This window comes from Zingiber officinale, chromosome 7B (assembly GCF_018446385.1).
Source record: "Zingiber officinale cultivar Zhangliang chromosome 7B, Zo_v1.1, whole genome shotgun sequence".
NCBI lineage: Eukaryota > Viridiplantae > Streptophyta > Magnoliopsida > Zingiberales > Zingiberaceae > Zingiber > Zingiber officinale.
Genome location: NC_055999.1, coordinates 22,602,543 through 22,674,631, shown reverse-complemented (window position 1 = coordinate 22,674,631; position 72,089 = coordinate 22,602,543). Strand labels below are relative to the sequence as shown.

Sequence of the window (72,089 nt, the reverse complement as noted above, 5' to 3'; positions counted from 1 at the left end):
CATTCTTATTTTTTTAATCCATTTCATCATTTATATTTTGAAATGGATCCAAATTATATTGGAGGGTTTAGAAATTTTTTTAATTCTGAAAATACAACTTCACAAAGTTCAAGCAATTATTTTGATGTTCAATATTCTCAATTTTTCACTTTCACAAACTATCCTTAAAATTTTTCCAAATGTTCCATACACTCCATAATTTTCTCTAAATTTTCAAAGTTCTCAAAACTTGTCGGCTCCTCCAATCGCGAGTAATGCCCCTCAACCTCCATTATATATGAATCCTCCCAAATATTGGCAGTCTATGACATGCCAATTTGTAATGTCACCTCCTTTTTATGAAGTTTCTTCTCTACAACCCTCATTCATGCTCTCAGACAAATTAAGAAGGGCTTGCATAGACGTATCCAGGACCGACAAAGAATCCATCTGAGGTTCCAACGTTGAGTAACGAAGGGAGTTTGGGTGTGCGTAACACCAAACGAGTTAAGTGGTCAATGGACAAAGAGATACACCTTGCAAAGGCATGAATCAATAGTACTAATCCAATCATCAGTAATGATCAAAAGAAAAAAAAAACTAATGAAATGAATCGCGGATTACTACAGCAAATATCAACATGATGGATTTGTGCAGCGACCTTAGGTGAAGCTAAAATCACATTTCTATAGGCTTCATCTGATGGTAAATGAATTTACAGTAACATACAATAACTTTTATACATATCGTGAAAGTGGGTGGAGTGATAAGGATGTGTTAATGAGAGCATATAAAATGTGGTAGGAAAATCATTGCAACAAGTCCTTCAAATATGAACATGTTTGGTGAGTTCTTAGAGATTGTGAGAAATATGATCCATAGAGAGTTCGTTATCGAGCTAACAAACAATCCAAGAGATGAATAAAATTGACCATTATAAAAGTAGTCATTATAATTAAAACTAGCCGGTTTAAAAATAGTCATTACAAATTAGTCGTTATAAAAATAACCTTTATAAATTAGCCGTTATAAAACTAGCTGTTACAAATACCTCTATATATTCATGTATAGAAGCTAGACTCCTTCATTCTACTAACATTATCTTCTCAAACCACATTGATAGTATTCATTTATTTCAAATGTCTCATGATCTCAATCTCTCTATGCATTCTAATCTCCGTGATTAGTGGAGAAATTTTTTTGTGGATTCAGATGATGACTTGGATCATTGTGGATTCAGATGATGACTTGGATCAAATGACATTGATATTACTAGAGCATGAAGAAATGAAAGTTCTAGCAGCTCAAAGTTCTTCCAATAGAACTCATAGAAGGTATTTAAATCGAGATTGTGAAGTCGGACATGATCACCTCTTGAATGATTACTTCTCTGATCAACCGGTATATCTTGATGAAGTATTCTGATGACGATTTCGAATGTGAAGAGAGTTATTCTTTAGTATAGTCAATACCTTGTGACATCATTCAAAATATTTTAAATGGAGGGTTGATGTTGTGGAAAGACATGGTTTGTCACCCCTTCGGAAGTGCACGACTACTATCCGTCAATTGGCGTATAGATCCCCTGCCGATATTTGTGATGAATACCTATTCAAGGGTGAAATAACTGCTCTAGATTGCTTGGTCAACTTCTATCAGTGTGTGATTGAAGTATTTAGGTCACAATACTTAAGAAGGCCTAATGTTTCTGATATCCAATGTTTGTTTGAAATGCATGAAGAGAAACATGGCTTCCCTAGTATGTTGGGTATGTTGGAAGCAATCTTGGCTCAAGATGGCTCGGTGTGACCATGAGTTTTGATGGTTTGGGCAAAGAGTTTAAGTTAAGTTTACCCTTGTATTTGATATGTATATTTGAGTTATGCAAGTTTATAAGATATACATATGACTTAGTTTGATGGCTTTGGGTCCGGTGAAGGATGGAGCATCCGAGGGACTGTGGACAAGGCAGCAAGGACAAGAGCCGAGGGAAGTGCACTTCGAGGCATACGTGAAGGATGACATTGGGACAAGCCGTGGGCTTGAATGCATCGAGGGATGAGAGCCAAAGGAAGTATGCCTGTAGGCAAGAGGTCAAGGCTACGAGGAAGAGTTAAGTGAATTGTGAGAGTCTGAGTGCTGAGAGATTGTACTCGGGGTAAAACCCTAGGTTTAGGGTTTGTCAGTCGACTGGTGACTTTGCCAGTCGACTAGTGACTTTGCCAGTCGACTGGTACAATCAACTAGGCAGTCGATTAAGAGCAAATAGAATACTTCTGTTCTCTCAGCTAGTGTGGAGCAGTCGATTGACTAGTATCGAGTTGTTGGGTTGTAACGGTTGAATTTTCACAGAGGGTAGTTGACTGGTATACTTACTAGTCAATTGGTAGGTGGGGTTTTCTAACCTGTGACCTATATAACTAAGGCTTTGGAGCTTAGTTAAGGTTGATGAAGTAGAGGTGGCTAACTCCTATTAGTAGTCTTCCAAGTGCCCTAGCGTCTCAAGTGTTCTTGTGAGAGTTATGGTGAGGTTTCTCCACCCACAAGGAGCTACGTAAGCTAGCCGGAGGTTTTCTAGGAGGTCATCCATCAATGGATCGGGATCGTCCACTTTATGGATAGCCGTGGAGTAGGAGTTTTATCTCCAAACTATGTAAATCGTTGTGTTATGGTTTGCATCTCTTTTCTTGTCTTTTAGATTAGCTTTCTTTAGATTGTTTGTATTTCTGCTACGTATTAATATTATAGGAAGAAAGCGATAGAGTTGGGGTGATTGTTAGAATGTATACTAAAAACCTAGTTTTTTGTAAACATTTATTTTGAAATAAAGAATCACATTGGTCAAATGTTTACATTTATATGCTAAGTGTAGTTGTTCAATTAATTTATATTGTAGATAACATGGTGTGTGGTGTCACACACAGAAGATCATGATATCAATTCCTTATAAGTTATAAATAGTAGCTCACGACTAAAATGGATAGGAACAAACCATTGGAATAGTCGTAGTGTAATTTGGTATTAGTTTATCTTGACTATAAAATTACACTAGTAAACTCTGAGTGTATTGAGCAGGACCATTTGAGGTAGTTTCTTTTTATACTGACTGAATAAAAGAACAAGACCTCTGTTATTATAAAAGTGTGCGCTCTTAATCCCAATATAATAACAAACACATATATTTAATATTTATTTCTTTAATTTATCAATCGGTGAGATTTAGTTTGATAAATCAATAGGTCCGATAAGTTGGGAAATAATATTATTTATAGTGTGTGTTGTTTATTATAGAAGGAAACTGTGTCCTAGCAATCTAGGTTGATGATGTCCCCAAGAGGAGCTCATAAGGATTGTCATGTAAACCCTGCAGGTGGACTTAATCCGACATGACAATAAGGTTGAGTGGTACTACTCTTGGAGTTAGATATTAATTAAGTAAGTTGTCAGTAACTCATTTAATTAGTGAACATTCGATATCTTAAACACAGGGAGATTAACACACTCATGATAAGAAGGAGCCCATATAGTAATATGAGATTAGTGCGGTAGTTCAATAATAAGTCTTTAGTGGTATGAGTTATTATTGATGAACTCGAGTTGGGTGTTCGGGGCGAACACGGGAAGCTCAAGCTCATCGGGAGACCAAAACCAATTCCTCCTCTCGGTCCTTGTCGTAGCCTCTTATTTATAAAGTCTTATACCCACCTAAACTCAACTTCTTACCCACATTAAGGTGGTCAGCCAAGCCTTGCTTGGAGCCCAAGCTAGGGCCGGCCAAACCAAGGATAGATAGGTTCAAGTGGTGACCCGCCCTAGCTTGGAGCCCAAGTAGGTGGCCGACCACAATAAAAATAAAAGGGAGTTTATTTTAAAATCTTTCCTAATGTGGAAGACATGATTTTAAAAGAGAGTTTTAAAATTAAATCTTTCCTTTTATAGTTTCTACAAAGGATTAAGAGAAAGGTTTGATATGTTTCCTTATTTGTAGTTAAAAGGAACATTTTAATTTTGAAGAAAACTTTCCTTTTTTGTAATCATCCACATGTTTTATAAGAGAGATTTTAATTTATAAAAGTTTCCTTTTATAACCAACCATGAAGGGAATTTAAAGAGAGAAATTTTTATTTTAAAAATTTTTGAAAACAAATAAGGAAGTTTTAATTTTGTGTTTAAAACTTTCCTTATTTGGAGGACTTGTAGGGGTCGGCCATAAGATGGATTAAGAGGAAATTTTAATTAAATTTTCCTTATTAGCCATAGGCAAGGAAAATAAGGAAGTTTTAATTATGTTTAAAACTTTCCTTATTTACCAAGACCAAGGAATATAAAAGAGAGGGTAGAGATGTCTCACCTCACAACACATCTATTATTCCTCTCTTCTCTTCCTTGGTGGTGGCCGGCTCTCATCCTTCCTCTTCTCCTTTACTTCTTCTTTAGTGGCCGACGACATCAACTCTTGGGGAGATTTTGGTGGCCGGATTTAGCTTGGAGAAGAAGTAGAGAAACAAAGCTTTGTTTCTTAGCATCCCTTGGAGTTTGGTTGGTGGCCGAAGTTCTTCATCTCTAGGAGATTGTTGGTGGCCGAAACTTGCAAAGAGAAGAAGGAGGCTTGGGTGGATTCTCATCTCGGTAGATCGTCACCCACACGACGTCCGAGATAAGAAGAGGAATACGACAGAAGATCGTGAGGTCTATAAGCTACAAAAGGTATAACTAGTTATTAGTTTCCGCATCATAACTAGTTTATTCTTTTGTTTAGATCTTGAAATACCAAACACAAGAGGCTAATGATTCTAGGTTTCAGATTTATGATTCGATTTTGTGTTTCTTTTGTTTTTCGATCTTCTGATTCGATTGTTCTTAATGGTTAAACCTAGGATTACTGTAAGGAGATTAAATATTGAATTTCGTTGAAAGACTTTGTCTAGGAAGTGGTGGATGATCCCATACCCAAGAAGGCCTGTGCCTCGCCATGTTTAACCTGGAAGCTGATCTCTGAAATAAATATTTAATTAAATTTGTAACATAGGTGGATTTGAATTAATAATGTTAAGCATCATTTGCAATCCAAGTCTAAACCTCTAAGAACAGATAAGTTGAATTTGGAATCAATAATGTTAAGTTCTATTTGCGATTCCAAATTTAATTTCTAAAAAACACAATAGGTTGTTAGGAAAGGTTCAGGACTTGTACAAAAATTTTATACAGGGGAACCGGTTCGATATTCCGAGTAGCAACCAATAGTGATGTCTATTCAACCCCCCTTCTAGTTGAGCTAAGATTCTCAACAAGTGGTATCACAGTAAGGTCACACTTCACTGGACTAACCACCCAGAAGAGCAACTTTAAGAAGATGACCGGCTTGATTGAACCTCCAAAGTATGAAGGAGGAAGTCTATAGGACATCACATTGTGGATGATGAAGATGAATAACTTCTTCGAAACGGATTGGGACACCATGGTAGTTATCAAGGAGCCCTTCGAAGTCCCAAGTGACAAGAAAAGGAAGAGACTCCAACCACATTATTGGACGGAAGAGCAAGCAAGCCTCACGATCAAATACAAATTTAAAGGTAATATCAATTTTAATTGATATTTTGCCTAATGATGTGATGAGCCGTGTAGGTGAATACGAGAATGCCCATGATTTATGGAGCAAAATGAAGAAAGTTCTAAGTGAAGAACCTATGCCTACACACGAAGAGGAGAAGTCTGAGGAAAAGGACGTAGTAAGTTGACTCATGTTCAACATCCGAGGAGGAGAAGGATGAAGAAATAACATCCATAAGTGTAGATGAGGAAACATCATCAAAGGTTGAAAAAGAAGCCAAGACAGGTGAAGAAGAGATCTTGGAAGTAGTCAACCTAGCTAGCACCTCCACCAAAGTGAAGTCAAAGGACCATATCATTTTCTTTGAGTGCAATGAGAAGGGACACTACAAGAGCAGGTGTCCAATGGGTAAGAAAAAGGTAACTCTTAAACTCAATTAATTTTTTTTAGAATCTAATTTGAGTTGTAGAAAAGGAGCCAAGGAGAAGAAATATATTAGATGCTTCACGTGTGGTGAAATGAGACACTACCACACAAAATGCCCAAAGAAGGGAGAGCTCAAGAAGTTGGAGCATTTAAAAAAATGGGAGAAGAAGAGAAGCTCAAGTCGAGGGGGAGCTTCAAGGGTAAGGGAGGTGTACCTAATTTGAATTGCAATTCAAATTTTTATTTTCTCATGCATGCTAGGAGAAATGATTTTGTTAATCATAGTATGTCCATACATAATTTTGGTTTTAGATATCATGATAGAAAAGGGTCAATGTAGACCATAATCCTATGAGACCTATTCATGCTAAATCTAGTAATGGTAAACCTAAGGAGAACCTAGGCATTAATCCCAAGAAAGGGAGACATATGCCTAGAAAGATGGGTAGGTTAGGAATGTCCAATGTGGACAAGTCAATTCTAGGGTGAGGAATCTAGAAAAGGAAAATCAAGCTTTGAAGGTAAAGCTTGATAAGTTGGAGAAAACCCTAGAGAGATTCAATATTGAATCTAAGTGGTTAGGTATGGTGTTGGGTAGTAAAAAATTCAACAATGATAGATCGGAGTTGGGATACTAATCTTGTCCCTCCAAGGCCAAAAGGAGATCATATGCTAGGATGACATATGGTAATGGTAAGGGAGGAGTAATCAAGGGCAAGAGAGAATCATCCAAGGCCAATGAAAAGAAATATACTAGGTGATCCAGTGCTAAGAAATGGGGGGGTCGCATAGGGATGGTAATTTCACCCGAACCCGATGGAGGATCCGATATCCGACCCGAATGGAGGAGGGTATGGAGGGACTATCAATACCCGAATACCCGATTAAATAATATATGTACATATATTAAAGAAAATTTCCTTTTTCTAAAATCAACTTACTATTTTTGTTGCAATTAGGAGAAGACTATATAGATGTTTAATCTATTTTTTTAATTATATATATATATATATATTTTAATAGGTTGTTAATTTTAATATATTTTTATTGAATGATAATAGTTGGATAGAAAGAAAAAAAATTATAACTATAGAAGATATCCAATCATTTAATGGGTATGGGTATACCCATCGAAGATCCTATACCTGATGGGTATGGGGACGAAGGATATAGAATTTGACTCGAACCCGACCCATTGCCATCCCTAGGCCCGTACGAGTAGGGGTCAATGACACGTGGAGGTCAAAGTCAATATGGTCAACCTAAGAGTCTGGCCGAGCGGAGAGACTCACCTGACCGATCGGCTGGAATAGCGCCCAGGCAGACGCGATGACAACTCGACCTCAGGTCGGGTTTTCGACGCTCATGAGTGCTCGTATAAAATAACTGATCCGTTGAGCGGCCTGTCTGCTCGGCTGAGCGGCAGATCGACTAAGGCTACAAGCCCGTCCGAGTATGTGACCGAGTGGCCTGCTCACTCGGTCCGGTACGCTTGCACTCCCGGACGCCAGGATGGCCGAGCGGTCCTCCCGCTCGGCCTAGTAACCAACAAAAGACTCAGAAGAGGACAAAGGGGACAGTTGGTGATATCCTTCTCGAGACATGTGCCACCGACAGACAACTTGGTCGATGGCCGAACCGGACAGAGAATCGTACGGTGGAAGTTTCCACTGTCATGTCAGAGATATGCTAGGACGGTTGCGGTATGGTGTCAGACACACTTTTCTGACACGTCCATTCCGAGGTATACATTGAGGAGCATGCACACCTCGAGAAATGTGCGCGCGCCTCCCAGGGATCCTATATAAGGACCCTTAGACTTCGATGGAGGTACGCATTCATCTTTACTGTAGCTACAGTCCTCATCCTGTCACTCTGCTTCTCCTTGTCGTTGCCTGACTTGAGTGTTGGAGGGTCGTCGCCGGGAACCCCTTCCCGGCTCGGCTTTGTTGCAGGTTCGCCGGAGGTCCACGTCATCCAAAGATAGTAGGGAGCGTCGCGTCCCCAGTATCCATTGACTCAACTCTCGGATAGGATCAAATTGGCGCCGTATGTGGGAACGCACCTGAATCCGAGCCGAGAAGATGGAGGAAGCTGGACGTTCAGACACCGCGACGCTCTCTCCAGAAGAACTTGATGCGCTCATCCAAGCGCGAGCGGCAAAGATAGTGGAGCAGCAGTAGAAGGCGCAAGCTGAACAGCTTGCGCAGGAAGCCACCTCGACATCCGGCGGCCGAGCGGCATTGGAAGACCGACCGAAGCAGTTTTCTACCTGGGCGCAGAATAAGGGACAGACCGGCACGCCAGGAGAGGTGCCGCCCGCCCCGATTCCATTCCATCGGGCTCTATTCCAAACTCCCTCCGAGCTCGCCCAGGCCAACCAAGGATCATCCGATGAGGCTCCCGCTTGGGACGTCAAGAAGGGCAAGGCGCCTCGGACCGATGCTTCTCCCGAGCGGATCAATCGCCAGTTCTCAGAGGCGATTCTACAGGATCTGCTCTCGAGGCACTATGCCCCCTGGCAATTGGAGAGTACAATGGTGCGACTGACCCAAATGACCATCTTGGTAAGTTCGATAACGCTGCTACTCTCTATCAATACACTGACGGAGTTAAGTGTCGAGTCTTCCTTACTACCCTATTTGGCTCGGCACAATGATGGTTCCGGAGGTTGCCGAACGGATCGATTCAGAGTTTTAAGGACTTCCGAACGATGTTCCTCCACCACTTCGCCAGTAGCAGGCGCTATCAGAAGACGAGCGTCGACCTATTCTCCATAAAGCAGGGGCTCAGAGAGACTCTCCGAGCCTACATTCAACGATTCAACTAGGCGACCATGGATATCCCAACAGTTTCATCCGACACCATGATGCACGCCTTCACCCAAGGATTGACCGATGGGGATTTCTTCCGTTCGCTCATCCGGAAGCCACCTCGCGATTATGACCATATGCTAAAAAAGACAAGCGAGTACATTAACGTAGAGGAGGCCTAGGCGGCCAGAAGGAAGGAGATGCCTACTGAACCACCAACGTCAACCGAGCGGAGGCAGCCGGTCAGTCAACCACCTAGAGGGCCTCGAGCCGAGGGGATGAGGACATATCAAGAAGCTAGACCGCGCGTCGTTCAGCATGTGGCATCCAAACGGCCGAAGGCAAGGGGAAAGGTATGGACTCCCATGTTTTGTTCCCTACACCAGTCGGCTAGTCACAACACCCGCGACTGTCGAAGGTTCGCCCCAATTGTCTCGCCAACGCCAAGAAACTATCGCCGTCGATCGCCCTCACCCAACCAGCGGCATCGGCATCAGGACGCCAGGCGGCGAGAAGTTAGGCGATCATCCCAGCGGCCACATCACGGTGATCAGCCCCGAACCTCTCATGAGCGAGCTAGACCATCCGCACGGGAGGAATAAAACAGAAGCAACGCCGCTTGGGGGGAGATCAATATCATAGCAGGAGGGCCCATCGGCGGAGATTCCAACCGAGCAAGGAAGTCGCACTCAAGGCAGCTCAGGATTCACGTGGTCGGTTGCAGTCAAGAGCGGGCACAGGGGCCCGAGATTAGCTTCGGGCCCAAAGACTTAGAAGGTGTTGAAGTGCCGCACGACGACGCCCTTATCATATGTGCGGTAATATCAAATTATACTATCCACTGCATATTCATTGATACAGGCAGTTCGGTCAACATCATCTTCAAAAAGGCATTTGACCAGCTTCAAATTGACCGAGCTGAGCTGTTGCCGATGACAACCCCCCTGTTAGAGTGTATACTAAAAGCCTAGCTTTTGGTATAAACATTAATCTAGAAATAAGAATCACATTGGTCAAATGTCTACATTTATGATAAATGTAGTTGCTCAATTAATTTATATTGTACATAACATGGTGTGTGGTGTCACATACAGAAGATCATGTTATCGGTTCCTTATAAATTATAAACAGTAGCTCACGACCAAGATGGAAAGGAACAAACCATTGGAAGGTCGTAGTGTAATTAGGTATTAGTTTATCTTAACTATATAATTACACTAGTACACTTAGAGTGTATTGAGTAGGACCATTTGAGGTCGTTCCTTTTATACTGACTTTATAAAAGAATAAAGACCTCAGTTATTATGGAAGTGCGTGCTCTTAATCCTAATATAATAACAAGCACATATATTTGATATTTATTTCTTTAATTTATCAATGGGTGAGATTTAGTTCGATAAATCAATAAACCCGATAAGTTGGGAAATGGTATCACTTATAGTGTGTGTTGTTGATTATAGAAGGAAACTGTGTCCTAGAGATACTAGGTTGATAATGTCCTCAAGAGGAGCTCATAAGGATTGTCATGTTAAACCCTGCAGGTGGATTTAGTCCGACATGATAATAAGGTTGAGTGGTACTACTCTTGGACTTAGATATTAATTAAATGAGTTGTCAGTAAATCACTTAATTAGTGGACATTCGATATCTTAAACACAGGGAGACTAACACGCTCATAATAAGAAGGAGCCCAAAATGTAATTTGGGATTGGTGCGGTAGTTCAATAATAGTTCTTTAGTGGAATGAATTATTATTGATGAAATTAAGTTGTGTGTTCGGGGCGAACACGGGATGCTTAATTTCATCGGGAGACCAAAACCAATTCCTCCTCTCGGTCCCTATCGTAGCCTCTAGTATATAGAGATTTATACCCACCGAATACCCACCGAATACCCATCCAATGGGGCCGGCCAAGCTAGCTTGGAACCCAAGCTAGGGCCGGCCAAGATCAAGTGGATGAGTCATGTAGGTGGCCGGCCAAAGCATGGGTTCCAAGCTTAGGTGGCCGGCCACTAGAATATTAAAAAGGATTTTTATTAAAATTATTTCTTATGTGGATATCATGATTTTAAAAGAGAGTTTAAAAAATTAAAAATTTCCTTTTATAGCTTTCTACAAAAGATTAAGAGAAGAGATTAATCTCTTTCCTTATTTGTAGTTTAAAAGGATGGTTTTAATTTTTGGTAAAAACTTTCTTTATTTGTAAATCATCTACATGTTTAAAAGAGAGTTTAAAATTTGAAATCTTTCCTTATTTGTTGATTAAAGGAGGATTTTAAATTTTAAGAAAACTTTCTTTTTTAATTATGTTCATGATTTAAAAGAGAGTTTAAAATTAAATATTCTCTTTTATAAGTTTCTACAAAAGATTAAGAAAAGATTTGATATCTTTCCTTATTTGTAGATTAAAAGAGATTTTAATTTTTAGAGATAACTTTCTTTTTATCCACATGTTTAAAAGAAAGATTTTAATTTATTAAATTTCCTTTTTATAAACCAATCATGAAGGGATTAAATTATTGGAGAAATTTTATAAATTTCTGGAGACAAATTAGGAAGTTTTAATTAATTAAAACTCTCCTTGTTTGTAGCTTTGGTGTGGCCGGCCATGTAAATTGAGGAAAGGAAAATTGTTTTTAATTAAATAAAATTTTCCTTTTCATGGCAAAAGAATTAAGGAAGTTTTTAATTAAATTTCCTTATTTGCCAAGACCAAGGATTATAAAAGAGGGGGTAGAGAAGGTTTCATGGTGAACAACCTCTATTATTTCTCTCCCTCTTTTCCTTGGTGTTGTGGCCGGCCAACCTCTCTTCCTCTCTTCCTCTTGGTGGTGGCCGAACCTTCTCTATTTGCTTGGAGCTCTTGTGGTGGCCGGATACTACTTGGAGAAGAAGAAGAAGAAGAAGAAGAAGAAGAAGAAGAGAAAGCTTGTATCCCTTGGAGCATGGTTGGTGGAAAAAGATCTTCATCTTTTGGAAGCTTTGTGCTTGGCCGAAACTTGAAGAAAGGAGAAGAAGAGGAATTCGGTAGAAGATCAAGAGGTCTTTCTAAAAGGTATAACTAGTATTTTTCCTTTCCGCATCATACTAGTTATTTATGGAAATAATACCAAATACAAGAGGCTTACGTTCTAGTATTTCGAATATGTTTTTCGATGTTGTGTTCTTTTGTTTCTTTCTTTTCCTTGTGATTTGATTGTTCTCTTTGGTTAACCTAAAGTTATTTTAGGAAATTAAATATTATCTTTCTATTAAAGGTTTTGTCTAGTCGGTGGTGGTTGCTCCCATATCCAAGAAGGCCATGTGCCTCGCCACGTCAGTACTGGGAACCTTTTATGGAAATTAATATTTAATGAAATTAATAACTTAAGGAGACTTGGGTCGAACGTGTTAAGTTCCGCAGGAGATCCAAGTCAAAACCTAAAAGAACAAATAGATTAAGTTTTGGATCAAGCGTGTTAAGTTCCAAGACGATCCAAAATTTAATTTAAAAGAACACATGGTAGCTAGGAAAGGTTCAGATCTTTGTGCAAAATTTTTGTGGAACCTATAGGTTTTCGAGTAGCAACCAACAATTGGTATCGAGCTAGGGTTTTGCCTGTGTATTTGGTATTAGTTTAATTATACATGTCATATATAATTTAGGCAGGGTTAATAGTAGGATGTGCTAACTTTGTGGATGCAGGATCCAACTATTATGTCTTTAGTTATTATGTGTGATTGGACCCTGGACATGTCAAGGGCATTTATCAGTGTGCATGATTGTATTAAAATACAGCAGGGTGTATTTAGTTTTATTAGGATTTTATTTTGATCTAGATACATGTACATTCCTTTTATGGAATATAGGATCAAAATGTAAAATTCTATTTATGTCATGGATCGAATCTTGCAAAGCGTGGAACCTTCTAGGGACCAGAGGCGCAACTAGGAGCAAGATGGATGCGACAGCTAGATCCAGTGGCGGTGGCCAAATATGGCAGCAGCTTGGGATGACAACACACGGAGGACAACTAGAGATAAAAGCCATAATAGTTGAAAATTAGATTTTCTATTTATTGCTTTTATATTGTGCTGTGTGTGCATGTTGATTTACATATTTAGTAGGCTAGCATAGTTAAAATTCCTCATTTATAAATAACTAAGTGGGAGAGGGATTTTTAAGTAAATCCCATGGTCTCCATTACTGGTTTGTAAGTGATGCAAACAAGCTTGCGCGTTGGCTCTGAGTGCCTTCCTCCATAACGGATGAGCTTGTTTGTGGATCACTAGAACAGACTTCCATTTTTGGATGACTATAGGAAGTTAATTAAGAGCGTGTGATCTCCCCCAACGGAAGGGGCATAATCTTATTAATGGACTTAGTGTCAAGTAATGGTATACACTTAGACACATTTAATAGTATCCTCCCCAACGGAGTCACTACTATCACTTGTGTGACCAAAAGGAAATCAACTATTGATTTGTCATAAAACTAGATTGGCAATATAATAAAATTAATAAACCCCTCTTACAAATGTTTGAATTTGTATACGTCCACACTAACGTGGCATACAAGATTCATGGTGTTTGAGGTAATTTTATTTGTCAAAAAGTCATATTGACAAGATAGTCAATGGGTAAAACCCTCCTCTTACAAATGATGAATTTGTATACGTCCACACTAACGTGGCATGCAAAATTTACGGTGTTTGAGGTGTTGGTGAATTTAAATAATATTGTTTGAGGAATCAATGTTATTTTAAATTCAAAGAGTTTTGACCAAATATTTGATCAAAGACAGATCAACTATTAATTTTATTCGTCATAAAGTAAAGTTGACGAGATAATAAAATTAATGAATAAAATCTCCTCTTCAATTTTGTATACACAAAATTCATGGAGATTTTAAGGAGTTGATCTTGACCAAATATTTTTGTGATTCTTAGGATGTTTGTCAATCCCCAGTAGTCATACTATAGACTTAGTAGTCTCAATTGTAATGATTGGAAATAGGACTTGGACATTAAGGTAGACTGTCTTCTTAGAACTAAGAACAATTTAGGTGTATTTAATTCATTAGTTGAAACATGTCTAGTGGTGTTATCTACCAGAACCTGGAGTGTAGATACAAGATGCCATTAATCATGTATGCAATTCATTGCAGGGTTCCAGGAAACCCGACAACTAAATGAAAGGTAAATCACCGTCCACATGGGCACTACTGTAAAAGTGGTAGCTGTTGCAGTGGGAGATGTTTATCCTTTGATAAGAATAAAATATGGATTTTAAGTAATTGTCTTTACGTACCAAGTTTAGAAAGAACCTGATTTCAGTTTCTAAACTATTATAGATATTGTGTCTATTTTGATAACAAAGTTGTTATCAAGAAAAATAGGAAAGTTATCTATTCTGGTATGATGGTTGACAATTTATAATCCAATAACTCCCACGATGCAACAAATGGAAATTAGTAACACATCTTCTAATTTTAAGAGAAAGCAACCTTCGGAAATGAACCAATTATATCTTTGGCATCTAAAGCTAGGATTCATTGGTAGCTGATGAACTTTTGGGTTCATTGGTAGTGGAAATCTTTCCAACCTGCGAGTCTTACTTGGAAGGAAAATAACCAAGAAGCTTTTAAGTCCAAGGGGTATGGAGTCAAAGATATGTTGAAATCGGTTCATTCTGATTTGTGTGATCCTATGACTATCCAGACAAGAGGTAGTATTGAATATTTTGTCTAATTTATAGACAACTATTCAAGATACAAATAAATTTACTTAATGTACCGCAAGACTAAGTACTTTGATTAGTTCAAAGAGTACAAGGTTGATGCGGAGGAATAAAGTACAAAGTCACTATAGAAGATCGTAGTGGCAAGTACCTCTTGAGAGATTTTAGGAGTCACTTATCAGAAGTTGGATTTCAATCCTAACTAACTGCATCTGGTACACCCCAACAGAATGATGTAGTAGAAAGAAGGAAAAGAACTCTTATGGAATAATTAGATAGATGATGAGTTATTCAGAAAATTACCAAATTTGTTTTAAGGATAAACTCTGAAAATGAAAGTGAACATAGTGCCTTCAAAGTCATAACTCTCTACTCATATAGAATTGCTGAATAGGCGTAAGCCTATTTTGAAGCATATTCGGATTCAGGTAATCCAGCATATATGTTAAAGAGAGATAATGATAAGTTGAATAGGAGTTCACTTGTTTGTAAGTTATCCTAGATAAACAAAAGTAGGTTTATAGTCTTAAAAATCAGAAGGTCATTGATAACATCAATGACTGATTTTTAGAAAAGGACTATATAATGAACCACGTGCTCATAAGTAAATTTGTTCTTAAGAAAATAATAAAAGACATGTCTAATCTAGTACCAACTGTACAAGATGAGATACCACAAGAAAACTGCAACACGTATCACAAATGATACACAAATTGCAGAAAATGCCTTGTCGTAGTGGGAGGGTTGTTAAGCAACCTTAAAAGATTCATGTTTTGGGAGAGTTTTTGAACTCGATCCCTGAAGGACATGAACCTGATCTCCGGACATATGACGAAGCACTCCAAGATAAATATGAAGCATCTTGGCAAAGAGTAATGAATAATAGAATTAGAATATATGTATTCTAATAAAATCTGGAAGCTTGTAGAACCACCAAGTGGTGTAAAAGCCTTTGGGTGTAAAAGGTCTATAATAGAAAAAGAGGGATAGACAGGAAGGTAGAAACCTTCAAAGCAAGGCTTGATGAAAAAGGAAACCTTTTTCACTGGTAGCCATGCTTAAGTCTATCCAGATTCTTTTATCTATTTTGGCAAGTGGATGTCAAGACAGCATTCCTTAATGGAAGTCTTGAAGAAAGCATCCATATAAAGCAACCAGAAGGGTTCATTGCAAAGTGCTAAGAGCGTCTTGTGTGCAAGCTCAATCAGTCTATGGACTGATACAAAGCTTCAAGGTCTTGGAACATCCAGTTTATCAAAGTAATCCACACCTATGGATTTATTGAGTAAACGGATAAAGTTTTGTGTATACAAAAGATGTGATGGAAACGTGGTGGTATTTCTTGAACTATACGTAGATAACATTTTTTGTAGTTGGAAACAATATCAAAATGTTGTCAGAAGTAAGGGTATGGTTGTCCAAACAATTAGATATAAAGGACTTGGGAGAATGTATATATTCTTGAGATCAAAGTAATAAGGGATCGCAAGAAAAGAATATTTTACTTATCCCAAGCTTCATACATCGGAAAAATCCTTGCTCGTTTTAAAGCATGCAAAACTTCAAGAAAGGTTTCTTACCTTTTCAGGATGGAGTAACTTTATCTAAAGATATGTCTCTGTAGACATTAAAGGAGATAAAGGAAATAAAGGCAGTTCTTTATGCTTCGGCTGTCGGAAGCCTAATGAATGCTATGCACGAGATAAGAAATCTGTTTTGCCAAGGGCATAGTTGGCAGATATCAAAGTAACTCTGGACAAGGACAGTGGACTGCAGTAAAGCATATATTGAAGTACCTTAGATGCACTAGAGATTATATGCTAGCTTACAAGGCAGTTAATTTGGTCCTTGTGGGTTGCATGGATTTTGACTTCCAATCGGATAGGGACAATAATAAGTCAACCTCGGGGTTTTGTGTTTACTTTAGGAGGTAAAGTCATAACTATGGAAGAGTGATAAGCATAGGTGTTTTTCTGGACTCCACCATAGAAGCTTAGTATATGGCAAACCTCTGAGGTAGCCATAAAAGCTGAATGACTCAATAACCTCAAGATAGACTTAGATATGATTTCTGGTTTGTCCAAAGATTATTACAATTTATTGTAATAATGTTGGTGCAGTAGCAAACTCGAAGAAACCATAAGTCTATAAGGCAAGTAAACACAATAGAGCGCAAGTACCACCCAATACGAGAAATCGTATAAACGAGGAGAAGTTGTTGCTGCCTAGATTGCATCAGGTGATGACCTATAGATCCTTTCACTAAGGTCCTTAAGGCAAGAGATTTTGATGGGCATGTTGAAGGGTTGGGAATCAGATGTATAACAGTAGATATGGCAGCTTAGTCTTTTAGTATAAGTGGGAGATTGTTAGAGTGTATACTAAAAGCCTAGCTTTTGGTATAAACATTAATCTAGAAATAAGAATCACATTGGTCAAATGTCTACATTTATGATAAATGTAGTTGCTCAATTAATTTATATTGTACATAACATGGTGTGTGGTGTCACATACAGAAGATCATGTTATCGGTTCTTTATAAATTATAAACAGTAGCTCACGACCAAGATGGAAAGGAACAAACCATCGGAAGGTCGTAGTGTAATTAGGTATTAGTTTATCTTAACTATATAATTACACTAGTACACTTAGAGTGTATTGAGTAGGACCATTTGAGGTCGTTCCTTTTATACTGACTTTATAAAAGAATAAAGACCTCAGTTATTATGGAAGTGTGTGCTCTTAATCCTAATATAATAACAAACACATATATTTGATATTTATTTCTTTAATTTATCAATGTGTGAGATTTAGTTCGATAAATCAATAAACCCGATAAGTTGGGAAATGGTATCACTTATAGTGTGTGTTGTTGATTATAGAAGGAAACTGTGTCCTAAAGATACTAGGTTGATAATGTCCTCAAGAGGAGCTCATAAGGATTGTCATGTTAAACCCTGCAGATGGATTTAGTCCGACATGATAATAAGGTTGAGTGGTACTACTCTTGGACTTAGATATTAATTAAATGAGTTGTCAGTAAATCACTTAATTAGTGGACATTCGATATCTTAAACACAGGGAGACTAACACGCTCATAATAAGAAGGAGCCCAAAATGTAATTTGGGATTGGTGCGGTAGTTCAATAATAGTTCTTTAGTGGAATGAATTATTATTGATGAAATTAAGTTGTGTGTTCGGGGCGAACACGGGATGATTAATTTCATCGGGAGACCAAAACCAATTCCTCCTCTCGGTCCCTATCGTAGCCTCTAGTATATAGAGATTTATACCCACCGAATACCCACCTTCTTACCCATCCAATGGGGCCGGCCAAGCTAGCTTGGAACCCAAGCTAGGGCCGGCCAAGATCAAGTAGATGAGCCAAGTTGGTGGCCGGCCACTAGAATATTAAAAAGGATTTTTATTAAAATTATTTCTTATGTGGATATCATGATTTTAAAAGAGAGTTTAAAAATTAAAAATTTTCTTTTATAGCTTTCTACAAAAGATTAAGAGAAGAGATTAATCTCTTTCCTTATTTGTAGTTTAAAAGGATGGTTTTAATTTTTGGTAAAAACTTTCCTTATTTGTAAATCATCTACATGTTTAAAAGAGAGTTTAAAATTTGAAATCTTTCCTTATTTGTTGATTAAAGGAGGATTTTAAATTTTAAGAAAACTTTCCTTTTTAATCATGTTCATGATTTAAAAGAGAGTTTAAAATTAAATATTCTCTTTTATAAGTTTCTACAAAAGATTAAGAAAAGATTTGATATCTTTCCTTATTTGTAGATTAAAAGAGATTTTAATTTTTAGAGATAACTTTCTTTTTATCCACATGTTTAAAAGAAAGATTTTAATTTATTAAATTTCCTTTTTATAAACCAATCATGAAGGGATTAAATTATTGGAGAAATTTTATAAATTTCTGGAGACAAATTAGGAAGTTTTAATTAATTAAAACTCTCCTTGTTTGTAGCTTTGGTGTGGCCGGCCATGTAAATTGAGGAAAGGAAAATTGTTTTTAATTAAATAAATTTTTCTTTTTCATGGCAAAAGAATTAAGGAAGTTTTTAATTAAATTTCCTTATTTGCCAAGACCAAGGATTATAAAAGAGGGGGTAGAGAAGACTTCATGGTGAACAACCTCTATTATTTCTCTCCCTCTTTTCCTTGGTGTTGTGGCCGGCCAACCTCTCTTCCTCTCTTCCTCTTGGTGGTGGCCGAACCTTCTCTATTTGCTTGGAGCTCTTGTGGTGGCCGGATACTACTTGGAGAAGAAGAAGAGAAAGCTTGTATCCCTTGGAGCTTGGTTGGTGGAAAAAGATCTTCATCTTTTGGAAGCTTTGTGCTTGGCCGAAACTTGAAGAAAGGAGAAGAAGGTGCTTTGGTGGATTCTCATCTCGGAAGATCGTTGCCCACACAACGTCCGAGGTTAGAAGAGGAATTCGGTAGAAGATCAAGAGGTCTTTCTAAAAGGTATAACTAGTATTTTTCCTTTCCGCATCATACTAGTTATTTATGGAAATAATATCAAATACAAGAGGCTTACGTTCTAGTATTTCGAATATGTTTTTCGATGTTGTGTTCTTTTGTTTCTTTCTTTTCCTTGTGATTTGATTGTTCTCTTTGGTTAACCTAAAGTTATTTTAGGAAATTAAATATTATCTTTCTATTAAAGGTTTTGTCTAGTCGGTGGTGGTTGCTCCCATATCCAAGAAGGCCATGTGCCTCGCCACGTCAGTACTGGGAACCTTTTATGGAAATTAATATTTAATGAAATTAATAACTTAAGGAGACTTGGGTCGAACGTGTTAAGTTCCGCAGGAGATCCAAGTCAAAACCTAAAAGAACAAATAGATTAAGTTTTGGATCAAACGTGTTAAGTTCCGCAGGCGATCCAAAATTTAATTTAAAAGAACACATGGTAGCTAGGAAAAGGTTCAGATCTTTGTGCAAAATTTTTGTACAGCGGAACCTATAGGTTTTCAGAGTAGCAACCAACACCCCCTGTACGGGTTCACTGGTAATGAGGTTATGCCGGTCGGGCAAACAAGGTTGGCTATCTCACTAGGAGAAGAGCCACTTCGAAGGACGCGGACCACCAACTTCATCGTGGTCGATGCTCCCTCCGCATACAATGTGATATTGGGGTGACCGACTCTCTATGAGTTTTGGGCGGTCATCTCCACTTTTTGTCAGAAGGTCAAGTTCCTCGTAGAGGATCAAGTAGGAGAAGTTCGGGGAGATCAACTGGTCGCCCGGCGATGTTATGTGGAGATGGTCCGAGCTGAATCCAGGTCCGCTCGGAAAACACCGTGCCTTGAGGTAAACATCATAACCGAGAAGCCTCAGACCTTAGTTTATGAGGAAAAAGAGGAGGTGCAGATTCAGCCTTGCCGGCTGGAAGCCACCACCTTCATCGCGTCCAACCTGGAAGCGGGTCAGAAGGAAGAGTTGATCGCGTGCCTACAGCAGAACCATGACGTCTTTGCATGGTCGACACACGAGCTACCAGGCATCTCACCAAGTATCGCGCAGCATGAGCTCCATGTCTGACCGGGCGCTCGGCCGGTGAAGCAAAGAAAGAGGGACTTCAGTGCCGAGTAGAACGTCATCATCCAAGCGGAAGTCGAGAAGCTTCTGAAGGTCGGCCATATACGGGAGGTGCAGTTCCTGAGCTGGCTCGCAAATGTGGTGCTGGTCTCCAAGCCGGGTAATAAGTGGAGGGTCTGCATCGACTTTCGGGATCTGAATAAGGCATGCCCAAAAGACTTCTACCCTCTGCCCCGAATTGTCCAAATGGTGGACTCGACCGCTGGATGCGAGCTAATATGCATGCTAGATGCCTATCAGGGATACCACCAAGTGTCGCTCGCCCGGGACGATCAGAGGAAAGTGAGTTTCATTACGGCAGACGACACCTACTGCTACAATGTGATGCCGTTCGGATTAAAAAAACGTCGGGGCTACATACCAGCGGCTGATGAACAAAGTGTTCCGGAAGCAGATCGGGCACAATCTCGAGTTATATATTGATGACATATTCATTAAATCACTCCGAGCGGCCGATCTTTGTGCAGATATACAGGAGACCTTCCGGATGCTGAGGATGTATGGCGTCAAGCTGAACCCTCAGAAGTGTCTGTTTGGAGCAAAAAGTGGATGCTTCCTGGGCTACATCATCACCGAGCGAGGCATAGAGGCTAATCCTAGCAAAGTAAAGGCATTGTAGGACATGCCACCTCCCAGAAACCTGAAGGAAGTGCAACGCCTCACCGGTCGGTAACGACTCTGTCGCGGTTCATCTCCAGGATGACCGATCGGAGCCTACCTTTTTTCAAGATTCTGCGCCGAGCTACCAAATTCCAGTGGGACAGAGAATGTGATCACGTTTGAAGAATTAAAGGTTTACCTAAACTTTTTACCTGTATTAGCTAAGCCAACTGCCGACAAGCAGCTCCACATCTACTTATCCTCGATCGAGCATGTTGTTGGCTCGGCGTTAGTGCAGCAGGACAGCGAAGAGCAACCAGTGTACTTTCTGAGTCACATTCTAAAGGATGCCGAGTCCCGCTACACTAGTCTAGAAAAGCTTGCCTTCGCGCTAGTCCTCACCGCTTGGAGGCTCCAACCTTATTTCCTCGCGCACACAATAACCGTCATGACGAACAGCCCTTTGGGGAGAGTCCTCCTCAACCCGGAGGCATCCAGGCGGCTGATTAAGTGGACCATCGAACTCAGTGAATTTGATATCCAGTATCAGCCCCGCACGGCGATTAAGGCACAGTCCTTGGCAGATTTCATCACCTAATTGCATAATCCCGAACCCGAGGCTTTATGGAGAGTATATGTGGACGGGTCATCCACCCGACTCGGGAGTGGCATAGGTATCCTATTGCTTTCTCCTTAAGAAGAACGGATGTATCTGTCCGTCCGGCTGGAATACCGGGTAACCAATAATGAAGCAGTGTATAAATCCCTCATGGTTGGCTTGCAGGCCGCTCAGCATGTTGGAGCGAGCTGAGTGGTGATCTACTCAGACTCTCAGCTTCCCGCCCAGCAACTCTCAGGAGCTTTCGAGATAAACAACGCAAGCCTCAAGCTTTACGCGGAGGCCTTTGAAAAGCTTAAAGCCAACTTCTGCAAAGTCGTTATACAGAAAATCCCCCGAGCGGAGAACCAGGCAGCGGATGAGTTGGCTAAACTTGCAAGTGCAATATCGCCGATTGTCATCCAACAACCGATCGAGCAGGTGTCCTTAGTGGCTCACATCGACAGGATGGAAGGCCTCGCGTTCCCGAGCGACTGGAGGATGGCGATCATGGAATTTTTGCGATCGGGAGCTACGTCTTCCAATCAGGAAGAGGCCCGATTGCTAAGAAAGAGAGCTGGTCGGTTCACCCTCATCGGGGATCAGCTCTACAAAAAAGCTTTTTCTCGTCTGTTACTAAGTGCGTCAGCTCGGAGGATGCGGAATATATACTAAAAGAAATGCATCACGGGTCTTATGGAGGACACCCGGGCGGCCGCTCGTTGGCAAGGAAGATTCTGCTAGCCGGGTACTTTTGGCCAACCCTCCAGGAAGATGCTGCTCGGACCGTCGCCACATGCCTTTCCTGTCAGAAATACCACAGCTTCACCCATCGGCTGACAGAGGAGATGAAGGCGTCCACGGTATCCTGCCCGTTCGATCAATGGGCATAGATATTGTGGGACATTTCCCTTTGGCGACCGGGCAGCGGAAGTTTCTATTTGTAGCAGTGGACTATTTCTCCAAATGGGTCGAGGCCGAGCCGCTTGTAAAAATAACCGAGCAGATGGTCAATAAGTTTATCTGGCAGCATATAATATGTCGGTTCGGCGTCCCACGACGACTCGTGTCCGACAATGGTCGGCAGTTCGTCGGCCAACAACTCAGAGAATGGTGTGAGGGGTACGACATTCAGCAACACTTCACCTCCGTGGCCTACCCACAAAGCAACGGGCAAGCGGAAGTCGCCAATCGGGAAATCCTACGTCTTCTTCGGGTTCGGCTCGACCGTGTCGGAGGCAGCTGCGCGGACGAGCTTCCAGGTGAACTATGGGCGATCCGCATAACCCCAAAGGAGGGAACGGGAGTTACACCTTTCCACTTGGTATATGGAGGTGAGGCTATCGTTCCCGTGGAGGTCGGAATAGAGTCTGATAGGGTGCGATGATACGACAATGATAACGCCGAACGGAGGCAGCTAGAGCTGGACTTGATAGACGAGACGCGAGCCAAAACAACCGTTCGACTAATGGCGTACCGATAGAGAATGAAGCAGAATTATAACAGGCGAGTGATCCCCAGGGCATTCCAAGTTGACGACCTAGTATGGAAAAAGGTGAAGTCGGTCGACGATGTAAGCAAGTTGGAGGCTCCATGGGTTGGGCCCTTCAAGGTCATCGAGAAGATCCGATCGGGCGCCTACTACCTGGAAGATGAAAATGGACGACAGCTAGAACGACCCTGGAGCGCTAACCATCTCCAGCCGTACTGAGCTGGGTGAAAGGTGCGTTAATGTAATTCATTTTGTATATTTCCGTTCTGCGGCACCTTTTGACTGCAGGAATGAAATCATGAAACACAAAGGTATACCAAATTCACGTCGAACGATTGAGCTCCATCAAACCGTCGAGTGGCGACGTTAAACGCCAGAGTCAAACCGACGACTATAAACCCCCTAGCCTGAAGACCGTCGAGCGGCGATGTTAAACGCCAGAGTCGAACCGACGACTATAAACCCCCCGGCCTGAAGACCGTCGAACGGCGACGTTAAACGCCAGAGTTGAACCGGCGACTATAAACCCCCCGGCCTGAAGACCGTCGAGCGACGACGTTAAACGCTAGAGTCGAACCAACAACTATAAACCCCCCGGCCTGAAAACCGTCAAGCAGCGACGTTAAACGCCAGAGTCGATCCGGTGACTATAAACCCCCCGGCCTGAAAACCGTCGTGCAGCAACATTAAACGCCAGAGTCGAACCGGCGACTATAAACCCCCCGGCCTGAAGACCGTCGAGCGGCGACGTAAAACGGCAGAGTCGAACCGGCGACTATAAACCCCCCGGCCTAAAGACTGTCGAGCGACGACATTAAACGCCAGAGTCAAACCGGCGACTATAAACCCCCCCAGCCTGAAGATCGTCGAGCGGCGACGTTAAACGGCAGAGTCGATCCAGTGACTATAAACCCTTTGGCCTGAAGACCGTCGAGTGGCGACGTTAAACGCCAGAGTCAAACCGGCGACTATAAAACCCCTCCCCCCTGCCTGAAGACCGTCAAGCGGCGACGTTAAACGTCAGAGTCGAACCAGCGACTATAAACCCCCCCGGCCTGAAGACCGTCGAGCAGCAACGTTAAACACCAGAGTCGAACCAATGACTATAAACCCCTCGGCTTGAAGACCGTCGAGCGGCGACGTTAAAAGTCAGAGTCGAACCGGCAACTATAAACCCCCCGGCCTGAAGACCGTCGAGTGGTGACGTTAAACGCAAGAGTCGAACCGACGACTATAAATCACTCGGCCTGAAGATCGTCGAGCGGCTACAATATGGCTCGACATTTAGTGATGGTCAAGGGACGACCATAAATCTCAGGGGTAAGGAAAGAACCATGACCCTCTGGCATGACACCCTATCGACTCGCATGACTATTTACACCAACCAGAAAAAGCATACTAACAGGGAGAGAAAGCAAACAGGGCAGCTTCATTGAAAATAAGGTTTTCCGGCCAAGCGGCAGGATTACACGAACATTTGGACCTCACTCGAGGTAGTTAAAAAGGTGCTTAGGTATGGTGCGGAGGAGTGTGGCGTGTTCGTGGGTGGGGATGGTCATGGACTCTGCGAGGTGACCCTTGGCTTTCAGATGATTCGCCGTAGCAGTGATGGGCAGCTCAAAGGCGAGAACGAGCCGTTCGCAGACCTTCTGAACGAATTTGGTCAAGCGAATGTAGTTCTGCTTCATTACAGTGAAGCAGCTCGGCTCGGCCTCTTGATACTCTTTAAGAGCAGCCCGGGAAGCCTCAAGTGCATCTTGGAGGGTCTTCATGTCCTCCTTTAGAGCTGCCACCTCGGCCGAGTGGCCTTTTTTCTCGACGTCCAGCAGGTCGGCCAATTCCTTCACCCGCTGCTCCAAGGCTCGGGCTTCTACGTTCTTCACGTCCAAATCGGCGACGGCACTATTCTTCTGAGTAGTCGCTAGCTCTATCTTGTGGTCGAAGGCTTTGACCTGCTTCTCGAACTGGCTCAGCCGGTATGCCTGATCAACCGATTTCTTCCGCTCGGCCTCCAACAGTCCCTTCGTCTTGGTCAGCTCTGCCTGCAGCTCGGCATAGGACGGTCCCCGAGAGGAAGACAGCTCGCCGGAGATTCTGAGCTTCTTCAGCTCATCCTCTAGCATCGCTATACGATTGACAACGACTACGCTTTCCATCCAGTTCTGTCAAATAAGGAGTTGTTGAATACCGCTCGGAAAGATCACGCGAAAGAGTTCTTGACAAAAAAACTTACACCAGTGGCGTGCTGCAGGTAGCTGTTGGCCAGCAGACCGGGAGGCATTGCACCGACACGAGCACGGGCGTCCTCCCATACTTTGGCGAGTGGTCCTTGGATGGTGATAACGTGTTCAGGGGTCATAGGACGATCATATTCCGCCATGTATGCCTCCGTCAGAAGGTGCAGAATGACCTTTATTGCTCGGCGCCCATCCGGCGTTGTGTGAGCGGACACTGAGGGACTGGACAGCTGATCGGTGGGTGCAGAGAGTATACCTGAGCGGTGGAGCCTCCGACGCACTGGAGGCAAGAAGCTGACAGGCTGCGCCGCGATGGAGTCCGTTGGCATATCTAGCTGGGAAGGGTTCTGATCGGAGGAGAGGGCCTCTATAGAGGGAGGATTGTCTTTGGGGGAGAACGGGCTCGTCTGCTCGAACGATTGGACTGCCGAGGCGACCGATCGCAGAGGCATCCCTGATCTGCTTCATTTTCGTCCAATTAAGGGAAGATCGTCCCTCGACTCAGAGTCGTCGCCCCGAGCGGCAGGCTATTTGCTAGAAGTTGCGCCCCTCTCAACGGGAGAGGTCCAAGCGGCGGACTCCCCCATAGTCGTTTCACTCTCACCCTCATGAGAGCCGACCGAAGCAATGTCAAGTAGCTTCATTTCCTTGGCTGTCGCCGCCTCGATCGCATCGGTTTTCTGCTTCAGGATACCGAACAACATAGACTCCACCACGATGCTCGCTGCGAAAGAAAAGGAAGAAAATCAGTTAGAATCAAAACAAATAATTAAGTAAATTTCTTACTAAAGCTGTTCGGGAGCTTGGTTCGGCTCGGACTCAGACCAAACATATACATCACTCCCTCTGGTAGCAGCTTATGGATATCGAACTTCAGGCCAGCTAGCATACTTGCAGCTTAGAGATAGTCCGGTCGGGTTTTATATCTCTTCAGCACGGGAGGAGTAGGAAGTCCGACCTGCCACTTTGTTCAGAAAGGCGGCAGCTCGGGGAGTCGCAGGTAGAAGAAGTAATCCTTCCAGTGTTTATTAGAGGAAGGCATCTTATCAAAGAACCTCGGGATGGAGAGGTATGTTGTGGATTTTGAACAACACCACAACCCCACACAAGAGGCGAAAGGAATTAGGGGCGAGCTGGGCCATCGGAATGCGAAAGAAGTTACAGACTTTAATGATGAAGGGTTGGATAGGAAACTGCAGTCTGGCCACAAACTGATCTCGGAAGACACAGATCGTGTTGCGCGGCGGCATATGTGGCCGATCGGAAGACGAAGCCAAAAGGAGTTCAAAATCAGAAGGAAAAGCGAAGGCATTGGTCAGGCTCTCTGCGTCACTCGCGTCGAACCGCGACTCCATGGTCGTGTACCATGGACCCGGAGCCAGTTTCGAAGGCTGAGAAGAAATAGACATCACCGGAACCGTAGAAAGAGCAAAAGCCAAAGAAAGGCAAAGGGGTCGATGAAGAAGATGATCGGAACAGTAGAAAACGGGCGCAAACACTACCAGAATGCGAAGAGAAATGCGAAAGAATGAAGAGGCAAAAGGCGGAGAATCCTTACAGGGAAGAGGATGGTCGAAGGAGAGGAAGGGTTGCCGGAATGCTGAGGAACGGATTCGCCGTAGCACTGAACGCAACCGGAAGCCTCTGGATGCACGAACACAAAGTTGTGGCGGAGAGGACGGTGAAAGCTTTATAAAGGTTGGGCTCGATTCCTCCGAGCCGTTAGATTCAGGTCACAGGACCCGAGGACCAGATCCCACCGTATAATTTAAAAAGGCCAAAGGTCACATCAACCTGACGATCCGATCATGCGGTGACGACGGCGTCGCCACGCGTCGCCTACTCATAGGGGTGCATTTAATGAGCTCCATTACGTAGGCGTGGCCGCGTGCTCAGCCTTAATGGCGAGGATTTGCACGAATTTCGAGGAGATTTTTAAGATGTCAGTTTTGACCGCCAGCGGGTCAACGAGACAATCAGCAACCAGCGTAGTGCCTCAATGGTTAAACCGCTGAGCGGCTGTGTGTCACCTTCATACCGCCCGAGCAGAGAAGCACTTACGTCAACGGCGGAGCGGCGGCCGGGCCATCAAACTAATAGTCTAGTCAGTCGGACTTACGACCTCCTTCGACTAGACTTGAAGGGAAGGCATGTGATCCGGTGGTAAGAAATGGGGGCCCGCACGAGTAGGGGTCAATGACACGTGGAGGTCAAAGTCAAGATGGTCAACCTAAGAGTCTGGCCGAGCGGAGAGACTCGCCTGGCCGATCGGCTGGAATAGCGCTCAGGCCGGCGTGACGACAACTCGACCTCAGGTCGGGTCTCTGACGCTCATGAGTGCTCGTATAAAAGAGCTGATCCACCGGGCGACCTGTCTGCTTGGCTGAGAGGCAGATCGACTAAGGCTGCAAGCCCGTCCGAGTATGTGACCGAGTGGCCTGCTCACTCGGTCTGGTACGCTTGCACTCCCGGACGCCAGGATGGCCGAGCGGTCCTCCCGCTCGGCCTAGTAACCAACAAAAGACTCAGAAGAGGACAAAGGGGGCAGCTGGTGATATCCTTCTCGAGACATGTGCCACCGACAGACAACATGGTCAGCGGCCGGACCGGATAGAGAATCGTACGGTGGAAGTTTCCACTGTCATGTCAGAGATATGCTCAGACGATTGCGGTATGACGTCAGACACACTTTTTTGACACGTCCATTTCGAGGTATGTTTTGAGGAGCATGCATGCCTCGAGAAACGTATGTGCGCCTCCCAGGGATCCTATATAAGGACCCTCAGACTTTGACGGAGGTACGCATTCATCTTTACTGTAGCTACAGTCCTTATCCTATTACTCTGCTTCTCCTTGCCGTTGCCTGACTTGAGCGTCAGAGGGTCGTCGCCGGGAACCCCTTCCCGACTCGGCTTTGTTGCAAGTTCGCCGAAGGTCCACGTCATCCAAAGACAGCAGAGAGCGTCGGGTCCCCAGTGTCCATCGACTCAACTCTCGGACAGGATCACTAGGGTTTCATATAATTATGGCAAGGATGAGGTGTCCAATATTAAGAAGATAAGGAAATCTTCTAAGGGACATCATTGTGGTTTAGTCACAATAGATGAGTCACCTAGGGAGGTGGCTAAGATTAAGAGCTCTAGGGAGATCTCAAATTATCAATTTGGGACCCATGACCAATGGATCTCAAGTGGATATTACTTGGGAGTCTAGATGGGTCATGGAATGTGCCAAAGGGCTTGGTAACAGACTTGAGTCTCAAATCCAAAGAATCGACATAATTGGGTTGTGTTTCATGCATGGAAATTTGACATTGGGGCATATTGAATGAAAATTTGATTTTGGTGTATAAATGTCATATAAACTAATGATAGGGATGCATTATGGATTAGTATAGACAGATACATCAAGAGGAAGTCAAAACTAGGACTTTAGGTCAAGGTTTAATTAAACCATTTAGATAATTTTGAGTTTTATGTCAATCTTAAGATCTGAATATATATTTTTAAATATATTTTTTTCCAAGTAGACACGGGTAAAATAGACCTCTCCATAAAATTTGAAGATTTTTGGATGTTTGTGGAATTTTAATGCATTTATGAAGTTGGGTCATAAATGTTATTTGGACTAAAAAAAGAGTGTCAGTTGACTGATGTAGTTACTAGTCGACTGGTAACACTGTTCATCGAATCACTGAATAGTTTTTTGGGTTTGTTTCAATGAGAGCAGTCGACTGGTGCCTATGGTAGTCGACTGAAACAGTCTGAAAACTATTTTTCAACATTAGGTTTGACCAAGGTAATTCGTATAGGTGTATGAGATCCTTGGGCAATAAATACACGAATCTAAGTTTGGATGATCAAGTTTCAACAATTGGGATATTGTTGAAAGCTTTTTGATATTAGGTAAAGGGGGAGAAGTAAGGTTTAAGTGTGGAAAACCTTAAATACCTTTGCGATGAAGAAATTCCTAGCTCAATGGAGAGCTTAGGTGTAGAGGGAGCCTTGTGATATATAGATTCTTAAAAATCATTGTGTTGAAATTTCTAACTCAATGGGGAGCTTAGGTATAGGGGAACCTTGTGATAAGTTCTAATGCATGTTGCATATTACATTAGCATTGTTATTTGCTATTATGTTTTCCCTAATATAAACGTATTCCCAAACATCAAAAAGGGGAAGATTATTAGAAGCAATCTTGCCTCAAGATGGTTAGGTATGACCATGGATTTTGATGGTTTGGGCAAAGAGTTTAAGTTAGGTTTATCCTTGTATTGGAGTTGTGCAGGTTTGTAAGATACACATATGACTCAGCTTGATGGCTTCGGGTTCGATGAAGGATGGAGCATCCGAGGGATTGTGAATAAGGCAACAAGGACAAGGGCCAAGGAATGCACACTTCGAGGCATACTTGAAGGATGACATTGGGGCAAGCCGTGGGCTTGAATGCATTTGAGGGATGAGAGCCAAAGGTGTTAAACATCGTTTGCGATCCAAGTCTAAACCTCTAAGAATAGATAAATTGAATTTGGAATCAATAATATTAAGTTCTGTTTGCGATTCCTAATTTAATTTCTAAAGAACACAATAGGTTGTTAGGAAAGGTTCAGGACTTATACAAAATTTTTATACAGGGGAACCGGTACGATATTCCGAGTAGCAACCAACAATTGGTATCAGAGCTAGGGTTTGTCTCTGTGTGTTTGGTTTTCAGTTTAATTATGCACATGTCATACATAATTTAGGCAGGATAATAGTAGGATATGCTAACTCTGTGGTTGTAGGCTCCAACTATTATGGCTTATAGTGATTGTGTGTGATTGGACCCTTGGACATGTCAAGGGCATTTTATGTGTGTGCATGATTGTATGTATTAAATACAGTAGGAGCTGTATTAGCTTTAGAATTTTACATTTTTGTTTCGATCTAGATTACATGTACATTCCCTTGTGGAATATAGGATCGATAAATGTAAAATTCTATTTTTGTCGCAGATCATATCCTTGCAAGGCATGGTATTATTGAGGACCAGAGGCGCAGCGAAATAAGAAGCAGGATAGATGCAATAATGAGACCCAATTGTGGTGGCTAAAGATGGCAGCAGCTAGGGTTGGCAGCACACGGAGGACAGTGATGGAAGAAGCCATAATAGTTGGAAAATTATATTTCCATATTTATTGCTTTATTTGCTGTGATGTGTGTGTGCATGATAAAATCCTCATCTTAAAAAACTAAGTGGGAGAGGGATTACTAAAAAAAAAAAAAATTCACGGTCTCCATTACTTGTTTTTAAGTGATGCAACAAACTTGCGTGTTAGCTCTGAGTGCCTCCCTCCACAACGGATGAGTTTGTTTGCGGATCACTAGATCAAACTTCCTTTATGGATGGTTATAGGAAATTATTTAGGAGCGTGTGATCTTCTCCAACTGAAGGGGCACAATCCTATTTAATGGACTAAGTATCAAGTAATGGTATACACTTAGACACATTTAATATTATCCTCCCCAACCGAGTCATTGCTATTATTTGTGTGACCAAAGGAATACCAACTATTAATTTGTCATAAAGCTAGGTAAACCTCCTTCTTACAAATGTTTGAATTTGTATACGTCCACACGAACGTGGCATACAAAATTCACGGTGTTTGAGGTAATTTTATTTATCAGGTTGACAAAATAAAATGGGTAAAACCTCCTCTTACAAACAATTGAATTTGTATACGTCCATACTAATGTGGCATACAAAATTCATGGTGTTTGAGGTAATTTAAGGTTGACAAGATAATTAATGGGTAAGACCCTCCTCTTACAAATGTTTGAATTTGTATACGTCCACACTAAAGTGACATACAAAATTCACGGTGTTTGAGGTGTTGGTGAATTTAAATGATATTGTTTTGAGGAATCAATATTATTTTAAATTCTAAAGTTTTGACCAAATATTTGATCGAAGACAGACCAACTATTAATTTTATTTGTCATAAAGATAGGTTGACAAGATAATAAAATTAATGGATAAAATCTCCTCTTTAAATTTGTATACGTCAACACTAACGTGACATACAAAATTCACGGGGATTTTGAGATGTTGGTCTTGACCAAATATTTTTGTGATTCTTAGGATTTCAAATGTTTTTCAATCCCCTGGCTGTTATACTATAGACTTAGTAGTCCCAATTATAATGATTGGAAAACTTGGACACTAAGGTGGACTGTCCTCTCAGAACTGAGAACAATAAAGGTGCATTTTATTCATTAGTTGTTGAAACATGTTTAGTGGTGTTATCTACCGGTACCTGGTGTGTAGATACGGGAACCATTGATCATGTCTGCAATTCATTGCAGGGGTTCCAGGAAATCCGACAACTATATGAAGGAGAAATCACCGTCTACATGGGCACTGTTACAAAAGTAGCAGCTGTTACAGTGGGAGATGTTTATCCTCTGACAGGAATAAAACATGGATTTTGAGAAATTATCTTTACGTACCAAGTTTTAGAAAGAACTTGATTTCAGTTTCTAAAACTATTCAAAGAACTTGATATTCTGTCTATTTTGATAACAAAGTTGTTATCAAGAAAAATAGAGAAGTTATCTGTTCTGGTACGTTGGTTGACAATTTATATCCAAAAACTCCCATGATGCAACAAATAAAAATTAATAACACATCTTCTAACTCTAATAAGAGAAAGCAACCTTCGGAAATGAACTAATCATATCTTTGGCATCTAAGTCTAGGTCATATTAACTTGAGTAGGACTCAAAGAATAATAGCCGATGAACTTTTGGGTTCATTGGTGGTGGAAAACTTTCCAACCTGCGAGTCTTACTTGGAAGGAAAAATGACCAAGAGGCTTTTTAAGACTAAGGGGTATAGAGCCAAAGATGTGTTGGGATTATTTTGATGGACCTATGACTATCCAAGCAAGAGATGGTTTCAAATATTTCGTCTCTTTTATAGACGACTATTCGAGATACGAGTATATTTACTTGATGTGTCGCAAGTCTGAGTGCTTTGATAAGTTCAAAGAGTACAAGGTTGATGTAGAGAAATGTCATGGTAAAAGTATCAAGGCACTACGGTGAGATCGTAGTGGTGAGTACTTCTTTGGAGAGTTCAGGAGTTACTTATCAGAAGTCAGGATTCAATCCCAACTGACTGCACCTGGTACACCCCAACAGAATGGTGTGGTAGAATGAAGGAATATGACTCTTATGGAAATAGTTAGATCAATGATGAGTTATTCAAAATTACCAAATTCATGTTGAGGATATACTCTGAAAACGGAAGTGAACATAGTACCTTCTAAGTCAGAACCCTCTACTCCCATAGAATTGTAGAATAGGCGTAAGTCTAGTCTGAAGAATATTCGGATTTGGGATAGTCCAACACATGTGCTGAAGAGAGACACTGATAAGTTGGACAGGTGTTCACTTGTTTGTAGGTTATCCTAGAGAAACGAAAGGAGGTTTATAGTCCTAAAAATCAGAAGATCATTGTTAGTACCAATGCTCGATTTTTAGAGGAAGATTATGTTATGAACCACAAGCCCATGAGTAAAATTGTTCTTGAGGAAATTAGAGAAGACACGTTTAAACTAGTACCAACTGTACAAGATGAGATACCATAAGAAACTACAACACGTGTCACAAATGAGGCACAATTGCAGACAGTGCCTCGTCATAGTGGAAGAGTTGTTAGGCAACCTGAAAGATTCATGTTTTGGGAGAGTCTTTGGACTTGATCCCTGGAGAACATGAACCTGATCCCCGGACATATGACGAAGCGCTCCAAGATAAAGATGCAACATCTTGGTAAAGAGCAATGAATACAGAAGTAGAATCTATGTAAAGTCTGGGAGCTTATAGAACCACCAAATTGTATAAAAGCCATTGGGTGTACAATAGAAAAAGAGGGATAGATTGGAAGGTGGAAATTTTCAAAGCAAGGCTTGTTGAAAAAGGGTATCAATTATAAGGAAACATTTTCATCGGTAGCCATGCTTAAGTCTATCCAGATTCTTTTATCTTTTGCTGCTCATATGGATTATGAGATTTGGAAAATGGATGTCAAGACAGCTTTCCTTAACGGAAGTCTTGAAGAAAACATCCATATGAAGCAACCAGAGGGGTTCATTGTAAAAGGCAAAGAGCATCTAGTGTGTAAGCTCAATCGGTCTATTTATGGACTGAAGCAAGCTTCAAGGTCTTGGAACATCCGGTTTAATGAAGTAATCCATTCGTATGGATTTATTCAGTGTCCAGATGAGTCTTGTGTATACAAGAAGTGTGATAGAAATGTGGTGGTATTTCTTGTACTATATGTAGATGACATTTTTGATAGTTGGAAATAATATCAAAGTGTTGTCGGAAGTAAGGGTATGGTTGTCCAAGCAATTCGATATGAAGGACTTGGGTGAATACACACATATTCTCGGGATCAAAGTAATAAGGGATCACAAGAAAAGAATGTTGTGCTTATTCCAAGCTTCATATATCGATACTATCCTATCTCGTTTTAGCATGCAAGACTCCATGAAAGGTTTTTCTACCTTTTGGGCATGGAGTATATTTATCTAAAGAGATGTCTCCAAAGACATCAAAAGAGATAGAAGAAATGAAGGCAGTTCCTTATGCTTCAGCTATAGGAAGTCTAATGTATACTATGCACGAGACCAGATATCTATTTTGCCATAGACATGGTTAGCAGATATCAAAGTAACTCAGGACCGGGACACTAGACTGCCGTAAAGCATATATTAAAGTACCTTAGAGGGACTAAATATTATATGCCAGTTTACAAGGCAGATGATTTGCTCCCTATGGGATACACGGATTTTGACTTCCAATCAGATCGGGACAATAGTAAGTCGACCTCGGGGTTTTGTGTTTACTTTAAGAAGTAAAGCCATAACAATGGAGGAGTGTTAAGTATAGATGCTTTTCGGACTCCACCATGGAAGTTGAGTATGTGGCAACCTCTAAGGCGGCCATAGTAGTTGTATGGCTCAGAAACTTTATGATGGACTTAGATGTAATTCCTGGTTTGCCCAAAAATTATTACAGTGTATTCTGATAATAAGTGGTGCAGTAGCAAATTCGAAGGAACCACGATCCCATAAGGCAAATAAACACATAGAGTGTAAGTACCACTCAATACGAGACATTGTATAATGAGGAGAAGTTGTTTCCGCCTAGATTACATCAGATGATAACTTGGGAGATCCTTTCCCTAAGGCCCTAAAGGCAAGAGCTTTTGATGGGCATGATGAAGGAATGAGAATCAGATGTATGGCAGCAGTTATGGCAGCATAGTCTTTTAGTATAAGTGGGAGATTGTTAGAGTGTATACTAAAAGCCTAGTTTTTTGTAAACATTTATTTTTGAAATAAAGAATCACATTGGTCAAATGTCTACATTTATATGTTAAGTGTAGTTGTTTGATTAATTTATATTGTAGATAACAAGGTGTGTGGTGTCATACACAGAAGATCATATTATCAGTTCCTTATAAATTATAAACAGTAGCTCACGACTAAGATGGATAGGAACAAACCATTGGAATAGTCGTAGTGTAATTTGATATTAGTTTATCTTAACTATAAAATTACACTAGTACACTCTAAGTGTATTGAGCAGGACCATTTAAGGTAAGTTCTTTTTATACTGACTGCATAAAAGAACAAGACCTTTGTTATTATGGAAGTGTGTGCTCTTAATCATGATATAATAACAAGCACATATACTCAATATACATTTCTTTAATTTATCAAAGGGTGTGATTTAGTTCAATAAATCAATAGGCCCGATAAGTTGGGAAATGATATTATTTATATGGTGTGTTGTTGATTATAGAATGAAACTGTGTTCTAATAATATAAGTTGATAATGCTCCCAAGATGAGCTCATAAGGATTGTCATGTAAACCCTGCAGGTGGACTTAGTCCGACATGATGATAAGGTTGAGTGGTACTACTCTTGGAGTTAGATATTAATTAAGTGAGTTGTCAGTAACTTATTTAATTAGTAGACATTCTATATCTTAAACACAGGGAGATTAACACACTCATGATAAGAAGGAGCCCATATAGTAATATGGGATTGGTGCGGTAGTTCAATAATAACTCTTTAGTGGTATGAGTTATTATTGATGAACTCGAGTTGGGTGTTCGGAGTGAACATGGGAAGCTTAAGTTCATCGGGAGACCAAAACCAATTCCTCCTCTCGTCCCCTATCGTAGTCTCTTAGTTATAAAGTCTTATACCCACTTTCTTACCCATCCTTAGGTGGTCGGCCAAGTCAAGCTTGGAGCCCAAGCAAGGGCCGGCCAAGATAAGCCTTGGATGGACCAAGTGGTGGCCGACCCTAGCTTGGAGCCCAAGCTTAGGTGGTCGGCCACATAAAAAATAAAATGTGTTTATTTTAAAATCTTTCCTTATGTGGAAGCCATGATTTTAAAAGAGAGTTTAAAATTTAAATATTTCCTTTTATAGCTTTCTACAAAAGATTAAGAGAAATGTTTGATATCTTTCCTTATTTGTAGTTAAAAGGAAGATTTTAATTTTTGATAAAACTTTCCTTTTTTGTAACCATCTTCATGGTTTTAAAAGAGAGTTTTAAAATTTAAATATTTTCTTTTATAGCTTTCTACAAAAGATTAAGAGAAAGGTTTGATATCTTTCCTTATTTGTAGTTAAAAGGAAGATTTTAATTTTTGATAAAACTTTCCTTTTTTTAACCATCCTCATGGTTTTAAAAGAGAGTTTTAAAATTTAAATCTTTCCTTTTATAGCTTTCTACAAAAGATTAAGAGAAAGATTTGATATCTTTTCTTATTTGTAGTTAAAAGAAAGATTTTAATTTTGGAGAAAACTTTCCTTTTTGTAATCATCCACATGTTTTAATAGAGAGATTTTAATTTATAAAAGTTTCCTTTTATAACCAACCATGAAGGGAATTTTAAAAGAGAAAATTTTATTTTAAAAATTTCTGAAAACAAATTAGGAAGTTTTAATTTTATGTTTAAAATTTTCCTTGTTTGGAGGATTTGAGGTGGCCGACCATAGAAACAAGAAAGGAAATTTTAATTAAATTTTCCTTTCATTGGCAAGGAAATTAAGGAAGTTTTAATTAAAACTTTCCTTATTTGTCAAGACCAAGGAATATAAAAGAGAGGGTAGAGGTGTCTCACCACACAACATATCATCTAGTATTCCTCTCTTCTCTTCCTTGGTGGTGGCCGGCCCTCTCTTCCTCCTTTTCTCCTATTCTTCTTCCTTGTGTGGCCGGCGGCATCTTCATCTCAAGGAGCTTGGTGGTGGTCGGATCTTGTTAGAGGAAGAAGGAGAGATAGGAGACTTTGTTTCTTAGCATCCCTTGGAGCTTGGTTGGTGGCCGAAAGTTCTTCATCTCTTGAAGATTATTGGTGGCCGAAACTTTCTTGGAGAAGAAGGAAGCTTGGGTGGATTCTCGTCTCGGTAGATTGTCGCCCACACGAAGTCTGAGATAATAAGAGGATTACGATAGAAGATTGTGAGGTCTATAAGCTACAAAAGGTATAACTACTTATTAGTTTCCGCATCATAACTAGTTCATCTTTTTGTTTAGATCTTGAACTACCAAACACAAGAGGCCAGTGATTCTAGGTTTTTGGATTTATGATTCGATTTGTGTTTCTTTTATTTTTCGATCTTGTGATTTGATTGTTCTTATTGGTTAAACCTAGGGTTACTATAAGGAGATTAAATATTGAATTTCGTTGAAAGGCTTTGTCTAGGAAGTGGTGGATGATCCCATAACCAAGAAGGCCTAGTGCCTCACCATGTTTAACCTGGAAGCCGATCTCTGAAATAAATATTTATCAAATTTGTAACATAGGTGGATTTGGATTAATAATGTTAAGCATCGTTTGTGATCCAAGTCTAAACCTCTAAGAACAGATAAATTGAATTTGGAATTAATAATGTTAAGTTCTATTTGCGATTCCTAATTTAATTTCTAAAGAACACAATAGATTGTTAGGAAAGGTTCAGGACTTGTACAAAATTTTTGTACAGGGGAACCGGTACGATATTTCGAGTAGCAACCAACAAAAGAAAGTAGGCTTGAAGGCAAGTGGTCAAGGCTATGAGGAAGAGTCAAGTGAGTCGTGAGGGTCCGAATGTTGAGAGATTGTACTCAGGGTAAATGGTTTACCAGTCGACTGGTGATTTTGCCAGTCGACTGGTGCAGTCAACTAGGTAGTCGACTGGGAGTGAACAGAATACTTCTGTTCACTCAGCCAGTGTGGAGCAATCGACGGGTAAAATTATCAATCAACTGGTATCGAGCCATTGGATTGTAACGGTCGAATTTCTACATAGGGCAGTTGACTGGTATACTTACCAGTAGACTAGTAGGTTGGGTTTTCTAACCCATGGACTATATAACTAAGGCTTTAGAGTTTGGTTAAGGTTGACGAAATAGTGGTGATTAACACCTATTAGTAGTCTTCCAAGTGTCTTAGCGTCTCAAGTGTTCTTGTGAGAGTTGTGGTGAGATTTCTTCACCCACAAGGAGCTATGTGAGCTAGAAGGATATTTTCCGGGGAGTCATCCACCGAAGGATCGGGATCGTCCACTTTACGGACAGCCGTGGAGTATGAGCTTTATCTCCATACCACCTAAATCGTTATGTTGTGGTTTGCATATCTTTTCTTGTCTTTCAGATTAGCTTTCTTTAGATTGTTTGTATTTCCGCTACACACTAACATTGTAGGAAGAAAGCGATAGAGTTGGGGTGATGCCTATTCCCCCCCCCCCCCCCCCCCTTTTCTAGCCGGGCTAAGATCCTCAATAGGGTAGCTTTGATTGTATGCATTGGGAATGGAGAAATTATCTTGTTGCTTGGAAAGGCGAATTTACTTGAGACGATCATGGGATCCCAATAATTATGCGTGAAGAAGTTACATCTGCAAACTTGTGGATATGACACACTTTTTTTTTTGGAATGATAGGGTCATGTAATAATATCAATGTGCTTAACGAATCACCTTTATTCAACGAAGTTCTATAAGGAAATACACCAAAGATATTTTACAATAAATGACACACAATATACAAAAGGGTACTATTTAACTGATGGGATTTACCCAGAATGAACTACTTTCGTTAAGAGTTTTCTATACACCCAAGATTCCAAGAGAAAAATGTTCAAACAAAGACAAGAAGCTGCAAGAAAAGACGTTGAACGAGCATTTAGAGTGCTCCAGTCTCGTTGGACAATGATCAGAGATCCAAGATGATTTTGGTATAAGAATAACTTGAAGGATATCATGTATACATATATTATTTTGCAAAACATGATTATTGAGGGTGAGGGGGATGCAGTAAGCAATTGGTAGAATAATGAAGAAGATCCTCCAACACAGATATTTTTGAGCTCTATCCAAGAGTTTGAAGAATGAATTCGAAGAAACTGCGAGCTATGTGATAATTAAGTACATCATCAGTTTCGAGCCGACTTGGTTGAGCATATTTGGACATGCTGCGAGTGTGATCAGTAAAAAAATATTTTTTATAAATTATTTGTAATAATATATTATTTAATGTTGTATTCCTTATTTTTAAATTTATAAAATTTTAATATTATTTTTTAACAAATTAGGTGATATAAAAGTGACCATTAACCAATAATTGAGGTTTTTTTAAAGATATGTTAATTGTTGAGTGTGGGGCCCATAAAAAAGTTGTAGGGAGGTTTTTTTTATAGTGGAGAGAAGAGTGAGATTTATTGTATATAGTCTTATCCTACTTTATAAGAGACTATTCCCAATAGAGTTGTAAATAAACTAAACATTCATGCATAAGCTTGGTGTTTGACTTAATAAGAATTTATTTATGTTCATTCAATACACATACGACCAATTAAATAAATAAATTTAAACAACTCGTTAAACCAAACTACAAACTTGAACACATATGTGTTCAGCTGGTTAATATTCGTAAATAATGTTTGTGAACAATATTCGTAAACAATATTTACAAACCATATTTATTAATAAAATTCTTATCAACATATTAAATAAACAAAGAAACTTTTAAAATGAACATACAAGTTCAAATTATCAAACTCAATAACCAATCAAATACATAAAATTTTCAAACAATCAACAAGCTTGAATCTCAAGAGCACCTATACGAACCAAGACCAAGTCAAGCTTAAACAATCATTTTAATGACTTGATTCATTTTAGGTTCGGCTTGACTCGTTATCTTATAAAATACGGCAATTTACCAAAAGGCGCACTTAGATTTATGAATTGACCAAAAGACATACTATACTTTGATATTTACCAAATAACGTACTTAATTTTCTATTCTTCCCGTTCTACTCCTCAATCATTTGTCAATCTCTTTCCTCTTTTTTATGCATGCAATTTCTTTTTTTCTTCCCTCTCTGCAATACACGCATCCTCTCTTCTCTTTCCTCCCATCTTCTCTTTCCTTACTCTTTAGGAGATACGCATGCATGCAAAGCATAATATGGGTCTGATATGAAATCATATCAGGCCCACGAGATTAGAGTTTAATGTGTCTTTTTTATAACATTTTAACACCTTTGGAGAAGTCAAAATATGCAATGGACGACACTGTTGGACTCCTTGTAGCCTCAAAAATCTACAGGACATGAAATGAGTCCAATCTAAGGTCTCTAGGTCCATAAGTGGGTTTTGACCAAACCCCACTAATGAACCTAGAGACCTCGGATTGGACTCATTTCAGGTCCTGTAGATTTCTGAGGCTGCAAGGAGTCCAACGATGCTGTCCATCACATATTTCAACTTCTCCGAAGGTGTTAAAACATGGTCAAAAGAATCGACTAAAATAACTCAATGTGGGCCTGATATGAACCATGGGCCTGATATGGTTAATATCAGGCCCACGTTGGGTTGTTTTAGCTTATTTTTTCTATAACATTTTAACACCTCCGGATCAGTCAAAATATATAATGGATGACACCATTCAATTCCTTACAAACTTAGAAATTCACAGGACTTGAAATAAGTACAATCTGAGGTCTCTAGGTCTATTAGTGAATTTTGACTGAAATCCACTTATGGACCTAGAGATCTCATATTGCACTCATTTCAAGTCCTATGGATTTCTGAGATTGCAAGAAGTTCAAATATATTATTCATTGTTTATTTCATCTTCTCGAAGGTGTTATAATATAATAAGAAAGAATCTGTAAAAATTTTCACGTTGGACCTTAAATATGTATCAGAAGTTAATTCTTTTCCCCTATCAAATCTCGACAACTAGTCAATGCTTATTGACTAGGGTTGTACATCAATTATCAGTCTTCATGTTCATCTTTCAATAACATATTGATTATTACTTTAACTTGAGATGAAAGTGAATAGATCTATTCTCCTACACAATTTTTTAGCAACACAACTAAAGCAGCATTTGCTAAATTAGCCTCTCTGTAAAGTGATTAGCATAAAGTAGTTTTGAATTATCTTGACTGCACTTTACATGCCATCTAAACTATTCATTCTAATATCTGATGCTAAAGAAGTAAGATTTATGTAAAAAGAATAGCCAAAAAAAATAGGAAATCGATATGACTACATGATGAATTTGAGAAGATATAGAGATAGAACAATGCAATGCTACTAATCCAACAGATGGAAGGAAAGAAAATGGATCTGATGTTATTGAATTCTTCTTTAGACTGACATCTTTGGTTCATTTTAGACCCTTTTTTTGGCTGTCCAAATTTAGCAGACATAGGTGAGGAGCATAAGGTGCTAATCCTCTTTCACTAACGAACTTTGAAGAAGAATCATAATACAATAAACATGTACCAGCAAGGATAAAAATCACAACACATTAATCATGGAGATTTTTTCTTATTATATTATATCACCTACGAGAAGCTGAAATAAACAATGAATAATATATTTTAGCTCCTTGAAACATCATAAAACTATAGGAACTGAAATGGGTGCAATCTGAGGTCTCTAGATCCATCAGTGGATTTTGGTCAAAATCCACTAATGAACCTAGAGACCTTAGATTGCACTCATTTCAAGTCCTGTGGATTTTTGAAGTTGCAAGGAATCGAATGGTGGCATCTATTGTATATTTTGACTTGTCCGAAAGTGTTACAATGTTATAAAAAAAATAGCTAAAATAACACAACGTGGGTCTGATATGGTTCTATATCAGGCCCATATTGGGCTTGATTTATCTCATGGTGGAGATTGTCTTTTAATCATTCTTGTTTTCTTTTGAGTTTGGTTGAGATTGTTATACCATATTTTATCAACTTTAGTGGATATGATGTAATAGAGGTTTAATGGGGAGTCAAGTAAATATTCGTACCAAGAAAAGATGCAATGCCTGCTCCAATTGTTAGGTAGAAAAATTCCAGTGTTACCTATATGCAATGATCAGATCCATGGCTATCAAACATTCTTTTTCCAACAAACTTCATTCTTTAACTATTAAGTATTTTTGAGGAACCAATCGTGGAATAGAATGCTAAAAAGGTGATTGTAATGCACGTATGCACATGCCTTGGAGACTTGATGAAGCACATCATGTCCATTTGAAGCTCCTCCAAAGGACTGGATCAAATTTCTGAAGAGCACCATCATAAGTAGTAGAGAAACTCCATGCCCTGTGGCACCAAGCAAACCCAACAGCATCAAGACGTAATTTCTGAAGTTTGCGAAGGAGAACAATTTGTAGAAGGGCACAGTGAGCGTGCTCTGATTTTGTTTCTTGTCCTTCCAACTCTCTCGCTTGTTTTGTTGCACCTCATTAAACTTCTGTTACATTATATTGATTAAAGTTGACAAAATATGGTATAACAATCTCAACCAAACTCAAAAGAAAACAAAAATTATCTAAAAGACAACCTCCACCATGAGATAAATCAGGCCCAACGAGGCACTGATATGGAACCATATCAGGCCCAACGGGTTATTTTAGCTGATTCTTTCGATCATATTTTAACACATTTGGAGAAGTTGAAATATGCAATGAACGACGTCGTTGAACTCCTTGCATCCTCAGAAATCTACAGGACCTGAAATGAGTCAAATCCAAGGTCTCTAGGTCCATCAGTGGATTTTGACTAAAATCCATTGATGGACCTAGAGACCCCAGATTGGGCTCATTTCAGGTCTCGTAGATTTCTGAGGCTGCAAGGAGTCCAACGGTGCCATCCATCGCATATTTCAACTTCTCCGAAGGTGTTAAAATGTTATAAAAAATACGTTAAACTCTAATCCCGTGGGCCTGATATGAAATCATATCATGCCCATATTATGCTTTGTATGCATGCATATCTCCTAAAGAGTGTGGAAACAGAAAATGGGAGGAAAGAGAAGAGAGGATGAGTGCATTGTAGAGAGGGAAGAGAAAAGAAATTGCATGCATAAAAAAGAGGAAAGAAAATAGACAAATGATTGAGGAGTAGAATGGAAAAAATAGAAAATTGAGAATGTTATTTGGTAAATATCAAAGTATGGTATGTCTTTTGGTCAATTTATAAATCTAAGTGCGCCTTTTGATAAATTGCTATATAAAATAAATTTGAACATCTCAGTCTCAGATCTTAACTCGGCTTATTTACAGTCCTAGTTCTTAAGATTTGAATGTGACCTTTAGATCATACGATAGCAATTTTATAATTATACAGGGCTCCTCTAAGAAGATCGTTTGTACTAATAAAAAATAAAAAAATAATTAAATATTTTAAATATGGAGGTCAAATAGAACATTTCGTAGTGTGAGGGTTTAAGCTCCAAATTTCTGTCAGATCCTAAAACTGATTTTCTGAATGGCTTTTACACCTTATAATAAATGTATAATTTAGCACTATCAACAACATACAGAGTACTGCAACAGTTAGGAGATCTATGTAGGGCAGTAGCAAGTGACTGAATAGGTGCCATAATTTAACATTTGACAATGGAGTCAGCAATTGAATTCAAGTGGTGAGTGAATCAGGGATGGTGGAGATGGTGATTCTTGGACTTGAATAGCAAATTGCAAGTTCCACAGCACATCCTCGATCGAAGGTCTCTGAGTTGGATCCTTGGAGAGGCATCTCAAGCAAATCCCCATTACCGTCGTCAAAGATTCATCGTTGCATGAGTTGCTCACTGCAGGATCCACAAAGCTCCTCCTTGCCATTTCTAGTGTCGCGCTTTCTTGTAGCTGCAAACAGTAGGAGTTCAAGAAGGCATTCCTGTCAGCCTAATTTCAGGTTTCAGTAGTAAGACGACATGAAGACTACTAGGATATTTCGGCAAACTTTTACCTGATTCTGGATTTTGCCTGCCTCTCCGACGCATTTGATTGGTTTTCCAGTTATAATCTCGAGTAAGATGACACCAAGATCGTAGATGTCAACCTTATCCAAGCACTTAGATCTGTAAAGCATAAAAAAAAATCATAACTTATTTTGAGTTCAGCAATGGGATGAGCGTAAAGCTTGTGAACACTAGTCTGATTCACAAAGGTCACATTCGTCATGATAACTAGAATAAAAGCCTATCGGGGATTGGATCATCGAGTCTAAATTGCATATGTTACTGATCAAAATAGCACTAGTAATGGGTTTGCACTTATCATCTACGACTGTTACTAGGGAGAGAAGCATTTTATTTGAATGGTTCGAGTGTTATAAGTGCGAACCTTTCGTTGGTTTCTTGTAAACCACATGAAGAATTTCTTATCAGCTGTTCACAAACATATAGTTCCAATCAGAACCGATGTCAAAAGAACCAATGAATATGAGAAGAAGGCTGTAAGAGGTCAGATAATACCTCGCAATTCATATCCTCTGCTAGAGTCGGTAGATTGTAGCTGCCAATTTTCGCAACGAGGTGCTGATCCAAAAGGATATTTGTGATTTTAAGCTGATTTCCAAACATACCAGGCATCATACCTCCGTGTAGAAACTGAATGCCTTTCACAATACCAATCACAGCAGATAGCCTCTGCATCCATGTGAGCTTTTCACTATCTACTCCCTCTGTAGATTTTCAAAGAACACAAACAGAAACAATCAAAATTCTAGGAAATTAAGAATCTAATAACAACAACTTTGCTAAACCTTCACCTGAAACGTTGCTTCTTAATGTTCTACTTGAGACGAACTCGAAAACAAGAAACAATCGGCTGACAGAGAATTCATTGGGATAATACTCAAACCCATGACCAAGGGCACTGACTAGATGGTGATGTCTAAACTTTGAGATCAGTTCAATGTGACGGTCAAAGATCTGAGGATTTTGAGCCTTTTTCAGCTTCAAGCATCTTATTGCCACCAAGGTACCTTCTTTAAGTTTTCCTCTGTACATCTGGTATCATAAAAGTAATGCTCAGAGCGGCTGCAAACAATTTGAAAAGTATCATGGAAGCAAATTTTTTAGTTTTATGAGTGAGTTCTGTAAATCAGAATGTTTCAGATTCAGCAAAGCTAGCCATAAATCATGGGTTGAATTAGCTGCCTGAAATCTGGACCACCATACCATGTACATGATGCAGTGCATATGATTTCGATAGAACTGATGAAACTTTGCTTTAATAGGAACATTATGTGAAATTATCTTATATGATTCCATAACATCATGAGCAGTTAAAATACTTTACCAAACTATCCAAAACATTCATGCTAGATGCGTAATTAAGAAATGCAAAGCCAAGAAAAAGACAAGTACACTCTAGAAGATATAGCTAAAACTGTAGGAATATGACTGAACTGGATGACATTTGAAAATGCACACCTGACCATAAGGACCTTCTCTAATGAAACTTGATGTGTCAAAATTTTTTGTAGCATCTTCAAGCTCCTTCAATGAAAAAGGTCTGTATGGTGGAATGTCAAGTGTCTGCAGCATATGACCTATCAAATAAAGAGAAAACAGTCATTAATCATAATAAATAGAAGAGCCATGATGGCCATGAAAATATAAATACATGCAAGCATTTTTGAACAATTGATCTGTGAGCGCCAATGAGTTAACTAAATTCCTCATCGCCAATTGAAATGTTCTGCGTCATAATATCCCGACAGGAAGAGAAGCACCAAAGTAATTATATTGATTAGTTTTCATTTGACATTAACTAATGGATATATACACATCATAATATTATATGCTTGTTTATAATGTGCTAGAGACAGAGAGAAAGTTATTATTACTTGCATCAGGGAAAAATTGGGTAGAATACCCCACTGAAGCAAGCTCTGATGTACTCCTTGGATTTTTTTTGGTTGTCTGCTTGATCTTAGCTCTTCTAATTGCAAAGAAAACCATCATCACCAGAGAAATGCTTGCGACAATGCCTCCGATGACCACAATAAGAAAAGCTCTTTTGCCACCTGATGTATTCATCCTTTTGTGAGATACTATTCCCACAGCCAATGCTTCGGTATGGCAGAATGAGAATGGATGCTGGCTCTGATCCTCAGTCCCAAGACAATTTGCCGCATACCGAACCACATTCTTTGAGTTTGAAATCAAGCATGTAGGCAGGCTCCCAGTCAAAAGATTTGATGACAAATCCACATATTCAAGCTCATCGGTGCATGGCATACTTGGCAGAAGCAGTCCAGTAAACCTGTTCCCAGAAATACTAAGATGGTGAAGTGAAGGGAGAGACAACAATGCTGGCATGAAAGGCCCAGTAAACCTATTGGAAGATATGTCCATTTTTTCCAGAAAATAGTAACTATTTACTTCAGCAGGCAAGCCGCCAGAAAATTTGTTCTTTCTCAACACAAGTGTTATTAGCTTCCTTCCCAAGCTTGGAAATCGTGGTCCAAAGTAGTTATTCTCCAAATCAAGAACTTGAAGGTATGTCAAATTGCTGAGATCTGGCAACTCTGCAGACAATATATTGGACGACAAAACAAGCACTCTGAGTGACTTTAATCTGCTAAATGAATCAGGCAGAGAGCCACTGAGAGAGTTGTTCTTCAATCTAAACACGGTCATTCGTGGAAGATCTCCTAACAAATATGGAATACGTCCACTAAACATGTTATGATCAAGTATCAACGTTTGGAGATTTATCAATCTTGAAACTTGCGTAGGAATTGACCCATACAAATAATTTGTGCTCATGTTGAGAATTTCAAGAGAAGATAACCGATAAATCTTGCCAGGTAGGGGACCCCATAGGCCTAGTGATGTTAAAGAGAGGACCTTCAGGTTGGGCAGCTTGTAAAGAGCAGCAAATAAGGAGTTAATGGAGAAGCTTTGAGGAAGAATCGGAGAACTTCCATTGCCTGCTATGTGTAACTGCGTTACACTCTCTTCATAGCAAACAACTGTTAAATATGGGTTTGATTCACAACTGCAGAAGTCTGTCTCGATGTTCCACCTACTTAGAATAGGTGGGTAGTTAATAAGCCGCTTGATTCGCAGGAGGGACAAGACTTCCGATGGTTGCAATTGGTTTGTGTATGGGATAAGGATCAAAATCATGGACAGGATAAGAAGGCACGAAGGATGATATATCACAGAAGCCATTTCTGAACGTAGCTTATTTGCTCAGATCAGTTTCTTCATTCCACCAATTCCTTCATTCAAAAAGCAAAGAAAAAAAACTACTAAAATTACTTCGCTGAGAAAAATGGGAGCTGAGACAAATAAGGATCCTATACCTTCTACTTGGAGCTGCACACGGCAAACAAGGAGTTGAAGCAGAGCTGGTGCAAGCACTATCACAGAAGTGATGAAAGACCACTCATTTCAAAAGACCAGCACCAACGTTAAAGCTACAATGAAGGCAGTGGTGCAATATCTTACAAAGCTCGCTCCTTTCTCAATTGCATCAAATCCAGCCCCCTAATATAACTAAGAGGCAGTCAAAAGGGAATATCTTTACCATATCAAACGTCAGCGAGACGTTAACTCAATTGGAAAAACCATATGCAGGGTCTAGGGTTCACGGAAATCCGCAAGACTCTCGCCACATCTCTCACTCACGGGTGGGGGAAGGGCATGAAGGGGAAACCGGTATCTGAGCCACGAACTGGAAAAAGCCGTAGGCGGCTTACCGACAAGACCCCGTGCTCATCTTTTTGGGCAAACGAGAGGGGCCGAGCGCCATGAGAGGGAATGCCGCTTTCTCTTCCTTTTATGGTTGCTTTCACTGTCATTAAAGCCAAAGGAGGCGAATCGGTGCCCTTTGTCACCTCTCTGGTTTGCCCTCCCGACTTTACTCCTCTCCTCCCTTCTCGATCCTTTGCTATGGATTGAGGAAAGCGATCATCGTCCCGTTGTTCGCCTTCGCTTTCGTCGGCTTCCCTTCCCTCCCCTTCTGCTCCGTCGCAGTCTGGCACCCACTCCAGTGCGAATGGACACGAGTGCCCATAGCTAATTAATGAATGACATTTGAGTACGTGTCGTTCCATCGTCGGACACTGACCGTCCGATGAAGTAGATGAGAAGTGAGGACCGTCGATCACTAATTTGACCGTTAGGACAGTTAAAAATCGGGAGAGAATATGATTAAATTTATTTATATGAATGCATGACACATCTTTGAAGAAAGCAACCACACTGTGAGTTGTGTGAGCTTGTGGGCCTTACGAAATCATGAAGGAATTAAAGAAGAAAAATGGGCAAAGGAATGAAATAAAGGAGGTGGATCGAGTAGGGTTGGATTGGATTGATCACGTCAAAGTGTTGGTGATGAGTCAGTGTCCACCTTCTGCTCTGTTGTTGCTGTGCAGCAGAGATTCCTCACCTGTGTGCTTATACTTTTTGTTTAGTTTTCCATGGGCCATCAGACTCCATCAAGAAGTGCTTATCACTAAAAAAAAAATGATTATATAGGAGGTTTTGTAAGATTACTTCTAGGGTGTGTTTGGTTCGGGGTTATTCTTGATAATCTTAGTTATCAATCCAAGGTTATCAACAAAAACCTTGTTTGGTTTAGGTATTCGATGATTCCCGAGTAATGTTCTATGTCCGACACGTCAGCAAAAGGGTCATGCAGCCCGGAATCGGAAAACCTCAGAAAACTAAGATTTTTCTTGATTCTGGGGTTAACGATTTTTTTTTACCAAAAATACCCTCCGATAAGAAAAAAACATGAAAAAAAAAAGAAAAAATGTAAAAAAATATTAAAAAATGTCAAAATATTAAAAAAAATTTAAATTTAAAAATTTATTTTTTTTAAAAAAATAAATAATTTAAAAAAATAAAAAAAAGTTAAAAATATAAATTTTAAAAATAAAAAATTTAAAATTTTAAAAATTTAAATTTTTTTTAAAAAAAATAATAATAATTTTTTTAAAAAATTTTAAAATTTTAAAAATTTAAAAATAAAAAATATAAATATAAATAATATAAAAATATAAAAACATTAAAAAATAAAAAACACATATAAAAGTAAAAAAATATACAGAAAAAAGAAAAGTAAAAAAATATTAAAAAATAAATAAACAAATAATAATAATAATAATAATAATAATATTATTATTATTATTATTATTATTATGTATAGTTGGTTTTATAACTGAGGGTAATACAGTAAAATATTAAACTAGGGTATTCATTAAAACCTTCAAACAAACAAATTTTTGTTGCATTACCTAGGTTGAACCAAACAGCATTTGGTTATGTTTTATTCCCCATAACCTTGGTTATGTGATTACCAGGTAATCACATAACCAAGGTTATACATGATGACTTGAACCAAACGCACCCTAGTTATACGCTCTGAAATCGTGTTAGAAGGGTAGCGAATTTGAAATGCCTATAGGTAAATGCATAGATATTAAAAGAAATTTATTAGTATTGAGACTCGAATTCATATCTCATAAATTAAAGTATAATATCTTAACCAACTAGATTATAACTATTAATATTTTTTATTTATTAGTTAATTATTTAATAACTAATTAATAATTTATTTTGTTATATTATTATTCTTTTATCCATTTATTAATTAATTTATAATCATTTATCGATAAATAATTTCACATGTAAGTGAGTTATTTAATAACTAATTAAGAGTTTTCTTTTACCGTATAGTTATTCTTAATTGTTAGGATCAAAAGTAGCTAGAGGAGAGGGGGGGGTGAATAGCTCGTCGCGTGCCCGGTGTTCGGCGTTGCTTGTTTCTTCGAAGATGTGCATGTGCAGCGGAAAATACAGAAACAAATCACACAACGCTAACACGGTTGGTTTACTTGGTATCCACCTCACAAGAGGTGACTAGTCCAATGATCCACACCAACACACACACCCTCCACTAATGAAACTCTCCTTTATGGTAACTACCAAGGGCGGAGAAGCCCTACAAGACTCAATACAAGAAGAAGAAAGGGTAGTAAAGAAATACAAGCTTACAAGCTTACAATGAGTGCACAAACCCTAACCCTAGTTTCTTCTTCTTGCTTTGATCCTCCTCTTGACTTGGAAAAGCCTCCAAGAACCTTCAAGAACTGGCGATCTCGAGCTTGAGAAGAGCTATGGAGGAGCTGGTGAAGATCTGAAATGAATCTATGAAGAGATACCGAAGACAACGCTCGCCTGCGGCTCAAATACGACTTAACGGTCGGATCCCAATCGATTCGATTATTCTCAATCGATCGGGGAGGCTTTGGATCGATCCACGGATTGATCCAGAGCACCTCTGTGCTATGGAAAAACGCCTGGATCGATCCACGGATCGATCCAGCGCTTATCGCGCAAAGCAGCAGCGTCCCAATCGATCCACTGATCGATTGAGACCTCTGGATCGATCCACTGATCGATCCAGCACTTGTTTTTGCCCAAAACCAAGTCCCAAACCTCCCAAACCAACATCCGGTCAACCTTAACCTGTTGGTACGTCATGCCTAGCATCTAGTCACTCCCTTGACCTGCTAGGACTCCCTCACCAAGTGTCCGGTCAATCCCTTTGACCCACTTGGACTTTTCTTTCATGCCAAGTATCCGGTCACTCTCTTGACCTACTTGGACTTTCACCTAGCTTCACTCACTAGGGTTTTCAATCTGGCTTCACTCACCAGGATTTCCATCTGCCTAGCTTCACTCACTAGGACTTTCATCTGCCTAGCTTCACTCACTAGGACTTTCATCTGCCTAGCTTCACTCACTAGGACTTTCACCTAGCTTCACTCACCAGGATTTTCATCTGCCTAGCTTCACTCACTAGGACTTTCACCTGGCTTCACTCACCAGGATTTCCATCTGCCTAGCTTCACTCACTAGGACTTTCACCTGGCTTCACTCACCAGGATTTCCATCTGCCTAGCTTCACTCACTAGGACTTTCACCTGGCTTCACTCACCAGGACTTCCACAATCAAGTATCCGGTCAACCTTGACCTACTTGACTCTTCTGCAATCAACATTTCATTGTCAAACATCGAAATCCAAACCAAGACTCAAGCTTGGTCAACCAGGTCAACCTTGACCTAAAGAATATTGCACCAACATTAATAAGTCAAACAATGTCCGATTCTAATAAACAATTCTATTGGAAAGAGGAAAGAAAAAATTTAGATTAACTTTACTTGCTATTAGAGGCAAATAAAGGAAAAAAGTTGAGGAAAAAAAATTTAATAAGGTTAATATGTTTTAAAAATAATTATTTTCTATAAATAATAATAATATTTATTAATATTCTGATTATAAACAATCAAATATGATTTTTTTTATTTTAAAATAAATATTCTTTTAATAAATATCATTATAAAATATTTATTATAATATTTTTAAAAAATATTAATTAAAAATATCAACAATATATTCTAGTAGTGTGGAGTGGATGATGGATAGAATCAAATAAAAGAAGAGAAATATTTTCCTGAGTGAGATTTAGGGTTTTGAAATTGAACAAGGAAGAGGAAAAGTTTTTGGTGTGAAATTTATATTCGGAGTTGAATAGAAAAAGAGGAAAGATTTCTAATGTAAGATTTAGGGTTTTGACGATGGATAAAGGAAGACAAAGACATGGAGGTTGCGTGCGAAATCTTGAACAAAAATTAGGGGTTTAGGGGAAACATTAAAGGAAAAAAACTTAAAGAAAATAAATATAAAAAAAAGAAACAAAAATGGTAAAATTAAGATTTTATAATTTATTCAAAGAATAACTTATTTGATTAATAAATATTTTAAATTAATTAAATAAAGTTAAATTTGTTCGGTATAAAATAAAATTATATTAAGTAAATAATATATTTTAATTGTTTTTTTTTTAATATTGATCAATTTTACTTTGATAAGTTATCGACTAAATTTATTTGATAAAAAATATTTAATTAAAAATTAATTCTTTTTTAGCATGAAAGGAATAACGACATACATGACAAAATTTTCGTGTGAAATGACTATATATAATAACAAGGTTTCATGTATCTAGTGGTTGAGATCTAGGCTTGGAAAGTGTGACATAGGTGTCGATGAAAATTACTCTTAGAAATTAGAGTCATAAAAATTGTTAATAATAGCGTTTGACACATATGACATAACCACGGTTAAAAGTATCGCATATCAATATTTTCAAGATTGCATTTAATAATTTTGTCATTAAGAGCGGTTTAGAGTCGTGTTTTATTTAAATTGGTGCTAAAATTATATAATAGATGCAGCTTGAAAATCAATTCTAAAATATTAGGGCAATAGAAACGGTCTATAATAGCACTTTACTTGAAATGATATTAAAGGTATTTAATAAAAATAGTTTGTAATTATTTTTAGAAGTTAAAGCAATACAAACGATTGGTAACAATATTTGACATAGAATCATAGCTAAAAGTATCTAATATCAAGAGTTTCAAGATTATTTTTAATATTTGAATGAGTAGTTTATAACAGTGACTTATTCAAAAATCTATTTAACAAAAGCGGTTATAAAATTATTCTGAAAAGATAAGATAATAGAAATGATTTAATTTAAATCGATTCTATTATTTAATTTTTAAAAATAGTGTTAGAATTGCTTCTAATAAACCACTCATATATGGATAATTTTTTTAGTGTGTAAGGGTTGACCTATTAATCTAGCTTTTTTAAGTTAATTATTAATTAAAAAATTACTAAATTAATTCGTCAAAAATAAGATTTGATTCTTAAATATCTAAGAAATTAATAAAGCGCTATGTCTTTGTCTGGGCCCCACTGCTCTTGTTGTTATTAATAGTAGTAAAGAATATGCATGCAAACGAAATTGATCTTATTAATGAATTTTTGAATCGATTTGAAAAATATTTAATTCGTATTTAAAATTATCACATTTTAAATTTTTTTTCAGATTGAATTTCAACACATAATATTTTTTCGATTGTTCATAAGACATTCACAAACTGAACTCAAATAGATTTCTGATTATCTTTACATGATTTTAATTTAAATATTCAAGGATTGACTGAATAATTCAAATGAAATTTGAATTTAAATCATTGTAAACTATTATTCGATTCTCATTCAAAACGAATTTGGCCTAAATGATTAATATTTTAAAATTTGAATAGACTTCAAATATTACATATATTTTTTGAATTTGAATTTAAATATTAATATTTTTATATTATTCATTCACTTGCACCCGTCAGTCCGTCACCCCCCTTATAAGAATTCTACTTATTTAATTCCACTGGAGTAAAATATTTGATGGTTATAAAGAATTCAAAATTTTTAAAAAATAAAAGATAAAAAACAATTTATTTTTTTTTCATCCAAGAGTGCTTTATTTTAAAAATATATCAAAAGATTGTCTTATATTTCAAAAATTACGTTATCGGCTTTCATCAAAATACTCTAATTGGAACAACTTTGATTAAAAAATGGCAACTTTGAGCAAAACTATTTTAATAATATTTAACTAGTTTTGATTACGTTAAATCAATTTTAATTAAATTGAAGTGGTCTTAATTAATATTAAAATAATTTTAACTATAATTATTTAATAATTTTGAGTATGTTGGAACAGTTTGTTACTCCAATGATATTAAAATAAAATATAAAGTGCCCTTTTGAAATTTTTTAAAATGAGACGCAGGGAGAGATCCGAGGAAAGAAAAATTAATCTACAGAAAATAATTTTAATTTTTAAGTATTATTTTAATTTTTATTTGTTTAGTAGGACAAGACTCTCATTCATACAAAAATTAATTTAATTCTTTATATCATATTTGATCTTAACCAAAAAATCGAGTCTCGAATTGATTTAATTAATTAATGAAAAAAATTATTAATAATACATTGTAGCTGAGTCTTGAACTCTAGATCCTTGATTAATTAATGAAAATCTTTATTAATAATACGTCGTAGCTAAGTCTCGAAATCACTAATTAATTAATGAGAAAAATTCAAATAATACACCTCAGCTGAATCTTGAACTTTAAATCCTTTGATATATTTATAAAAATTACTAGTAATTTTGAAATTATTTTAAGCCTGAAAATAAAAAAAAAGACATTAACATAATTTCATTTTGGATTTCACCAAAATTAGTTAGTGAAGGAGATATATTTTTAATAAAATAGTAAGATAAACATGTTTATAATGGTACAACTATAGAGTACCTTCTTAGTTTTCCAAGCCATATAAGGATTGAGTCTCAATTTTAATAAATTAACAAATGAATTTCTATTAATGAACGGTTGACCTAAAAACTTATGGACATGAGTATTTTTTTATTTACCATGATGACCAATAAAAAACTTTCGTATAGTTGAATAAATCATCTCAGAATTAATCAGTATAAGCTGAATATCTTATGACAACTAATTTTTTTATGGCCCTCGAAAATTTAAAATACAAAGAAAAAAAATTAAAGCTCTCAAAAATGATACAATATTAATTTCACATCTTTATAACCATTAAATTTACCTTAGGTGTGAGAAACTTGAAGTTGGATATCTAATGACAACTAACAAAATTTCAATTAAAAGTATTAAAATTATATCCATTGACTCTACAGATATTTTAGAATATATTTTAGTAAAATTTAGGATTAAGATTTTTTTATTAAAAAAAAATATTAAACTCTGAATTTATTTATTTTTATTCGAAGTCAATGCAGGAAGATGCACATTTAAATTAACATGATTCAGATGTCAATTTATTTAAATGGAAGTTATATAATAAAATGGAAAGAATGAAAAACAATAGAAAGTAGAAAAAAAAAAGCGAGGTGCAATTACATGTTATTCAATTCTTCTCGACCCTTTAGCAGGCCAATGAATTGGGCTTTCTTCCAAGTAAATGGCCCAAAACTCATCTACGGATGGGTACGTTAACTAATTAATCTCTTGTAAGTCTCTACAATCATACTGTTTATTCATAAACTAAATTAATTTATGGTCAATAGATAAAATCGTAAAGAAAATTTTTAATTATTTTTTAATTTAAAAATAAAAAAAATAAAACAAAAAAAACAAAAAAACGTTGAGTATCAAAACTGTATATATATATATATATATATATATAGGTACCCTAGGGTCCTACTAGAAGTACCAAATTACTCTTGAATGGTTTGAAATCGTTTTTGCGATGAAATCAAAGTATAATAGGTGGCATCGTATAGAATTAGTAAAATCGGTAGGATTGCATGATTAATCACGAACCTACCAGTGTGTTTATATGTATAATTCACAGACTTACATAGTTAGTTTATATATTAGAGTGTTATTATTAATAGGTTTGTGGTTGATTTCTAACGGATACCAAATGTTTTATTAGTTGTTTCAACTCCTTTTCATATACGCTGCTGGTGCTGGACGAAATCTTATTTATCTCTCTTCTAGATAATAGAGGTCATCCCAAAGGAGACATTGAGGTAACAATTTCACCTTTTATTATCCATAAATAATTCAAAAATGAGAATATATTTTATTGTCATTTTTATATATAAAAAATACAAAAATTTTATTAACCAAAAAGGAGATATGAGAGCCCGAGTTATTTTGGTTGGTTGAGTTAGCTGAGGGGTTTCTGTTGGTTTTAAAGCATGAAACATATAGAAAATAAAACCTATAAATTGTAAAAACTTACAGTGCTCCTTGGAGAAGAAATCTGAAAAGGAATCGAAAAATAACTCGATGTCAGAAGAGCAATCACGAACGAATCAAAAAATTCGTTAAGGTTCACAAACTAAATTCCAAGCTGATGGTAATGGACGAACCAAAACTTATGTTCTTCGCAGCAACCCCTTCTCTATCTTTTGTGTACACAGATGAACCCTGCACAGAGATCACACACATGGGACAAACCCTTTCTCTTTGACCTTGCACAGACTTTGCACACAACTTGTCTCCCCTTGCTTCTCGAACCATGGATGCAATTTTATAGGAGGAAGATGACTCTTTCTCTTCCTTTATTAATGGACGAATTTGAATAAGCTAGAAGATGAAGGGGAAGAGGTACCCTTTCATTTTCTTAATTCTAACATCTCTCACTTGTTCAAGTCAATCTAGAAAGACCATCTAGTCACAAAGACTATGTAAGTGCATTCATTTCATATTTAAGGGAAAATAGTTCGTGTTACAACAATTACTTCTAAAAAAGTTGCTATACTTAACTTAGCTGCTCTATAGAATGATTCTGAGACATCAATACCTTGTCTTTATCCCAGATTGATCATTTACATCAATATGAATATCTCTAATCCCTCATAATGACTATTATGTCGAGAGCATGTTTCACATCTCTAAACAATACAATTATTCACAATCACATTGTAAGCACTCAACAAAAATGTAACTAGTTGACTAGTGAATAAATGTCAAAAATGTAAATCAATATTAATCTTCATTTTTAGTTAAAATCTATTTATTCTGATTAGTCGCTTTCCTAATTATGCTCCATAGACTGAATCATCCATAGCCAATAGGAAACATGCTAAAGTAGCAGACATTGATTAGAACTTCAAGTAGACAGTTAAATAGTCATTGAGGGTAAGATTGAAATTAACTTATAATATCAAGGATCTCACGTAGTAGATAAGAAGAGATCCATTCTCCTATTATCCTTATTGTCATCATAGCACATGTGGTATGAATCACATGCTACGATGTTATTCTTTTTTACTAAAAAGTACGTATGCTTTTCTCAAAATTTAACATCGTACATATTTCAATCTAGACATACTTAATGTCTAATCCTGAATTCAACATATGAATTCAAATGGTGCGTTTATTTACTCCGATTATTACATAAATGATCTCATCTTGACACAATTATTAAGGAGATTTTAACTTATGAGTATGCCTCTATTCACAGCTACATAAATCATCCCATAAGTAACGGTTTTACCTCTATTTAGACTTAACAAATAGAGATGATTGTGCATGTAAGTGAATCAATCTCAACCTACCAACATGCTTATTAAGACTTTAATCTAAAATGTAATAGCATATACACTGAATAGATTATGACATTTTACGAAGTCACAAAGACTTTCCATATCCTTGAAATGACTCTTTAGTCAATGAATTAGTAAAATGATCTACAAGCATAGTACTTGTAGGGATATAATCAAGAATTATATATTTCTTGTCAACAATATCTCTTATAAAATTATATTTAATCTCCATATGCTTGCCTTTGCTGTGATATTTGGGATTTTTTAGAAAAAGCTATAGTAGCTTGATTATCACAGTACACTGTAACAAGACTTCCACAATCCTTAGTAATTTTTAGATGCATTAGGAACCTTCTCAATCAGACAGCTTCTTGCACATCCGTTGTGTAAGCCACACAACTTCCATTGTCGACAATGCTACACAAGCTAAGCCACATAACTTCCATTGTTGACAAGGCTACACAAGCCAAGCCACACATTTTACATTGTCAATAAGGTTATATAAGCCTACTTCTTGCTATTTCATGAGATGACACTACCATTTAACAAGAAGGTATATAGCTAGATGTGGATTTTCTGTCATCAATGTCTCCCGTCCAATCTACATCTGTATAGCCCTTCAGCCTTTATCTTAGAACCTCGAAAATAGATACAACAATCTGTTGTCCCTTTAAGATATCTGAATATCCTTTTCACTGCTTTCTAGTATTTCGATCCTAGATTTGATTGGAAACAACTAACTAAGCCAACAACATAGCTTATATCAGGATGAGTATACAATATAGTGTACATCAAACTACCAATAACACTAGCATATGATTTTTTCCTTCATTTCAGCTATTTCTTCAGGAGTCTTAGGATACATATTTTTACTTAGAACAATACCTTTTACTGTAGGTGTTTGTTCAATATTACAATCTGATATATTGAAGCATTATAATATCTTAGTGATATAAGTCTCTTGAGACAAACCCAAAAGTTTTTTTGATCAATCTCTAATAATCTTTACTCCTAAGATGTACTCAGCTTCTCCCTTATCTATTATGTCAAATTGTGATAAAAGTCACAATTTGACTTCTATCACATAACCCTTTGACCTGGAGGAAGATCGACTAAATCCAAAACTTGATTCTATCTCACTGACTCCATTTCTCATCCATTGTAACTTTTTTTTTCTAACTAAGCATCTCAATGTTTCTTCAAACATTTGAGGTTCATCATTGTCAACTGAGAATGCCATTAATACTTCATTCTCAATATCAAACTATTTCCGAGGTTTAATTTTACGAACACTTTTTCGTAAGTTGGGTTGTTGAAAAGTCAACTCATGACTTGATAAATTACTCCCACTAGGTTAACTAGATTCAGGCATCTCTTGTGATTCCTGATTTGTTGATAAAGAAACATTATCCTCTTTCTCTATTACAAATAAAGGAATTGTCTTATCAACTTTACCTTTTGTTAGAATTCAATTTCAAGAAAAATAACATTTCTCAACTCTATTTTAGAGATGATTCTATCTTGTTACTCACTAATGAAAACATAACTCTTAGAAGTACTAGAATATCTTACAAAAATGTATTTCTTACCTTCGGTCATAATTTTTCATATTTGTAAGTCTTATCATGAACATAAGTAGTTGACCCCTAAGGTCTCAGATTACTCAAATCTAATTTTTTATATGTCCAACATTCATATCGGTGGCAGTCGACCACGGGAGAGCATTAATGAGACTTAATTAAAAGGCATGGCCGCGTGCTCAGCCATAATGATCGAAGATTTGCATATTTTTCTAGAAATTTAGATGACATCAGCCACTAGGGATGATAATGGGTCGGGTTTGGGTTGGATTCTATATCCTCTGTACCTATACCCATCGAGGTATAGGATATCCAATGGGTATACCCATACCCATTAAAGGACCGGATATATTCTATACGTGTAATTTTTCTTCTTTCTATCGAGCTATTATCATTCAACAAAAATATATTAAAATTAACATCCTATTAATATATATATATATATATATATATATATATATATATATATATATATAATTAAAAAAAATAGATTAAATATCTATATATGCTTACTAATATCAACAAAAAATAGTAAGTTGATTTTAGAAAAAGAAAATTTTCTTTAATATATGTATATATATTATTTAATCGGGTATTCGGGTCGGGTATCGGGTATTGATAGTCCCTCCATACCCTCCTCCATTCGGGTTGAATGTCGGATCCTCCATCGGGTTCGAGTGAAGTTGCCATCCCTATCAGCCACTATGAACGGGCGCTCGTCCGAAAAAGCACAGAGAAATGGAAAAATTTGTTAAGTGCTGGCGTCAACGATCCCGATCGGCACAGATATCTTATTATGATATCGCCGAGCGGCCGATCCACCACTTGGCTTATGAGGACCTCGGGACAGAAAGAGGAATGGTCGGTCAGCGAATTAGATCTTTGAGTCGGTGATAGAAGTTTTGCGCTCAATATATCCGAACGACGCTTGGGCTCAAGTTAATAAACTAAAGTCGAACAACGATTAGAAGATATGAGCCGATCGACATCCAAAGCACAGAGAGCATTCGAATGGAGGAGGTCACCCGATGCAGTGCTCGTCCAGTCAGTCAGACTTTCAGCCTCCTTCGACTAGATTTGAAGGGAAGACTTGTGATGTAGTGATAAGGAGGGGCCCACTAAGTGTGGGTTAAAGGATGGAGGTAGGAGCCGATGTAGAGGTCAATGTTAGAGGACCAACGGGCTCACCAAAAGGGGGCCAAGCGGAGCTCTACGATAGTGGCTGATCGGGCATAAAGCTTTCGACCAACAAAGGGCTGGTCCAAACAGAACGCTGATACATCCAAGATCATGAGGCGCTCGTCACGAAGAAAAGGACTGTTGGGGGACCGAAGCGGTAGTTCGATCAGGCGATAACAAGCTACTATATCCAGCCACTACAAGAAAGAATAGCAGAGGTCGATCGATCAGAGTCATCCGTTCCAGCCGATCGACCACCCCACTCGGACAAATAGCGGGATCATTGTCGTATCTCTCAATATCCTTTTGGGAGATAATGCCGCTGACACGCGGTATGGTCAATAGGCAGAATGTACGACAAGAGCTTCTACTGTCTTATTAGGGATATGCATGCCCTGTTAAGATAAGATGTCAGAGGCACTTTCCTGACAGGTCCTTTCATAGGACAAATTGGAGAACGTGTCTATGATCACATGGAGAACGTGCCCACACCTCAAGGAACGTGCACGTCGCCCACTAGGGCGCTATATAAAGGGGATCTATGTTAGGATCTTCGGATGGCTAGAGAGGGGGGGTGTGAATAGCCTCCTCTAAAACTTAAGGAATTTCTTCCTACAAATCGTTAGCGCAGCGGAAATATGAAAACGAAAATATAATACAAGAAAAATAAAGACAAGCACCACTAACACCAGTATGTACGAGGTTTGGGAATAACTTGCCCCTACTCCTCGGCGTGTCCGTAAGGTGGACGATTCCTTGATCTTTCGGTAGATCACACCCCGGATAGATTCCGGCTAAAGATTTCCTCCTTCTCGGTGGAGTAACCTCTCCACAAAGTCTCTGGAGATATGTAAATGAAGCACAAGACTTACAATGATCAGTGGCTAGAAAGAAAGAATAATATGCTCACAGCCACACGAAGACGACAGTAAAAGCAAAGCGCAAGAAGGAAAACAGCTTCTCAGCCAAGAACTCAAAAAACATTAGCACTTGCTTGATCGACCGACCGTTTTATCTCTTCATCCTTCTTCTTATGCCTCTGCTTTTCCACTGTGTTCAGCCTGTACCGAATCGCTGCTGCAAGCTAAGGCGTCGCCAATCACTCTTCCTTCTCATCTGGTTCTCTGAACTCACACCAATAGAACCCATGTTCTTCGCAGGTGTCTCTGAGCTCGAACCAATAAGCAGGAGTCAAGTTGACTGCCAACTGATCGCAGCCAGATCGCAGCCAGTAAACGTTGATGCTCTAATTGCACCATTTGCAACGAAACACAGTAGAAAGAACACTTTGTCTTATTCTTCTGATGGAGTTTAATTTGAATTTAAGCATTGGCATGATACCTGTAACCTGCAAATTAAAAAGCTCACAGCAGATGGTTAAATCAGACGAATCAGAAGTTGCAGAGAAACAGCAGAAACTACAGACATTATCGTGGATCGGTCAGCAGACCGATCCAGGAAGGCTCTGATCGGTCTGTGGACCGATCAGGCTATAGGTGGATCGGTCCACAGACCAATCCCCCTATCCTTTCTCCCGAACTCCGTTGCCTCCTGATCGATCTACAGACTGATCAGTAATTCTTGGTGAGTTCACAGAGAGTTACTGATCGGTTACTGATCGGTCTGGTGACCGATCAGATAATCATAGTATCACTGGATCGGTCAACAGACCGATCCAATGCCTATGTAGGTTTAGAGCTTCCCATCCCTAAACCCTAAAGCCTTCCTGGTCTAGAGAACGAGCTACCGAGCCCTCTCTGACCTAGTCCGGAGAACGAGCTACCGAGCCCTCTCCGACTTCCACATCCGGTCCAGAGAACGAGCTACCGCTCCGACTTCGTCCGGTCCAGAGAACGAGCTACCGAGCCCTCTTTGACCTAGTCCGAAGAACGAGCTACCGAGCCCTCTCCGACTTCGTGTGGTCCAGAGAACGAGCTACCGAGTCCTCTCTGACCTAGTCCGGAGAACGAGCTATCGAGCCCTCTCCGACTTCGTGTGGTCCAGGGAACGAGCTACCGAGCCCTCTCTGACCTAGTCCGGAGAACGAGCTTCCGAGCCCTCTCCGACTTCGTGTGCCAAGTTTCCATACTTGGACTTTTCCCTCCCACCTGATCAACCTTGATCAGAAATCAATCTGGGTTTAATTAATATCTGATACAAACTTAAATCAGTGTCAACATCAAAACAACAGCCAGGTCAGATTGTATCAACAATCTCCCCCTTTTTGTTGTTTGACAACACGATTTAAGTTTAGATCAGAAATGCTCATATTTCCATAATTTTAGGGGAATCAAGATCCTCCCCCTAAGACGGATACAACACTATGTAAGGAAGTCAATAATCCTCAAGGTTATCCTCTCCCCTAAAATCAAAACTTCATTCAACTCTAAACTTAGTTATCTTCTCCCCCTTTGTCAAACACCAAAAAGGGCTCCCTCTTTACCCATACTGTCTCTTTCTTAATCCACATAGAATTCTCTCTAAGTGTATTATCGGACAGTAAATAAGAGACAATCAAGATATGACATATGAAAAGCATATAAATAACCAATAAGAACTGAAACATAAAGAGAAGCAAGTAATAGAAAAACGAGTAGCATAAATATATGAAAACAGCTAATATCCAGGTCAGACACATGTATCTATCAAACAGTATCCGAAACATAGACAATCAAAATGACCAACATAAAACAAGGTGTATCAATTAACATCCTCAATATGAGGAGCATCATCATCATCAGCTGGAGGAATGAGTCCCTGAGGCGGCATGCCGCTGCTCGAGGGTGGATAGCACGAGAAATACTGCGGAGGTGGGTAGCTGGCCATCCATTCCAGAAGCACCTGCTACGTCGCCAAATGCTGACTGCATAGATCATCGTAACTAGCCCATGGAGCTCAGCAGCCAGCAGCTCATCGTGTCGATCGATGCGACTCTCCACTCAACGATCCGCCAGCGCGATCGTGATCCGCCTCTCCATACTCAGCAGCAGAGGAGGAGGAGCAGCATCAACCTGTCGTGGAGGTGCCCGTGGTAACTCACCTAGTGCTCTCCCGTCCTTCCAACGAACCTCCCCATACTGTCCTATGATGCCAGACTTGGAAAATGCACTTTTTCCAAGTCTGCAGTCCTGCCTCACCATCTTGACTATCCTTCCCTTGGAGACATCAATCTGTAGGGTCTCGAGCCAATCCGTAATTATATGCCTATAAGGCATATAAACGGTGAAGCTGATAGACTCACTATAGGAGATGATAGACGAATAAATGCTCGACATGATGTCAAAATCAAGACACCGACGCAATCCATAAAGCATCAAGCAGTGATATGGTCGGATCTCTGACAAGGGTTTAGATGTGATTGGCAGAAGGTAATTTGTGACAATCTTAAAGAGAATGTAATCTGGGGCAGATAGTCTCAGAGCTGCAAAGGTAGGAAAATCAACATCTAACTCATCTTGTCCACCCGGTCTAGGATGTCCGAAGAAATACTCATAAATGGAGTCAGATGAGACATCAAAGGGAGAAGGTAAGGGGTCTGGTAAATCAGGATATATGGAAAAGACATTTCTTGAACACCTCCGGCAAGCTAGATAATCAACGAAGGTCGAGAAATTGAAATCAATAGTCTGCTTAGCAACTCTAGTTTTATAATTAACATCATTAGTTTGATGAAGGTTATTATAAAACTCAGATACTGAGTCGTAATTGATGTCCCGTTCTAAATAGACTAGAGAATCAAGTTTGTAATAGGCAAGTATTTCTGACACAGATGGACAAAATTCATCCATGAATTTTCGATCCACGGACTTACAAGGAAGCAGTTTGAAGGTTCTTTATTGAAAGGCTTGTTCAAAGTGATGGTTTGGAAATCTTCCAGAAACGGATGGTTGAGGTCGGGAGGGAGCCTTAGATTTAGATTTCTCAGTTGACGACTTAGAAGTTCCCTCACAAACTTGTTTCTTCCTAAAGGTTAAAAATGTGATACGGACGGGGCAAACAGGTGAGCACGGAAGCCATCAACAAATGAGAACCAAGTCAAATTACAAAGATATGGTGAGAAATGAAAATGAAGTGCCAAAATGAGTAGAGCTTGGGGAGAATGGAGTTACCTTGGTGCCATTTATGTATCTTTTGGAGAACGGAGAGAAGAGTTGAGGCGTAGGGGAGGTGTCGGCTAGGGCTTCGGCGTGCAATGGGAAGGGAAGGGATCGGGAAGAGTTAAGATAGATGGGTGATCGATCCAGGTGTTGATATGATCGGACGGCTGTCCGATCAGGAGAGATCCTGACCGATCAGGGAACCTCCTGATCGGTCAGGGAATACCCTGATCGGTCGGTGGATCGATCAGGGAACCTCCTGATCGGTCCCTGGACCGATCAGGAAGCCTCCTTGCGTACCAGAATGACCTGTTGGGTCCCTGGACCGATCAGTAAACAAATAGAGAGTTCTGGATCGGTTGACAAACCGATCCAGACTCTCCTAATCGGGCTGTAGACCGATCAGTGTCTGACAAATTGAAAATTCTCCAAGAATTTCAGTAACTGAAATTCGTAGAAATTTTCCATCGAAAAATTCTGAAGATTCAGAACTCAAGAAGTTCAGAAACTTCCAAATTCAGAACCTAGAACCTGAAGAATCTACAAACATAAATATTTCCGAAAGATGAGCTCTTACGGTTTGAAATTGTTCAGAACCGGAAAGTTCCAAACATTGAAAAACTCAGACCAACTCCAAACGCATAGAGTTCAGACGTTTTGAACCTTAAGGTTTCAAAACCAGAAAAACTTCTGAAACTATGATCTATAGTGAACCAAGGTTTCATGCTACCTGGTTCAAAACATATCCTTGCTATGATCAGTTTCGAGTTTGTCATATCCAAATTGCTATCATTACCTCAACAACTTGTCCTATTTTCAATCAAAATCATGAAAGGTATCGATCAAAAATATCAATCAACACATCAACCAAAGTTAGATAATTTTTAGGTAAATATCCAACCAAGTTTCCTTGGTTGGAATATATGAGTAAGATCTAGGAACCAAATACACATGAATTATGTAATGGTCTTCCCCATACTTGATTTATGTCTCTTCAATCTAATTATTCAAGGGATGCATGATACATTTTGAATAATTTAGCTGATCCTAACATCTCACCCCATTTCTAGCAAACAAAAATAATTTGTTAAACCTTATAGTTTGTGTGAGATGTCCCCAAGTTGTCCAAATTAATTTCCCAATTTCTCTTGTCGTTTTAATTGTCCTTATTGATCATGATGAAGTCCTAATGGCCTATTGAGCCAAACACATTCCCAATTCTCTCCTTATATGACTAAATTCATTTTCCGGAAGGGGTTTGGTGAAAATATCGGCTAGGTTTGATTTTGACTCAACATATGTGAGCGCAATCTCCCCTAGCTACGTGATCTCTAATGAAGTGATGACGCACTTTAATGTGTTTGGTCCTTGAATGATGGACTGGATTTTTCGTTAGGTTTATTGTGCTGATGTTGTCACACAACACTTGCACTCCCTTATACGAAAGCCCATAATCTTCTAGGGTGTGGATCATCCACAACAATTGTGATACACTCTCTCCCATGGCAATGTATTCAACCTCGGTCGTGGAGAGAGCAACGCAATGTTGCTTCCGACTTGACCAACTAACCAATGATGAACCTAAAAATTGGCAACCTCCACTAGTACTTTTCCGATCCAATTTGCACCCATCATAATCGGAGTCGGTATAACCTATCAAATCAAAAGACTCAGTACGAGGGTACCAGAGACCTACTCTAATTGTGCCCTTAAGGTATCTCAGGATTCTCTTAACTGCAATTAAATGAGCTTCCTTGGCACAGATTTGATATCTAGCGCACATGCCCACAGCAAAAAGTATGTCCGGTCGACTAGCTGTGAGATATAGAAGACTACCGATCATACTTCTATACTGCGTTAGATCAACTGGTTTTCCATTCTCATCATTGTCAAGGCGAGTGTTTGTCGCCATTGGAGTGGATACTTCCTTAGAGTCACTCATTTTGAATTTCTTGAGCATCTCTTGAATGTATTTTGTCTGATGGACATAAATGTCATTTCGAGTTTGTTTGATTTCAAGTCCAAGGAAGAATGTCAATTCTCCCACCAGACTCATCTCAAACTCACTTTCCATGTGAGTGATAAATTCATTCAAATAGCCCTTGTTATTTGAGCCACAAGTTATGTCATCGACATACACCTGGGCTACAAATATGTTTTCACCATCTCTACGCAGAAATAGTGTTGGATCTATTTGACCTCTTACAAAATCCTTTTCTAGTAAGTAAGTTGACAACCTTTCGTACCAAGCTCGAGGTGCTTGTTTAAGCCCACAAAGAGCTTTCTTGAGCTTGTACACGTGGTTTGGAGCTTCGGTATTCACAAACCCCGGTGGTTGTTCAACAAAGACCTCTTCTTTAATGAAACTGTTTAAGAAGGTCAATTTAACGTCCATTTGATAGAGCTTGAAGCCTCTATGTGTAGTGATCCGGTGGTAAGAACGGGAGACCCCCTTTTTGGGGAAGTCAACGTCATGGGGAGGTCAAAGTATCCGACGTCCGACCGGAGAAGCAGAGACCGGTCGGCCGAACGGGGTCACAGCTGAACCAAAGACGACCCGATGGGACTAGGGGTTCCGACGCTCGTTGAACAGAGGCATATGGCCGAGCGGACCCTCATGGGCGGAGGGTCAAAGACACGTGGAGGTCAACCCCAAGTTCGCGCCGAACGGGAGCATGCCGGGCCGAACGGAAGGATGATGGGCCGAACGGAAGGATGCCGCGCCGAACGGAAGCATGCCGGGCCGAACGGAAGCATGCAGGGCCGAACGGAAGGGTGCCGGGCCGAACGGAAGGATGCCGCGTTGAACGGAAGAATGCCGGGCCGAACGGAAGCATGTCGGGCCGAACGGAAGCATGTCGGGCCGAACGGAAGCATGCGGGCCGAACGGAAGGGTGGCGGGCCGAACGGAAGGGTGGCGGGCCGAACGGAAGGGTGTCGGGCCGAACGGAAGCATGCCGGGCCGAACGGAAGCATGCGGGCCAAACGGAAGCATGCCGGGCCGAATGGAAGTATGCCGGGCCGAACAGAAGGATGCTGGGCCGAACGGAAGGATGCCGAGCCGACCTGACATTCGGCCAGGAGCTTCCCGAGCCGGACAGAAGACAACCCGACCATGGGCGGGTTTCCGACGCTCATAGTGAAAAGGGTCACCTGGCCGAGCGGATAGCCCGCTCGACCGAAGCATAAAGCATCGTTGTTGTGGAACACTCTCAGCCGAGCACCCGGTCGGACCGATACCTACGCCCGGTCGGACCTATGCCTGCCGAGCGGCTGGCCGCTCGGCGCGGGAATAGAAGAGACAAGGACAAAGGAAACATCGGGGGAACATCTCCTGACAGCGGGTATGTTCAACGACCAGGCCATACGCAAGATCTTACAACAGAGGATCCCGCTGTCCCATCATAGATGTGCTCGGACTGTAGTAGTATGGTGTCAGGTAAGATCTTCTGATAAGCCCATACCGAGGTATGGACAGAGGACACGTATGCACCTCGGTATGTGTGCCCGAGCCTCTTCACAGCTCTATATAAAGGGTCCTCACCCTTCGCCGGAGGTACGCATTCTCGGAGATTTGGAGCCACTTCTTTGTTGTCCACTTGCCTGACTTGAGCGTCGGAGGGTCGTCGCCGGGAACCCCTTCCCGGCCCGACTTCTTTGCAGGTTCGCCGGAGCGCCGTCCGACCGGCCGAAGATCTACGTCAGCGACAAGGAGAGCACCACGTGCCCAGCGTCCGTTGACTCAGCGATTCGGACAGGATCAATTTGGCGCCGTCTGTGGGAACGCTACTGCATCCGATCGGAAGCAATGGACAAGGCTGGACGACTGCTCACGGTGATGCTCTCCACGAAGGAGCTCGACGCTCTAATCAAGGCAAGAGCAGCTAAGCTCGTGGAGCAACAGAGAGAGAATGCGCAAGCCGAGCGGCTGAAGCAACAAACAACGTCAGCATCAGGTGGCCGAGCGGAGGCAATGATCCCCGAGCGGACGCCTCCCCCGAGACAATGATCCAACCGACATTCAAGGGGGAGCACCGCCGAGCGGATGAAGATGGATTGAGACTTGGACCAACCATGAAGCGCAAATCATCTCCAGCCGTACCGAGCTGGGTGAGAGGTGCGCTGATGTAATTTTATATATGTTTTGATCGCCTATGTCCTTGTAATGCAGGAAGCAGAAATAATTAAAGGATGACAAATAGCTTCGCCGAACGGCAGTGTCAAAATTAGCCTTAATGGCCGTCGAGCGCCGACGTTAAATATCGAGAGACGAGCCGGCGTCTATAAACCCGCCGAGCGGAAGACCGTCGAGCGCCGACATTAAATATCGAGAGACGAGCCGGCGTCTATAAACCCGCCGAACGGAAGACCGTCGAGCTCCGACGTTAAATATCGAGAGACGAGCCGGCGTCTATAAACCCGCCGAGCGGAAGACCGTCGAGCTCCGACGTTAAATATCGAGAGACGAGCTGGCGTCTATAAACCCGCCGAAGGAAGACCGCCGAGCTCCGGCGTTAAAAATCAAGAGACGAGGCGTCTATAAACCCGCCGAGCGGAAGACCGCCGAGCTCCGACGTTAAATATCGAGACGAAGTGGCGTCTATAAACCCGCTGGCCGGTAGACCGTCGAGCTCGACGTTAAATATCGAGAGACGAGGCGGCGTCTATAAACCCTCGGCCGGAAGACCGTCGAGCTCCGCGTTAAAATCGAGACGAGCCGGCGTCTATAAACCTCCGGCGGAAGACCGCCGAGCCGACGTTAAATATCGCGAGCAGGCGTCTATAAACCCGCCGAGCGGAAGACCGTCGAGCTCCGACGTTAAATATCGAGAGACGAGCCGGCGTCTATAAACCCTCCGAGCAGAAGACCGTCGAGCTCCGACGTTAAATATCGAGAGACGAGCCGACGTCTATAAACCCGCCGAGCGGAAGACCGTCGAGCTCCAACGTTAAAAATCGAAAGACGAGCTGGCGTCTATAAACCCTCCGAGCGGAAGACCGTCGAGCTCCGACGTTAAAAATCGAGAGACGAGCCGACGTCTATAAACCCTCCGAGCGGAAGACTGTCGAGCTCCGACGTTAAAAATCGAGAGACGAGCCGACATCTATAAACCCTCCGAGCGGAAGACCGTCGAGCTCCGACGTTAAAAATCGAGAGACGAGCCGGCGTCTATAAACCCTTCGAGCGGAAGACCGTCGAGCTCCGAGCCGGCGTCTATAAACCCTCCGGGCGGAAGACCGTCGAGCTCCGACGTTAAATATCGAGAGACGAGCTGACGTCTATAAACCCGCCGAGCGGAAGACCGTCGAGCTCCGACGTTAAATATCGAGAGACGAGCCGACGTCTATAAACCCTCCGAGCGGAAGACCGTCGAGCTCCGACATTAAAAATCGAGAGACGAGCCGGCGTCTATAAACCCGCCGAGCGGAAGACCGTCGAGCTCCGACGTTAAATATCGAGAGACGAGCCGACGTCTATAAACCCGTCGAGCGGAAGACCGTCGAGCTCCGACGTTAAATATCAAGAGACGAGCCGCCTATAAACCCTCCGGCGGAAGACCATCGAGCTCCGACGTTAAATATCGAGACGAGCCGGCGTCTACGCCGAGCGGAAGACCGCCGAGCTCCGGCGTTAAAAATTGAGAGACGAGCCGGCCTATAAACCCTCCGGCGGAAGACCGTCGAGCTCCGACGTTAAAAATCGAGAGACGAGCGGCGTCTAAACCCTCCGGGCGGAAGACCGCCGAGCTCCGGCGTCAAAAATCGAGAGACGAGCGGCGTCTATAAACCCTCCGAGCGGAAGACCATCAAGCTCCGACGTTAAAAATCGAGAGCGGACCGCCTATAAACCCTCCGAGCGGAAGGCCATCGAGCTCGCGTTAAAAATCGAGAGACGAGCCGCGTCTATAAACCCTCCGGCGGAAGACCGTCGAGCTCCGGCGTTAAAATCGAGAGCGAGCCGCCTATAAACCCTCCGAGCGGAAGGCCGTCGAGCTCCGACGTTAAAAATCGAGAGACGAACCGGCGTCTATAAACCCTCCGAGCAGAAGACCGTCGAGCTCCGAAGTTAAAAATTGAGAGACGAGCCGGAGTCTATAAACCCTCCGAGCGGAAGACCGTCGAGCTCCGAAGTTAAAAATCGAGAGACGAGCTGGCGTCTATAAACCCTCCGAGCGGAAAAAGGCGATCAAGGGGACTCGTACTCGCCGTCAATATCGTTCGACCACCTACGTGTTCCGCTCGGCCCAGTACCCAAAGATACTTCACCAACATCCAGTGAATAACCTATTCTGTCGAAGCAGAATATATTCGTCCGAGCGGATGGTATTTTCATGGCGCCACTCGGCCGAACTGATGGTCCAGTCAGTCGGACTAATCGCCTCCTTCGACTAGACTTGAAGGGGAGGCAAGTGATCCGGTGGTAAGAATGGAGGACCCCCTTTTTGGGGAAGTCAACATCACGGGGAGGTCAAAGTATCCGACGTCCGACCGGAGAAGCAGAGACCGGTCGGCCGAACGGGGTCACAGCTGAACCAAAGACGACCCGACGGGACTAGGGGTTCCGACGCTCGTTGAGCAGAGGCATATGGCCGAGTGGACCCTCATGGGCGGAGGGTCAAAGACACGTGGAGGTCAACCCCAAGTTCGCGTCGAACGGAAGCATGCCGGGCCGAACGGAAGCATGCCGGGCCGAACGGAAGGATGCCGCGCCGAACGGAAGCATGCCGGGCCGAACGGAAGCATGCAGGGCCGAACGGAAGGATGCCGGGCCGAACGGAAGGATGCCGGGCCGAACGGAAGCATGCCGGGCCGAACGGAAGCATGCAGGGCCGAACGGAATCATGCCGGGCTGAACGGAAGGGTGCCGGGCCGAACGGAAGCATGCCGGGCCGAATGGAAGCATGCCGGGCCGAACGGAAGCATACAGGGCCGAACGGAAGGATGCCGGGCCGAACGGAAGGATGCCGAGCCTACCTGACATTCGGCCAGGAGCTTCCCGAGCCGGACAAAAGACAACCCGACCATGGGCGGGTTTCCAACGCTCATAGTGAAAAGGGTCACCTGGCCGAGCGGATAGCCCGCTCGGCCGAAGCATAAAGCATCGTTGTTGTGGAACACTCTCAGCCGAGCACCCGGTCGGACGTATGCTTGCCGAGCGGCTGCCCGCTCGGCGCGGGAACAGAAGAGACAAGGACAAAGGAAACATCGGGGGAACATCTCCTGACAGCGGGTATGTTCAACGACCAGGCCATACGCAAGATCTTACAACAGAGAATCCCGCTGTCCCATCATAGATGTGCTCGGACTGTAGCAGTATGGTGTCAGGTAAGCTCTTCTGATAAACCCATACCAAGGTATGGACAGAGGACACGTATGCATCTCGGTATGTGTGCCCGAGCCTCTTCACAGCTCTATATAAAGGGTCCTCACCCTTCGCCGGAGGTACGCATTCTCGGAGATTTGGAGCCACTTCTTTGTTGTCCACTTGCCTGACTTGAGCGTCGGAGGGTCGTCGTCGGGAACCCCTTCCCGGCCCGACTTCTTTGCAGGTTCGCCGGAGCGCCGTCCGACCGGCCGAAGATCTACGTCAGCGACAAGGAGAGCACCACGTGCCCAGCGTCCGTTGACTCAGCGATTCGGACAGGATCATGCAGCAAAAGCTAGCATTAAACGAATGGACTTTAATCGTGCCACGGGAGCATAAGTCTCATCATAATCGAGGCCTTCGACTTGACTATAGCCCTTGGCTACAAGTCTTGCCTTGTTTCTTACGACTTCTCCCTTTTGGTTTAACTTATTTTTGAAGACCCATTTGGTTCCAATAATGGTGGTCTTCTTAGGTCTAGGAACTAAGTCCCACACTTGGCTCCTTTCAAATTGACCTAACTCATCTTGCATAGCTATGATCCAGTCAGGATCCTGCAATGCCTCACCAACTAATTTTGGTTCGATTTCTAAGATCAAGGCGACCTCATTAGACTCATTTCTAAAGAATGATCTAGTTCTAACCCCTTGTTAGATGTCTCCAATAATCTGGTCTTGGGGATGACTAGACGCTATCCTAGATTGCCTTGGTGTTGGCGGTGTCTCATGAGTGGTCTCACTAGGCACAAGCAAGGACTTAGTATCAAACAAGAGATCAACCTGAGCCCTTTGTTGCCTTTGCTCATCATCATCGGAGTCAACTTCGATTCTTTCTATGTTTTGATCATTCAAACTTAGACTTCTAAGTTCAAATTGAATTTCTCCTACATCCCTCGATTGATCATTTGATTTAGGGATTTCTTCAAATGCTACATCCGAGGACTCTTCAATCAATTTAGTCCTATTGTTGTAGACTCGGTAGGCTTTGCTGATGAGGGAGTACCCGACAAGTATCCCTTTATCAGCCTTAGCCGTGAACTTTCCAAGATGATCCTTGGTGTTCAAGATAAACACCTTACAACCAAACACCCTAAGATTTTTAATTGTAAGGGGTTTCCCAAACCAAAGTTCATGGGGAGTCTTTCCTAAAAACCTATGTATCAAGACTCGATTTTGCACATAGCAAGCTGTATTTACAGCTTCAGCCCATAAGTAGCTTGGTAATGAGTACTCATTAAGATGCTTCGTGCAGCCTCTTGCAAGACTCGGTTCTTTCTCTCCACAACCCCATTTTGCTGTGGGGTCCTTGGAGTAGAGAACTCATGCCTATATCCTTTTTCTTGACAAAATTCTAAAAATCTATGGTTTTGAAATTCTCCACCATGATCACTTCTAATTGTTTTAATTGTTGTTGATTTTTCATTTTCAGTTCTTCTACAAAAAGAAACAAAAATATCTATGGTTTGATCCTTATTTTTCAAAAAGAAAGTCCATGTATATC

General features: G+C 40.2%; 1 protein-coding gene across 1 annotated transcript; it reads right to left on the bottom strand.

Moving 5' to 3' along the window:
* Window positions 1–42,825: 42,825 nt before the first annotated feature.
* LOC122005526 (probable inactive leucine-rich repeat receptor-like protein kinase At3g03770) lies at window positions 42,826–47,403 on the bottom strand. The gene is made up of 8 exons (XM_042560583.1): window positions 46,707–47,403; window positions 45,240–46,622; window positions 44,824–44,942; window positions 44,157–44,397; window positions 43,861–44,069; window positions 43,730–43,773; window positions 43,353–43,464; window positions 42,826–43,249 (listed from the first exon to the last, which is right to left on the bottom strand). Exons 2-8 carry the CDS (start codon window positions 46,570–46,572, stop codon window positions 43,007–43,009), a joined length of 2,301 nt encoding a protein of 766 aa, XP_042416517.1. The 5' UTR covers window positions 46,573–46,622; window positions 46,707–47,403; the 3' UTR covers window positions 42,826–43,006.
* Window positions 47,404–72,089: the final 24,686 nt, after the last annotated feature.

Excerpts from the sequence above, each read along its gene's own strand:
- LOC122005526 (XM_042560583.1), bottom strand. The coding sequence starts at position 46,572 with ATGGCTTCTGTGATATATCATCCTTCGTGCCTTCTTATCCTGTCCATG. Across the intron at positions 43,774-43,860 it reads CAGAGGATATGAATTGCGAG|CTGATAAGAAATTCTTCATG; the intron begins GTATTATCTGAC and ends GTTTGTGAACAG. Across the intron at positions 43,250-43,352 it reads CAGGCAAAATCCAGAATCAG|CTACAAGAAAGCGCGACACT; the intron begins GTAAAAGTTTGC and ends TACTGTTTGCAG.